Raw genomic sequence first — 67,397 nt, 5'->3', positions numbered from 1 at the left:
ACGCTCCCCGGTGAAGCTCTTTAACAAAGCTGTCCTTCATTCCGTCCTCGCCCTTGGATGCGGGGGTAGAAGGGGGCAGTCAGCTCTGCTCCCTCCTTAACTCTCCCCAAACTGGCATTTTTTCTCGCTCCTGGCACCTCTGCTTCTGCACCCGGTGTCTTCATTCACTCACCCAACCCACTCAATACACCCCCCCAAATAGCCTAAGGAACCAATACCAAAACCTCCCACCCACACCCTGTTGCCAAAGTACAGCTAAGGGATGCCAGGCTACTGGCTCCCTAGGCACATACACGCTTGCTGATTGCTTCTTTCTTTCACCATCACCTCTCTGAGGTTTAAATTTACTTGAGATAAAGAAAGCAGTTTGTTTGCTGGAAAATAATTCTGGGGTGTTGTTGAAAGAGCAGTCAGTAGCAGAATCCCACTCTACCTACACTTCTCCCCCTAGCATTCTGTCCAGTCTCCAGGGGGCTAGTTAATGCTATTCTCTGCGTACCTGCCCAGGTATCTGTGGGGACCAAGGTCCCCAACAAAAATAGAGAGTGAACATAAAAGAGTGCATATAGCGCTCCATGGTCGCCAGACATTTGCAGCACAAGATGGCTGAAACCAGTTTATATAGGATTTATTTAGGAATGAATCCTTAATTTCTGATTGGCTTCACAGAGGCTCTGCTACCTAATAGTAAATGTAATACAAAAACGTCATCAGTGAATGGGCAGAATGAGTATGCACTGGTTTGAAAATCAAAATCAACAGCTTTATAAATCTTTCATCTTTCTGTGCTATTCACAGCACAGTCTTACCTCCCTCCCATCATCCCTCCCGGTGATGGGAGCACTCTTCTGCTCCCAACTTAAACCAGAGCAAAATAAGGTCCTAACCCTCAGTCCTTTCTCCTAACTTCCTCCATCCAGAGGGAAAAAAATACAAGATATCTTAGAGTCCAGTACCCAAGGACAAAAAGAGCCAACAAGAGGAAAGGAATGACTATTGGCTGGGCTTTCCTGGGAACTTCTAACCATGACTCTCCACCCTGGGCCAAAGTGAGCATTTCACTTGCTCATCTGGAAGTGTGGATCAAATATTACCTGGCAGCATTTTGCTATACCTGAGAAATTTTCAAGTCTTCACTCCTCTGAGACTAAGACAGTGAAAAGAATCTGGAGGATATTATCCCATTAAAAACATTGCAGACATGTGACCAGCATATTATAGAATATCACAATAATATAATTCTGACTCCCTAATTTTCCCGCCAGGGTGTCCTTGTGAAATTAAGTTTCTAAATATTATATTTCTAATCAAAAACTGGTCTCTAATTAAGGTGAATATTAACCTCTGCTCTTCTCAAGGCTCTATCTAGCTATAAATCTGAAGACTGGCTCTGTATGGGTGAATTAGCCTGGTTCCCTCTAATTGCATCAACAAGTTTGCTTTCCCAGTAGTATAGACCATCTTGAGAAAGCAGGAAACTGGTTATCTCTTTAAGAGAGCTAAATAACTTCTTATACTTATGACATTTTAGACAGGGAGAAATCCCAGTGCTTTATATGTCTATAACATAACATAAAAGTCAAAAAAGGAGACACTGGCCCTGCTACTATTTGGATCTTTTTCAGTTCTGACATAGAACAAATCTAATGGATGAATAAAATGATCATAATCAATGACATCTTATTATTATGTAACCTGGTTGGTTACTCACCAAAATTTTATGACTATGTCTTTTCTATAAATACCCTTTTCAAATTAAGGTTGGGGCCGACATTTTTAATAATGTCTTTCACCTATAGGTTTCTATTTTCTTTTTTAGGTTTTTTTGCAAGGCAAATGGGGTTAAGTGGCTTGCCCAAGGTCATACAACTAGGTAATTATTAAGTGTCTGAGACCCAATTTGGACCCAGGTACTCCTGACTCCAGGGCCGGTGCTTTATCCACTACACCACCTAGCTGCCCCTCACCTATAGTTTTCTAGTTAAATCTTAGAGACTAAAAGCTTCATGCACAAACTTAATTTTTTGTTGTTTCCTTTTTGGCCCAAAATAATTAAGGTTGAAATCCTCCCCCCAAAACCTACTTTTCATCAATCACACTATTGATTATATTTTGAATTCATTTTTATAGACTACTTTATAAATTACTTCCAGAAATTTCTCAACTGTAAGTAGAGTACAATTACTACTTCATTCAAAGAATCCATCACAGAATCAGTTAGAAGCCACCCAAATAACCATTTAATCCAATCCAAACTTCCCTTAAAATTTCCTTTTATTGATTCTCTTCCTTTTTTAATCTAATTCAATTTCTCCCATAAATTCCTTTAGTGATTTTTATTGTGTCCTGGGGAAAAAAAAATCTAGCTTTTTACATTGCTGTTATTGTTTTTCCAGAACATTGTTGCTGTTACCAAGAATACTGAGTTTCAAATCTTTCAATCAAAAGTTTCAATCTTCCAGTGACATGGAGCAGATTATGCCCTGAATTCAAATAAAATCCAGCTCATTTTTTTTCATTTTTCTCCATGCCTCAATTCTTTTTCCTTCTCATCTTTCTCTTCCTCCTCCTCTTCTTTCTCTTCCTTCTTTCCTCCTCCTTGCAGATAAGAACTCCTGCCAGCTTTGACTTTCTCAATAACTGCTACTCCAAACCTGTGCCAGCAAACTTTGTATTCCATCTTCTTTGAAGCCATGATAATTTTTATCATTATGATATAATTCTTTTGGTTCACTTTTTCTCTTTTGAGAATTTCTGATACTTTTGCTTCTTTTGTCATTTTTATGACTCTTTTGATGATAATCTTGAGGCAATGTTCTTCCTTGTGATTTCTCATTGTGACATATTCCTGAAAGTCTTGATTATTAAGACATTTCAAATAGAGGGACATTCTAAAAATAAAACAAAGACAATGAAAAAGAAACACTGAAGAAGACAAAAGTTACTATCAGCAGTTCCAGAAGCTTGTTGTCCCATCTTTGCAAAAACATGATGAAAATAGTCTCTGTCCACCAAGAGGCATCTTTCCAGTCTGCTTACAATTTACTTCCCTCCACTTACTTAAGGATAGTCACTGATCTTTTTGCTCTTCTTCCCACACAACTCAATTTCTCAACTCTATTTTTTTTTCCACTGACTCTCCACCATGTTAAGAATGTACTGCCTCCTCATTTCTGGCTTCCTTCCAGATACAGTTCGAATCCCATCTTCTGCAAGAAACCATTCTGGTTCACCCTCCCTACTCATTGTTTATGCCTTCCTTGTAAACTGAGTAGATGGATGGGGGAGAGGCAGATTATAGCTATAGGTTTAGTTTTATGAAAAACTGAAGATAATCAAGAGAGGGAAGGTACCATCTTAATGGAAAGAGGAAAAGCAAGATTTTAACTAAGACCCGAAGGAAGGCAAGGAAGGCAAAAAGGCAGAGATAAGGTAGGAGAGCATTCCAGGCCTCTCAGACAGTCAGTAAAAATACTTCAAGTGGGGATAGGAGGCTAATCAGTGTCACTGGATCACAAAACAGGTCAAAATGAGTAAGACAGAAGAAGACTGGAAGAAAAAGAAGGAGTTTTGAACACCAAAACAGAGGATTATATATTTGATCTTGGAAGTAACAGAAAGCTACTGGAGTTTATTGAATAGGGGATAGGGAAAGGGGTCTGGTCATACCTGAACCAAGTTCAATTTGACAACTGAAAGGAAAGTGGAGAGAGGCTTGAAGCAGATACCCACCCACAGGCTATTGAAATAGTTCGCATGAGTAGATGAGGGACTGTCACAGGATGGTGTTAGCCTCAGAGGATAGAAGAGGGCACACAAGAAAGATATTATGAAGACTTCTGGCCAAAATAAAAACAATTGCCATTTACATTCATCTGAGTCAATCAAGACCCAAACATTGACCAAATAGGGCTTGACCTGGGACCCATTGCTGGTCAATCATTGAGAGTCACAGTGATTCAGGTTTTTTAATTTTTTTAGAAAGATTTTATTTCTTTTGAGCTTCACAATTTTTCCTCCATTCTTTCTTCCCCAAACCCCACAGAAGACATTCTTTTAGTCTTTACATTGTTTCCATGGTATACACTGAGCTCAGTTTAATGTGATGAGAAGAGAAATCATATCCTTAAGGAAGAAAAATAAATTATGAGGTAGCAAAATTACATTAAAAAGATAAGTTGTTTTTTTTTTTATAATTTGAAGGTAATAGTCTTTGGTCTTTGTTCAAACTCCACAATTCTTTCTCTGGACACAGATGGTATTCTCCACTGCAGATAACCCAAAATTGTCCCTGTTTTTTGCACTGATGGAATGAGCAAGTCCATCAAGGTTGATCATCATCCCCATGTTGCTGTTAGGGTATACAATGTTTTTCTAGTTCTGCTCATCTCACTCAGCATCAGTTCATACAAATCCTTCCAGGCTTCCTGAACTCCCATCCCTACTGGTTTCTAATAGAACAATAGTGTTCCATGACATACATATACCACAGATTGTTACACAATTCCCCAATTGAAGGACATTCACTTAATTTCCATTCTTTGCCACCACAAACAGTACTGCTATGAATATTTTTGTACAAGTGATGTTTTTACCCTTTTTCATCATCTCTTCAGGGTATAGACCCAGTAGTGGTATTACTGGATCAAAGAGTATGCACATTTTTGTTGTCCTTTGGGCATAATTCCAAATTGCTCTCCAGAAAGGTTGGATGAGTAGTGATTCAGTTTTAAGGCAAAGTCCTTATGAAATAAAACTGGTAAATCCCAAGATATCTTGAGAACTTTCAGTGATCAAAATTTACATTTCTTTGGACAGAGTATCTATAATTAATCATATGATATCCTATATGGACAAAGAGAAAGGCAGGAAAGGCAAGACAAGAAAAAAATAAAAGAAAGAAGGGGAAAAAAGTAAAGGAAGAAAGGAAGGAAGAAACAAAGAAAGAAAGAATGGATAGAGGAAAGGAAGGAAGGAAGTAATAGAATGAGATGTTGCCCACCTGAACAGTTGTTTCCCCAACAGGGCAGTTCCTACTATTACTCATTGAAGTTGTTTTGGGGTTTTTTTGTCCTTCAAAGATAGAATTTTTTGCTTCATTCTTTCTAAACTGCCTTAATCAATGAATGGGTATTGCCTTAGTCAAACTGAGACTTGGGAAAGACCTAAGCTTAAAAAGGCCAAAGTCTCCCACTGTATCCTGAACCATCTCCAGTCATTTTGATCTATATCTAGCCACTGGACCTAGATGACTCCAAAGGAGAAAATCAGGTTGGTAGCTTTTGTGCAACCCTCCCTCACTTAAATCCAATTCACTTGTGTGTCGAGACACAACCACCCTGATATCAAGAATGAAGGACAACCAAAAAAATAATTTGATGGTAAAATTAACAGGATTTTGGCAAGATTTCAAAATGGACTGCTTCTGGAGGAGTGAATTCCCCATTACTAAAAGCTTCAAGCAAATGACTGCATTGTATTGTCAGGTATGTTGCAGAAAGAGCCCTTAGGTTGGCTTAGGTGACCTCTGAACACTTTCTGACTCTGAAATTCTGTGGTTTTAGGTCTCCCCAAAGAGAATTTAATTTTCCTGATGTGCCTCTACTGGGAAAATCAGAATCCTAAGGCCCTGTGCTTGACCAGAAGCAGGATCTAGTGATAGACATGCTGAGGTTTGGACATCTGATGGGAACTTGGATCTGCACAATTTAGACCATAGGGGATTGACTCTTTTTTTGGACTTCTGGAAGCACCGTATATATAAAGTAGAACTGAAAGAATTGTTTCAAAGATCACCTAGTTCAGAGGGATGAAATACCCTCCCCAAAGAGGTTAAAATGTAATTGGGATATATTTAATACAATAAAAATCCAATACAATGCCTTTGATCCAGTAATACCACTACTAGGTCTGTATTCCAAAGAGATGATGAAAAAAGGGTTAAAAAAACCCACCTTGTACAAAAATATTCATAGCAACTCTTTTCATGCTGGCAAAAAATTGGAAATGGATGTCCATCAGGTAGGGAATGACTGAACAAACTGTGGCATATGAATGTGATGGAACACTATTATTCTTTAAGAAATCATGAAAGGGGGCAACTAGGTGGCACAGTAGATAGAGCACCAGCCCTGGGGTCAGGAGGACCTGAGTTCAAATTCTACCTCAGACACATAATAATTACCTAGCTGTGTGATCTTGGGCAAATAACTTAACCCCTTGCCTTGCAAAAAAACTAAAAAGAAAAAAATCATGAAGGATGGGACTTCAGAAAAACCTGGAAAGACTTACATGAACTGATGCTGAGTGAAACAAGCAGAACCAGAAGAACATTATACACATTAACAACAACATTGGATGATGATCAACTATGATGGATTTGTTCATTTCTGCAGTATAATAATCAAAGACAATTCTAAAAAACTTGTGATGGAATAGAGAAGGAATTGTGGAGTTTAAATGCAGACCAAAGCTTAATATTATCAATTTTTTAAAAATGCCTTATGTATTGTCATTTTCTCTTTAATGTTTTTTCTGTTTGGATTTGCTTCTTCTTTTACAATATGATTAATATGGATCTATGTAGAGCATAGTTACATATGTAGAACCTATATTAAATTGTTTTCTGTCAGGAGGAAGAGAAGGAAAGGGAGGAAGAAAGAAAAATGTAAAACACAAAAAATGATTGGTGAAACTACTGTTGCAGGTAGTTGAAAAAACAAATAAATAAAATATTTAAATTTTAAAATAAATAAATTTAAAATTTTATTTAAAAATAAATTTAAAAATCACCAGAACAAGAAAGATTTACAAGCAAATCATGCCAAACATTTAAAGAACAATTAATTCCAATGATATATAAACCATTTGGAGATTTAGTAAAGAAGGAGACCTACTAAATTATATTTATGACATGTACTGCATGTAATTGGAAAAACAAATAAATGAAAATATTTCATTTGAAAACAATCCAATACAAAAAAATAGATAATATGATATTTTAAAACTAAATCAATATACAACCCAGGTGATTCTTATATATGTATTATTACAATATGAGTTATATTTCCCTGATTTAGCTCAATGTCCTCTTTTTTATGGTGATTACAAAGTGAGTCCCAGAATGCTAAAGTGACTTACTGGAAGTCAAACAGCAGATTCAAGATCTGCACCCAAGTCCTCTAGATGCCAATGGTACATCTTCTTTCAAGGTTTGTTTCAAGAGCACAGTCATCCCTACAAGACAATGTAAGGATGCTTGACATCAGTGATTTTGAAAAATATGTTTTTGAGAGAAAAAATATATAAATGAGGATCAGGTAAATTTTGATAGTGAATGAAAAGAATTAAAAAATTTTTTAAATTTTAAAAAATATAAGGGACAGAGTAACAGGTGCCATCTTCACACATATCTGCAGTTATTAATTATCCTAGTGCTCAGGCTAATGGACTTTGGGGCAAATGAAAGAAAGAAAATAGAATCCAGTACATTCATTATGCTTTTTCACCTTAATATTGAGAAACATTGGAAGTCTTGCCTCTCCCACCCCGACCCAGAGGAATGCATTTGCTTGCAACAGTGATGGAACCAAGGGAAAATTATGATTTGGATATAGTTCTGCAAATCTCCCTTTCACTTTTGGCCTTTTTTCCAGTCAGCTCTGCTAGGAGTAAGGATTTTTCAGTTAAACTGCCATTGGAATTGTGACTTTTGGGGAACATGTCTCCATCTACTACAGGAAGGAGAGCTGGGGAATGGGAACCAAGAGGAGCTATGAGAAGGTGCAGGTGTCCCAGGACAGTCAACTCTCCAAATACCTATTGGACTGACAAACTGTGGGGTTCAGGGAGACCATCTCCCTTTCTGAACTTGCATCTACTGCTTCTAGTTCCCAACCTGGAGAGGAGTCCCAGTCACATGTGCAGCTGTTACCCATACACACCAAGTATCTGGGAGAGTCAGTCAGGGGGAGGGGGTTCACAAGGCAGAGGATTGGGCCAGAACTCCATGACAGAGAAGGGCAGGATTTATTTGCAATATTACAAACTGTGTTTATTTTATGAGCCTTGGAGTCACAGAAAAGTTGCTTGTCTGCATATTATTGATATGAAAGGTTGAAACTGAGCTAGGACTGGAGTTCCTTAACCTCTCTTGGTTCATAGACCCTCTTGGCAGTCTAGTGAAGACAATGAATCCCTTTCAGAAAAAAATGTTAATGTACCGAAAAATTATATAGAATTATACAGGAAGCCAATTTTTTTCAAATAATCAAAGTATTTTTTCTAAGTTCACATACCTCATATGAAGAACTCTTAACTAAATATTCCCAGAAGAGTAATGGAATCTAGAATCATATTTCCATACTTTAATAAACTTATGCTATATTTTGAATCATTCTATACATTCATACAGATCTGCCTTAGTAAGAATTGCTTTCCAAGTTTGTTTTTTTTTTTTAAATTTAGTTTTAATGTGTCAAGGCCTGCAGAGGCCACTGGGTTGGTAACTAGAGTAAGTTCAGCCCCTGGTGGTCATAATCATAAGTTACACTCCCTTGCTAATAATGACAAAGTGAGGCCCTGGTCTGTTGATTATTGTTTGTGGGTTGGGTTTTTGGTTGGTTGTTGTCTCGTGCCTGTTGTGGTAGTGGTTTGTTGTCTGTTGTGGTTATTATCATCAGTTTTGAGGACAGATGTTGCTTTTACTATGACAGCATTCCAAGTACCACCTGGGATACATAGCAATTGAATAATCAGATTGTGTTCATGTCTCAAAAATAAAATGTAGGGGAGATGAGGGCAATGAAGGAAAATGATTTAATAATAAGCTTAGATCCCAGTGTTTTCATGCAGTCCTCTTCTCCTCACCTACCCCCTCCCATAAACTGTGTGTGCCCAGATCCTCATGTTGGGGTGGTTACATCAATTCAGTACCTAGTGACCTTTGGAAGGGGTGGGAACATAGCTAGAGGTCTAGGAAATTAGGAATTAGTGTGGAGAGAACACCAGTTGGGTCACTTTGGTTGCAATTAGAGTGTTTGAAGGTGATCATTATATAATGAACCTGTAAAGGTACAGAAGATCCAAATTGTGGAAAGGTTTTCTATGCCAGAGGAGTTTGTTGTTCACTCTGCTGGCAAGAGGGAGTTTTTGAAGAATAGGGTAACATAGTCAAACCTGGTCTTGAAAAATATCAATGTGGCAGCTTGGGGAAAGAATCAATTGAGAGTAGAGAAGAGACAGAAGTCTATTGCAATAATCAAGGTGATGAGGGCCTGAATTTGGAGAATGTGAAGTCTTCAGCATGAATCAGAATGAGGGAAAGCTGGAACTTTGGGAATGTCTACAATAAAAGGTTTGCAGTACACATCAGAAACAAAGACAAAAACTAGGTAAAGAAGAGAACCAAAATTGTGTAGTAACAGAAGCCAAGAAGAGAAAGTATGATCAGAAGAGGGTGCTTTAAATGCCATATAAATGCTTTAAAATAATCAAGGAGGATGGAGACAAAGAGAAAAGTCACTGGATTTGGCAATAGAGAAGTTGCTGGAGAACTTTGAGAAGCGAAGGGACAAAAGGCAGACAATAGCATTAAGGAAGGTGAGCACTAGTATGTCTGATAAAGAATCCATTTCTAAAATATATAAAGAACCGAATCAAATTTATAAGAATAGAAGTAATGATCAACTAGGTGGCACAGTGGATAGAGCATTGATAGAGTCAGGAGGACCTGAGTTCAAATCCAACCACAGACACTTAATTGCCTAGCTGTGTGACCTTGAGTAAGTCACTTAACCCTATTGCCTTAAGTAAATAAAAAAATTTTTTTAAAAAGAATGCAAGTTGTTCCTCAATTGATAAGTGGTCATAGAATATGAAAAGACAATTCTCGGATGAAAAAATTAAAGTTGTCTATAGTCATATGAAAAATTGCTCTAAATAATTATTGGTTAGAGAAATGAAGATTAAAACAACTCTGAGGTACCACCTCATACCTATCAGATTGACCAATATGACAAAAAGGAAAATGATTAATGTTGAAGTGAATGTGGGAAAACTTGGATACTAACGTATTGTTAGTGGAGTCATGAACTGATCCAGTCTTTATAGTGAGCAATTTAGAATTATACCCAATGGTCAATAAAACTATATTGTATACTCTTTGATCCAGCAATATCACTGCTAGGTCTGTATCCCAAAGAGACTATGAAATACAAAAATATTTATTCCTGCTCTTTTTATGGTGTCAAAGAATTGGAAATTGAGGGGATGCCTATTACTTGGTGAATGGCTAAATAAATTGTGGCATATGAATGTGATGAAACATTATTGTTCTTTAAGAAATCATGAAGGTTTAGACTTTAGAAAAGCCTGGAAAGACTTACATGAACTGATGCTGAATGAAATGAGCAGAACCAGAAGAATATTCTATACACTAACAACCCTGGGTGATGATCAACTATGATGAACTTGTTCATTTCAGCAGTACAATAATTAAAGACAATTCTAAAACACTTGTAATGGAAAATATCATCCATATCCAGAGATAGAGCTGTGGAGTTTAAATGCAGACCAAAGCTTATTATCTTCAATTTTCAGAAGTTGTCATATGTCATTTTTCTCTCTAATATTTTTTCTTCATTTGGATTTGATTCTTCTTTCACAATGTGATTAATATGAATCTATGTTTTGCATGGTTATTCATGTAGAGCCTATATTAGACTGTTTTCTGTTAGGGGAAGGGGGGGAGGAAAAGGAAGGAGGAAGGAAAATGTGAAATTCAATACCTTGCAAAAAATGATTGCTGAAAACAACTGTTGCATGAAATTGGAAAAATAAATAAATAAAATACTTAATTTTTTTTAAAAGGAAGGTGAGGAAATAGAAAAAGTAGAAGTGGTCCATTCATTCTAGATTATCAAAGGCAGGAACTAGGTAGGATGATCAGGATCACCCAAGTCTCAAGATTGATGAAAACCTCAACACTGCCAAATTGTGGGAGGAGCACAATTGAAGCAAGAGTTTGGAAGGCAGATATGTTGGGGAAAGCCAATACCTTAACATGGTTCTGATTTCTAGCTCCCTAGAAACTTTGAGGATTTTAGCATGGATAAGATTGGAGACTCTTTCCTGATTAAACTAAATTATCTAAAATCTGGTGGGGGAAGGGAAGAGTTTATCCATTCTCTTATGGTCTGATATATTATAACCTGAACACTTACTGATTTCTATTTCTACCTGCTCCATTAAATGAGTTGTCTCACCATTTTCTCAGAATGAACATCTTTCGTGTTACTACCATTTGGCTGGAAAGGTTTGATATATAAACTTCCTCTTTAAGGTTCAGAAACTAATAAAGCAGCAAGAACCTAAGAAAAAGTAATTTCTCCTAGACTAGCAGTATTCAGGGGATGGATAATTTTAGAGATGTACTTTTTGGCCAAGGGAAGCAGCCTCATGGCCCCTTCTTTTCCTATGCAGACAAGAATCAAGTGTCCCTTGGAGAGGGGTGGGCAAGACTCCAGAAAATATATACATATATACACACACACACACACACAATAATATTCAGATATACATGTATATATGGGTATATATGAGTGTATAAATATATGTGTGTAGGGGCGGCTAGGTGGCGTAGTGGATAAAGTACCGGCCATGGAGTCAGTAGTACCTGGGTTCAAATCCGGTCTCAGACACTTAATAATTACCTAGCTGTGTGGCCTTGGGCAAGCCATTTAACTCTGTTTGCCTTACAAAAACCTAAAAAAATTAAAAAAATAATAAATATATGTGTATTTTCATCACTCTACATGAACCACATTTAGACAAATCCATGTGGATATATACATAATCTATATGAGCCACATCCCCCAAATGTTGTGATTAAATGTGTGAAACCGGGGTTACATGGATTTTTTGTTTATGTTTTGAGATGGAGGAGACATAAGTATATTTGAAAATAGAGAAGTTGGAGCCACTAAAGAGGAAGACATACAAAAGAAGGCATACACTTCTGGTGCAGAACCAAGATGATGGTGCGAAGTTAGCATGCTCCTAGAGCTTTTCCCTACATATAACATGAAACTTCTACACAGACATTAAAGTTACAGATTCCCACCAAAAAAAGACAAGATCAAAACAAGTTTTCAACTGCAGACATTATGGAAGATCTTCAGTGAAGGTCTGTCTTTTTGGGGGAGAAAGGGAAGTAAGCTAAAGTGGTACTCTGACAAAGGAGAGTACCCTCCATAGCCCCAACTAGACTGGAAAGCAGGAAAGCCAGTAGGAGGATTTTAGCCACAGTACAGTCCAAGTCTCAGCAGCTAGACAACAGCAAAGGTCCCAGCAGTTAGAGAACAAATCATCAGGGAGGGTCCCAATCACAGAGTCTGAACCCTGCAAACACTGGGACAAAAGACAAGACTGTGCTAGGACAAATTACTGCATAGGCAGAGCCTGGACATAGAAGAAACAGACCTCTGTGTAGGCAATGTCTGGACTACATAGGCAATCTCTTGGCCAATGATAACCCAGAGATCAGACCCAGTCCCAGTACAAAAAGCTTGGGTCTATACTCTCTATACCCTAGGAGCAGAGTTCAAACGATCAAAATGAGAAATAAACTAAAAGGGAGCTAACCAAAGACAGTTGTGTAGATAGAGATGATAAAAAATGCTCCCTCAGAAGAAGAAAGCAGTGAAAAATTATCTACATGGGACGTCTCAAAGAAGTTTATGAAATGAATTCAAGTCCAAAAGTTCATAAAAGAGCTTCAAAAAGAATTTAACAAATAAAGAAGAGAGGAAGAAGAAAACTGGGGAAAAAAAAAAGAAATGAGAGTGATACAGGAAAATTATGAAAAATTGACTAAAAAAAATCAATTCCTTTAAAAGTAAAAATAACCAACTGGAAAAAATGTAAGTCTTCAAAAATAGTATCAACCAAGTGGAAAAGGAATGCAACTCATCTGCAACTCAAATTAACCAACTGGAAAAGGAGACCCAAAAGCTAACTGAAGAAAATAACATCTAAAAATTAGATTTAGACAAATAGAAACCAATGAATCTATGAGACACTAAGATTCCATCAAACAAAGTAAAAAAGGGTGAAAAAGTTGAAGAAAATGTAAAGTACCTTTTAGAAAAAAACAAATGATCTGGAAAATAGATCCAGGAGAGATAATTCATGAATTATTGACCTATCAGAGAGCACAGATCCAAAAAAAAAAAGAACCTGCAAAATATATTTCAGGAAATTATCAGGAAAAACTGTCCAAATCTGCTAGATCAGGAATACAAAATAGCCTTGGAAAGAATACACAGGGGTGGCTAAGTGGCGCAGTGGATTAGAGCACTGGCCCTGGAGTCAGGAGTACCTGAGTTCAAATCCGGCCTCAAACATTTAATAGCTAGCTAGCTGTGTGGCCTTGGGCGAGCCACTTAACCCCATTTGCCTTGCAAAAACCTAAAAGAAAAAAATACACAGAAAGAGACCCCAGTATAAAAACTCCAAGGACCATCAGAGCCAAATTACTTAATTCCCAAATAAAGACAAAAATATTGCAAGCAGCCAAAAAGAAGTCATTTAAATACAAAGGTAGCACAATCAGATTTACACAGGACTTATCAGTTTTCTGACTGATGGATTACAGGACCTGGAATACAGTATTTCAGAGGTCGAGGACCTTGTATTACAACCAAGAATTTACTGTCCTGCAAAATTCGGCATATTCTGTCAGAGGAAAAAGAGGATCAAAATAGAGGACTCCCAAATTTCCTGATAAAAAAAAGACCAGAACTGAACAGAGAATTCAGTATTCAAATGTAAGACTCAAGATATGCATAAAAAGATAAACAGAAAGGGGAAAAATGAAAGAAATGTTAGTCAAGAACATAAAATTATATATAACCTACTACAAGGGAAGATAGCACTTGTAACTCTTAGAATAGTTAAAGAGCTGAATATGATGAAAGAGACTGTATTTAAAGGATATAGGTATGGTTGGTCCCCATCCTCCATTAGTGAAGAAGATCAAAATGGCATTGCTATGTTTAAAACAAATTACAGCTCATCTGACTGTGAGTGATCAGAGCAATACAAGGTCAGAATGCTCATACACAAATAGTGCAGGTGAAAAGTTGGTGTGTTTACTCTAAACTTATGTGTCTCATGTTTCCTTTTACCTATTTTAATTCTGTCTTGCTCATAGAGCTCAACACTTTTCTCTGATGAAGGCATCTCTTATGCTGGGTGGTTCTGTGCCAGTGTCTCTCATATCTTTCAATCAATTGTAAAATTCTTAAGAAAGACCTTCAGAGTATACCAGTACTTAGAGTACTTAGAGGCTCTGTACTTAATTAAATCAGAAGTGACTTTATTTCAGTACTTAGAGGTCTGTTACCACTACCTCTTAGGGGCAGAGGGGCAGAACCACTTAGAAGGGTTGAACATGGAGTAGGAAGTGATGTTATCTTAATCTATACTTTAATTAGCAAGGGTTTAACTGCCATGGTGGGGGAGAGGAATGTGGGAGAGATTGTGCTGGTGGGGTACAAATAGTTCGTGAAATGATTTGGCTCTGCATCATGCTTTGACTCGTGTTCATGTTTGTTCATAGAGGATATTTGAAAAGGGGATAAGGTATAAATTGGTTATAAGTTGATGTGATTCATGACTCTTGAGAAGTATATTTCTAATGAGACTGAAGAGGTAAGGGTAGTATAAGGCAAAGCTGCTTATCAATCAATCAACCTTTATTTGATTGTATATTGAGCTTATCAAGCAATCCAACCAACTTTTGATTGATTCTATTTTGATGACTAGTACTTTGATTAATAGTATTTTTATCAGGTCAGATAAATGGAGTATAATTTGACTAAAGGGATGTAAACACAAGATAGCTTAAAACATTAGAAATATAAAAAGAAGGTTAGACATTAGTGGATAAATAACAAAAAGGTATTAAACCAGGGGAAAGGAAGTGTGTGAATACTGAGTAAAAAAAAAAAGAAATGGATGGATATTTACAAAAATACAAACTGCCCAGGTTAACAGAAGAGCAAATAAAATAATTAAGTAATCCCATTTCAGAAAAAGAAATTCAAAAAACCATCAATAAACTTCCCTAAGAAAAAATCTCCAGGTCCAGATGGATTTATCAAACAAAGCAAAACTTTCACTCTTTGCAGATAATATGATGGTATACTTAGAGAACCTGGGAAAATCATCTTAAAACCTACTTAAAACAATTAACAAATTCAGCAAAGTAACAAGATATTTTTAAAAACCACATAAATCACCAGAACTTCTATATATGAACAACAAAGTCCAAAAGCAAGACATAGAAGGAGAAACCATATGAATACAATTGCAAAGTACTTTTCACACAAATAAAATCAGATCTAAACAACTGGGAAAATGTCAATTACTCATGTTTAGGTTGAGCTAATATACTAAAAGTGACAATCCTACACAAATTAAATTTATTCAGTGCCATACCAATAACTATTTTACCAAGCTAGGAAAAAAACAGTAACAAAATTCATATGGAGCAACAAAAGGTCAAGAATATCAAGAGAATTGATGAAAAAAATTATAAAGGAATGTGACCTTTTTCTACTAGATCTAAACCTATATTATAAAGTGGCAGTCACCAAACTGCCTGGTGCTGGTTAAGAAATAGAATGATAGATTAGTAGGTTAGGATAGAGTCAAAAGAAATGTTTAGTAAATTACTACAGTAATCTACTGTTTGACAAATGCAAAGACATTAGTTTCTGGGGATAGGAACTCACTATTTGATAAAAATTGTTGAGAAAACTGGAAAATGGTATGGCAAAAAACAGTCATAAACCCACTTCCCTCACAAAATAAGGTCAAAATGGATATAAGATTTAGGCATAAAGGGCAATACCATAGACTAATTAATAGATCAAGAAATACTCTATCTGTTGGATCTATGTAAAAGGGAGAAATTTATGAACAAAAAAGAAATAGAGTATTAAAAAGATTTTGCACTAATAAAAACAATGCTGCCAAGATTAGAAGGAAAACAGAGCTGGGAAACAGTTTTCACAGCTAGGGGTTCTGATAAAGGCTTCATTTCTAAAATATATAGAAAATAGAATCAAATTTATAAGATTACAAATCATTCCCCAACTGATAAATGGTCAAAGGATGTGAACAAATAGTTTTCAAATGAAAAAATAAATTAAAATTATATATAATCATACAAAAAATTCTCTAAATCATTTTTGATTAGAGAAATACAATTTAAAACAATTATGAGTCTGATGATTCATGACTTCTTATAGAACAATAGTACTCCATAACATTCATATACCATAACTTGTTCAGCCATCCCTAATTGATGGGCATCCCCTCAATTCAATTCTTTGCCACTACAAAAAGAGTTACTATGAATATTTTGGAACATGTAGGACTTTTCCCATTTTTTTTATGATTTCTTATGGATATAGGACTAGTAATGGTATTACTGAGTTAAATGGTATGATTAGTTGCTCTTTGGGTATAGCTCTTTATTGTTCTCCAGAATGGTCAGATCAGTTCACAACTCCACCAACAATGTGTTACTGTCCCAATCCTCCATCAATAGGTTTCCCTTTTGTCATCTTAGACAATTTGAGAGGTGTGAGGTGGTATCTCATAATTTCTGGATAGTGGTCCTGGTCAAAGGAGTGAAACAAGATTGTGTCCTCACTCCCATGCTTTTTAGTATGATGTTTTCAGTCATGTTGTCAAATATCTTTACTGAGGATGAACAGGGTATCAAGGTCAGCTACTGCACTGATGGTAAATTCTTCAACTAGAAAAGGTTACAAGTCAAGACAAAAGCAGAGAGAGTACTGGTGCAGGATTTTCTATTTGCAGATTATTATACACTCAATGTTCCCTCTAGAACTGAGATTCAACAAAATATGGATCGATTCTCTGCTGCTTGTACTAATTTTGACTTAACAATTAACATCAAGAAAACACAGGTATTCCATCAGAAAGCACCACACCATCCATATGTGAAATCATTAGTTACAGCAAATGGAGAAGTTTTGAATGCTGTGGATAATTTTGCTTACTGTGACAGTGTATTTTCCATGGAGGTACACATTGACAATGAGGTTGATAAACACATTGCCAGTGCTAAATCAGTATTTAGGAGGCTCCGAAAGTATTAGACTGCCTACCAAACTGAAGGTCTACAGAGCTGGTGTACTGACCTCATTGCAATATGCCTGTGAAACCTGAACAGTTCACCAGTACCATGCAAGGAATCTGAATCCCTTGCATTTAAATTATCTTAGAAAAATTCTTAAGGTCACCTGGCAAGAGAAGATAGCAGACACTGAGTCCTTTCTTGAGCTAAACTGTAAAACATTCAAACATTACTACAGAGAATGCAAGTAGGACTTCCTGGGTAGAGCCAAGATGGTGGCATGATGCTAACATGCTCCAGGAGCTTTTCCCAACCATATAAACATGAAGCCTCTACTCTGACATTCAAAAATACAGATCCCACCCAGAAAAGAGAAGATTCAAAGAAATTTTTAACTGTAGACATCATGGAGGATCTTTATTGAAGGTCTGACTCTTTGGGAGAAAAGAATAGCAGGAAAGCCAACAAAGCGTTTTTAGCCACAGTGTAATCAAGGTCCCAAAGGCTTAACAACAGCAGAGAACCCAACAGCTAAATAGCAAGCCAGCAGGGAGAATTCCAGTCCCAAACTAAGTCTGAATCCAAAGAACACCGGGGTAAAAGTCAGGACTGGGTCAGGAACAAACCACTGTTAAGTCAGAACCTAGACATAAAGGATGAAAAAAAAAAACCTCTGCAAAGGCAAGGCCTGGACTGAATAGATAACACCTTGGCCAACAGCAAGCCAGGGATCAGACCCCATCCCCAGCAAAAAACAAAGATTGGATCTATACTCCCTGTGCCCCAGGAACAAAGCTAAAACAACAAAGATGAACAAAAAAGCTAGAAGAGTGCTCACTATAGAAAATATGACAACAATGCCATGTCTGGAGAAGAGAGCAGGGGAAAAATCACTCACAGGAAACAGTCTACAAATTGGACTCAAATACAAAAGCTTTAAAAAGAATTTAAAAACCAAAGAAGAGAGGAAGAAGAAAAATGGAAAAAAGGAAGTCATCCAGGAAAATTATGAAAAATTGACCAAAGAAATCAACTCCATTAAAAGTAAAAATTATCAGCTGGAAAAGGAGAAACAGAAGCTAACTGAAGAAAATAAAACCCTAAAAATTAGAATTGAACAAATAGAAACCAATGAATCTACAAGACTACGAGATTCCATCAAATAAAATAAAAAGGCCAAAAAGATTGGAGAAAGTATAAAGTACCTTTTAGGGAAAACAAATGACCTGGAAAATAGATCCAAGAGAGACAATCTGCTAATCAATGGACTACTAGAAAACCTGGATCAAGAAAAGAACCTGGAAAACATCATGAGGGAAATTACAAGGGAAAACTGTCCAAATCTACTAGAACAAGATAACAATATAACTACTGAAAGAATCCAGAGACTCCCTCCAGAAAGAGATTCTCAAATAAAGGAGAGATCATTGCAAGCAGCAAAAAGAAAACAATTCAAATATAAAGGAAACAGAATCAGATTCACACAGGATCTATTAGCCTCAATGCTGAAGGATCAGAAGACCTGGAAAAGTGTATTTCAGAGAGCAAAAGACCTGGGTTTACAACCCAGAATGTACTACCCTGCAAAATTCAGCATATATTGTCAGGGGAAAAGATGGATATTCAAATACCAGAACAGAACAGAGAATTCAATCAAAAAAAAAAAAACACAACTCAAAAGTTTTACAAAAAAAGGTAAATGAAAAAGGGAAAGAAAAAAAAACAAAACAAATGTTGGTCAAGACTATCAAATTGTATACAACCCTAAAAGAGAAGATAAAACACTTCTAATTCTTTAGAACTTTATTTCTCTTAGGATAATTATAGGGTAGAATATAAATGAAGAGAATGAACCGAAAGGAAATGGGTATAATTGGGTCTTATCTCTCCATTGAAGAGGTCCAAGATGATATCACTATGTTTGAAACAAAAAGTCCTGAAAAATAGCAGGGGTGTTTAACTTTAAACTTAAGTGTCTTATTATCCTCACTTTAATCACTCGATGCTTAGCACCTTGCCTAATAAGGGCATCAAAAACTGCAAGGACCAGAGTCAGTGTCTATGTAATTTATAAGTATTTGTAAGGTTCCCACACATAAGACCTACAGAGCCTCCCAGTTCTTAGAGAGCTTTGAGATTTTTATGGTTAATTAGATCAGGGTTTGACTTAACCTGTGCTTCACTTACCAAGGGATTAAGTACTCTGGGTGTGGAGGGGAAGAAGGGTACAGTGGAAGAGAGAGTAGGCTTTGCTTTACTTAACAAGATGTTAAGTACCCTGGTTGGGAGGGGAGTGGTAAAGTGTGAAAAAAAAACAGGTCTTGGGGGAGGGGCACAAATAATTCAAGAAATGATATGGCTTTGGATGATACTTTGACTCCTGAGGAAGATTGTGTGTGCTTGAAAGATACTTGAAGGGGGGCAGAGCCAAGATGGCGACAAGAAAGGATTGAGTCTTAGGGGCTCTCTGATAAAACTTATTAACTATGGACGCTAACTAAACTTTCCAGAGACAGCCCACAGAGGGACCCAGAGAGGCAGTTCTCCTACTCAAGGTAACCTGGAAAAGAGCAGAAAGGCTCTGCTCCCCGGGGTCAGAGGGGCAGCCTGCCAGAGGGGTGGCCCTCCAGAGTGAAAGAACTTCAGTCTCCAGGAGGCAGGACCAGGGCTCTGGGAACCCCAGCTCACTACAACTGGAAAGTCTCCGGAGCTACACCCCCGGGAGCACCAGGCACAAAGTGGGGGAACAGTGGGGGACCTCTGCCAGAGCAAGCATGTGGAGCCCAGCCCTCAGGGCACACAGCGAGCAGCATGGCCAGCACAGCCCAGATCCAGGAACAGAACCAGGCGGAGACAGTAAGCAGGAGCCTCCAGGGCATGAGCCCATTGAGCTGAGGGAGGGGAGTGAAGAGAGACTGCAAAGCTCTATCCTCTGCCTCTGGAACCAGAAGATGGGGCTCTGAACACATTCAGATCCTGATCACAGTCTAGACCCCCCCATAGAACAGCAGGGCCCCCTCCACCTCAGCCCTGTGGCGGGGGTGGGGGGGGGGGCGCTTATGGTCATTCACAGACCAGGAGGGAGGATAGAGCCTCACACACTGAGACCCTTGTGGGAGTGTCCCAAAAGCTCAGGAAGCACCCCCCAAAACAGGCCCAGACTGGGAAAATGAGCAAGCAGAGAAATAAGAGGAACACCATTGAAAAATATTTTGCAAATGAGCCCAAGAAGGATCAAAATACTCAGTCTGAAGATGAGGAAGCACAAGCTCCTGCATCTAAAGACTCCAACAAAAACAGAAATTGGGCTCAGGCTATGACAGAGCTCAAAAAAGACCTTGAAAATCAAATGAGGGAGTTAGAAGAAAAACTGGGAAAAGAAAGGAGAGAGATGCAGGAAAAACATGAAAATGAAGTCAGCAGCTTAGTCAAGGAAATCCAAAAAAATGCTGAAGAAAATAGCATGCTAAAAACCAGCTTAGGTCAAATGAATAAAACAGTTCAAAAAGTTATTGAGGAGAAGAATGCTTTAAAAAGCAAAATTGGCCAGATGGAAAAAGAGATAAGAAAACTCTCTGAGGAGAACAAATCCTTCAGACAAAGAATAGAATTCAGGGAGACTGATGAATTTACCAGAAATCAGGAATCAATACTTCAAAACCAAAAAAATGAAAAATTAGAAGAAAATATGAAATATTTCATTGAAAAAACAACTGATATAGAAAACAGACTTAGGAAAGATAATTTAAAAACTATTAGAATACCTGAAAGTCATGATCAGGAAAAGAGCCTTGACATCATTTTCAAAGAATTCCTACAGGAAAATTGCCCTGATATTCTAGAAGCAGAGGGCAAAATAGAAATGGAGAGAATCCACTGATCCCCCCGAGAAAGAGATCCCAAAAAAACAACCCCTAGGAATATTATAGCCAAGTTCCAGAACTCCCAAGTCAAAGAGAAAATATTACAAGCAGCCAGAAGGACACAGTTCAAATATCGTGGAGCTGCAGTCAGGATCACACAGGACTTAGCAGCAACTACATTGGAAGCTCGTAGGGCTTGGAATATAATATACTGGAAGGCAAAAGAGCTTAGAATACAGCCAAGAATGAACTACCCAGCAAGACTGAATGTCCTCTTCCAGGGAAAATGATGGACTTTCAATGAACCAGGGGAATTTCAAATGTTCCTGTTGGAATGGTCAGAGCTGAACAGAAGGTTTGATCTTCAGATACAGGACTCAGGTGAAGCATGGAGATTGGAGGAGAGGGGGAAAATATGAGGGACTTAATGATGATGAACTGCATGTATTCCTGTATAGAAAAATGACACTGATAATACTCATATGAACCTTCTCAGTTAATAGAGCAGGTAGAGGGAGCTTTTATAGTTGAAGCACAGGAGAAAGCTGAATTTGAAGATAAAATATGGTATAAAAATGGAGTCAATAGAAAAAAGGGAAATGTAATGGGAGAAAGAAAAAGGAGAGGGGGAATAGGCCAAGATATTTCATATAATAAGTTTTTCTTTTATTACAATGAATTATTGCAATGATATGGAAGGGGGAGGCAAGGGGGAATGAAGGAACCTTTGCTCTCATCAGAGGTGGCTAGGAGAGGAAACAGCATATATACTCAATGAGGTATAGACATCTGGAGTAAGAAGGAGGGGGGAGCAGGGGGAAGGGGTGGGGATGTGAATAAAGGAGAAGAGGATGGACCATGGTGGGAGAGTGGTCAGATACAACACATTTTCTTTTTTACATCTTGCAAGGGGCTAGGATTGGAAGGCCTGTCCAGGACCATAGGGCCAGGTGGATGCTAGGCCTAAGGGGTGGTATGGGGGCTCAGGACCTCTTGGCCCCAGGACCAAGGATCTGTCTGCTGCACCACTCAGCTACCCTACAGCAGAGTCAGAGTGAAAGGAGAGGGAAAATATAGTACATGGTAGTGGAGAAATAAGAAAGGAGGGAGTTGCAATCAGCAATGGCAATGTTGGAAAAATATGGAATTAACTTTTGCAATGGACTTACCATAAAGAATGTGATCCACCCATGACAGAGTTGTTGGTGCTGGAACAAAGACTGAAGCACATTTTTTATTAGGGTGCAGGGCAAATGGAGCTGGGTGGCCTGCCTGGAGACGCATGGCAGGGTGATCATTGGTTGTCTGAGGCCGGATTTGGACCCAGGTGCTCCTGGCTCAAGGCCTGGTGCTCTGTCCGCCACCCAGCCACCCCTACTATTATTACTATTTTATTTTATTTTGGGTCTTTTTTTTTCTTCTTTTTGGTTTTTGCAGGGCAGTGGGGATTGGGTGGCTTGCATGTCACACAGCTGGGTGATTGTTGGGTCTACGGGGCTGGATGTGGGCTCGGGTGCTCATGGCTCCAGGGCTGGTGCTTCATCCATTGGGCCACCTGGCCATGCCTACAATTATTACTATTATTTTTTTATTTTTTTAAATTTTTTAAATTTTAATTTCTTTTCTCTCCCCTTTATCGCTCAAGCAAGTCTACATTTATGGGGGGAGGGGGTATTTCATTTACTCTTAAACAAGAATATTTTATTAATGTAAAAATATTATACAAAATGAGAATAAAAAATAAATTAAAAAAGAAAGATACTTGAAAAGGGGGTAAGGTAAAAAATCATTATAATTATAATTTGATAGAATTTGGATCAATGCTGCTTATCAAGCAATCAAGTAAACAATCTGTGATTGATGATACCTGATTAATAATATTAGAGCAATAAATAACAGCAAGAAAAGAGGCACAATGATTTATCATTTTAGAGGGAAAGGAGAATGTGAATACTGAGTAAGTTCTATTCAATAGATTTAGCCCAGTAAGGGAATAAGATACACTCCCACTAGGGTTTAAAAATCTAACAATATACAGGGAAGGTGTGGGGACTGGGAAAGTGAAAGATAAGGAAAGAAGGGAATGAAAAAAAAAGGAAGGGAAGGTATAAGTGAAAATAAACTAAAAGTCAAATTTTTAAAAGAAAAATCAAAGGGGAAAGGTAGTAAAATTTTGGTGACTAGGAATAAGAGAAGAGGAAAGAGATAAATATAAATGGAGAAAGATAGAATGGAGGTAAATAAAGAATTAGTAATCTTAACTTGTAAATGTGAATGGGATGAACTGTCTCATAAAACAGAAGTAGACAGCAGACTGGATTAAAAATTAGAATCCTACTATATTTGTTTATAAGAAACACATTTGAAGCAGAGAGATACACACAGGGTAAAGGTAAAAGGTTGCAGCAAAATATATTATGCCTCAGCTGAAGTAACAAAATCTGGGGTAGTGATCCTAATCTCAGACAAAGTAAAAGCAAAACATCACTCTCATTAAAAGGGATAAGGAAGGAAATTCCATCTTCTTAAAAAGCACCATTAAAATTGAAAGTATATCATTACCTTCAATTTTAATGGTGCAAACATGTATGCACCTAGTGGTACAGAATCCAAATTCCTAGAGGAAAAGCTGAGTGAATTACAAGAAGATATGGATAGCAAAAAATAAATAATTGGAGACCTCAATCTCCCTCTCTCAGAATTAGATAAATCTAACAACAAAATAAACAAGAAGGAAGTTAAAAAGGTGAATGAAATCTTAGAAAATTTAGAAATGATAGACCTCTGGAGAAAACTTAATGGGGATAGGAAAAAATATACCTTTTTTTCTTAGCAGTACATGGCACCTTCACCAAAACTGACCATGAACTAGGGCATGAAAACCTTATAATTAAATGCAGAAAGGCAGAAATAATAAATACACACTTTTCAGGCCATGTTATAATAAAAATTGTATGCAATATAGGGTCACAGAAAGAGAAACCAAGAACTAAATGGAAATTAAATAACATTATCTTAAATAATAGGTGGATCAAACAGCAAATAATAGAAATAATCAATAATTATATCTAAGAAAATGATAATAACAAGATATACCAAAATTTATGGGATACAGTCAAGGCAATTTTTGAGGGGAAACTTGATATCTCTAAAATGTCTCTATGAATAAAATATAGAAAGAGGAGATCAATGAATTGGGTATGCATCTAAGAAAGGTAGGAAAAAAGAATAAATTAAAGATTCCCAATTCTGAAAATCAAGGGAGAGATAAATAAAATTGAAAACAAGAATACTATTGATCTCATAAATAAAATTAAGAGTTGGTTTTATGAAAAAGTCAATAAAATAGACAAACTCTTGGTTAATCTTATTTTAAAAAAGAAGATAACCAAATTACCAATATCAACAATGAAAAGGGTGAACTAACTAATTAATTTAGAGCTACTTTGCCGAACTTTATACAAACTGCCCAGGTTAACAGAAGAGGAAATAAATTAATTAAATAACTCCAATTAGAAAAAGAAATTGAAGAAACCATCAATAAACTCCCTAAGAAAAAGTTTCCAGGTCCAGATGGATTTACAAGTGAATTTTACCAAACATTTAAGGAACAATTAATTCCTATTCTACATAAACTATTTAAAAATATAGGGGAGGAAGGCATTCTGCCAAACTTCTTTTTATGACATCAACATGGTACTGATATCTAAAGCAGGAAGAACCAAAACAGAAAAAGAAAATTATAGACCAATCTCCCTAATAAATATTGATACAAAAATCTTAAATAAAATTTTGGCAATAAGACTATAGTAAGTTATTACCAGGATAATACACCATGATCAGGTTGGATTTACACCTGGCAGGCAGGGATGGTCCAATATTATTAAACATATTTAATTAAATCTAATTAAACATATCAATAGCAAAACCAACAGAAATCATATGCTTATCTCAATAAATGCTGAAAAAGTCTTTGATAAAATACAACATCCATTTCTATTTAAAAAACACTAGAAAGTTTAGGAAGAAATGAAATTTTCCTTAAAATGATAAAGTGTGTATCTAAAACCATCAACAAATATTATATTTAATGGAAATAAACTTGAAAGTTTTCCAATAAAATCAGGGGTGAAACAAAGATGCCCATTATCATCATTACTATTCAATATAGTATTAGAAATGCTAGCAGTAGAAATAAGAGAAGAAAAAAGAAATTGAAGGAGTCAGAATTGGCAATGAGGAAGCAAAACATTCACTCTTTGCAGATAATATAATGGTATACCTAGAGAACCAGAGAAAATCATCTTTAAAACTCCTTGAAACAATTAACAAATTCAGCAATGTAGCAAGATATAAAATAAACCCACATAAATCATCAGCATTTCTATATATGAACAACAAAGCCTAAGAGCAAGAGATAGAAAGAGAAATTCCATTTAAAATAACTGTAGACAACATTAAGGACTTGGGAATCTACCTCCAGAAACTGTATGAGCACAACTATAAAGCACTCCTCACCCAAATAAAGTCAGATCTAAATAATTGGAAAAAATGTCAAATTCTCATGGATAGGTCAAGTTAATATAATAAAAATGACAATTCTACCTAAATTAAATTACTTATTCACTGCCATACCAATCAAACTACCAAATAACTATTTTACCAAGGTAGAAAAAATAGTAACAAAATTCATTTGGAGCACAAATGGGCAAGGGAACTGGGGAGGGGGGGAATGTAAAGGATGGTGGCCTAGCTCTACCAGATCTAAAACTATACTATAAAGCATCAGTCATCAAAACTGTCTGGTACTGGTTAGGAAATAGAGTAATGGATCAGTGGATTAGGACAGGTACAAAGAAACTGCAGTTAATGACTACAGCAGTCTACTATTTGATAAAACCAAAGCTTCTGGGATAAGAACTCACTATATGACAAAAATTGTTGGGAAAACTGGAAAATAGTATGGCAAAACTGGGCATAGATCCACATTTCACACCCTATACCAAAATAAGGTCAAAATGGGTACAGGATTTAGACATAAAGAGTGATATCATAGATAAATTAGGGTGGCTAGGTGGCAGGGTGGATAGAGCACCAGCCCTGGAGTCAGGAGTACCTGAGTTCAAATCTGTCCTCAGACACTTAATAATTGTCTAGCTGTGTGACCTTGGGCAAGTCACTTAACCCCATTGCCTTGCAAAAACAAAAACAAAACAAAGCAAATCATAGATAAATTAACAGACCAAACAATACTCTATCTGATCTATGGGAAAGGGATAAATTTATGAATTAGAGAACATTATAAACTGCAAAATGAATGAGTTTGACAATATTAAATTAAAAAAAATTTGCACAAATAAAATCAATACTGTCAAAATTAGAAGGAAAGCAGAAAGCTGGGAATCAATCTTCACAACCAGGAGTTCTGATAAAGATCTCATTTCTAAAATATATAGAGAATTGCATCAAATTTATAAGATCACAAGTCATTCCCCAATTGATAAATGGTCAAAGGATATGAAGAAATTAAAATCATATATAATCATATGAAAAATCAAATGAAGAAAACAAAGTCATATATAATTATATGAAAAAATGCTCCAAATCACTACTGATTAGGGGAATGCAAATTGAAACAACGAGGTATCATCTCACACCTATTAGATTAGCCAAGATGAGAAAAAGGGAAGATGATCAATGTTAGAGAAGTTGTGGGACAATTGGGACATTGTTGCATTGCTGATGGAGTTGTGAACAGATCCAACCTTTCTGGAGAAAAATATGGAACTATGCCCAAAGACCAATAAAACTGTTCATATCCTTTGGTACAGCAATTCCAATTCTAAGTCTATATCCCAGAAGAAATTATAAAAAATGGGAAAAGTTCTACATGTTCCAAAATATTCATAGCAGCTCTTTTTGTAGTAGCAAAGAACTGGAAATTGAGGGAATGCTCATCAACTGGGGAATGGCTAAACCTGTTAAAGTACATGAATACCATGGAATACTATTGTTCTATAAGAAACCATAAATTATTGGACTCTAAAGAAGCATAGAATGACGTACAGGATCTGAAGCAGAGCAAAGGGAGTAGAACCAAGAAAACAATGTACACATCAACAACATTATGAGATAAACAACCTTGATGAAAGCAGTTCCTTTCAGTTGTCCAGAGAGCTAGAACAACTGTATTTGATGGGTTGTGGGCTATATTATCCCCAAACAGAGGAAGTAAAGCAAAACAAAACAAAGCACACAGGAAAAAAAACTGAATTTGATGAACACTTTATAAAAATTATCTTATATATCTCTTTCCCTTAATCCTAATTACTCATAGCAAAAATCACTAATTTGTAAACATGTTTAACAAAATATATATGTAAAATGCTAACTTGACTGTTCCCTGCTAAGGGGAGAGACTGGGAAGGGAGGGTGGAGCAAAATTTTGTAACTTGTAAATATGCATGTGCATATGGATGAAAATGAATAAATAACTTTTTTAAAAAGAGAGTGCAATTATGGTGAATTGGTTATGTTGTTTTAATGCCTGGCATATGCTTGCCAAAAAGACTATTTCATGGATAATTCACACAGGGCAAGTACTTGGGATGGGGGGTCAGAAGTAGCAACAGCAAGACACCTTGAAGGTTTCATAGAAGAACTTTGGAAACGATTATGCAGAATGGGAGATACTAGTACAAGACTACCCAATGTGGTGTGCCCATTAGAGAGAAGGTGCTGTGCTACATGAGCAAGGCAGAACTGAAGTAGCTCAAAGGAAACATGAGTTATGTAAGTTTAGAGTAACGACCCAAGTGTTCATGTGAACTATTTGTATCAGACCTGTGTAGAACATTCCAAATTTGTACTGGTCTGATCAGGCACAGTAAGATACACTGTAACTCCTCTATAATATAATGATGTCATTTTAGTCTTCTTTGATAACAAAGGACAAGAACCAATCAATCAGGTAGAATAGTGAACTGAAAACTGGGCTGAGAAACAAGTTCAAATATGGCCCCAGACTCTCCCTATTGTTTGGCTGTGGTTTTCTTCTCATTAGATTGAATCATCAATTATAACAAATAAGAGCAATTAGAGAAAAATCTTTGATTGAACTAGAACACTTGGCATTTAGTATAGCATTCTCTGTCCCAGCAGTCCCTCATCTCTCTGCTCTAAGGGAAAAGATGCTCTTCATTATCTGTTCTATAGGATATTCACTGGTTTTTTCATCCAGGTCTAAGATTTAGACCTTAGAAATCATCTATCAGAGTAGAAAGGGAGCTGAATTCACAGTCCAACAGAACTGATTTCAAATCTTGACTCTGCTACCTATTACTTGTGTTAACTTGGGTCTGTTACTCTACCAGTCCCTGTTCCTCATGAGGAGGTCTTTAAGATCCCTTACAGTTCAAAATATATTTTTGACTCCCCAAGACCATCATTTTACAGATGTAGAATCTGAATCATACAGGGAAATGACTTGGAGACTGGTACCTGGGCCAGTGAGAGCATAGATCTCTTTAACTTCATATTCAGTGACAGTCCTTTCCAGTCCTTTCCATTAAGACCCAGTCTTAGAATTGTTTATTTGTTAATTTGTGTTTTCTTCTGAAAAGAAGAGTTTTCTCCTTCTCACTGGTATAGGAAAAATCAGAATGGAAAAGATCATTCTCTATTATTTATTAATGATGGAGGGAGATAGAATAAGTAGTAGGTATAGGTAGTATAAGAGAATAGATAAGGGGAAATGGAAAAAGGAACAGATTTACCTTGAAAATTCCCCAACTAACAGCATATTGCCTGAGGTGGGATCCAGTGAAATGCAGTTGGGGAGGAGTCAAGGAACCAAGCAGTTTACTGTCTCTGTCCAGTTCCAGCTCCATCTCTAGCCTGAACTTTCACTATGCTCTTTCCCTTTCCATTCTAGCTTGGGGTTCCACCTCTCTAAATTTCAGTCTTATCAACTTAACTCCTTGGTTCCAATTCCCCCCCCCCCAGACCCCGACCTACCAATAGTGTTATTCCAGAGGAGTCACTGATAACCAAGACAATAGGTCTTGGTTACTTGGTTACTTTGAGTTACTTGAAGGCTAAGTTTTTCCTTTGTACATCAAGAAAGGCACTGTGGGTCACAATACAGTGAATTTTTAACCTTAAGCTAATGAAAATGCATTGTTATTTGAAGAATTTTATGAACCATGACTGGAAATCACTGACTTGAGACATGAACCAATATTTATCAAAGATGATCCCTTTATAACCAACAGAAGCAAGATGCAAATTAAAATTTCCACTAACTTCTACTTCCTCCCTTTGAGTTTCATAGGTTGGGATGAAGGAGGAAGGGAAAAAGCCTACCTGAACCTGAGCATCACAACTCTTGCATCCTCTGTGCTGTGGTAGCCTTTCTCTATATTAGGTCATTATCACAATCACACTTAGTGAACCCTTCAGAGCACAAAAAAATGTTGGGGCAGGGTGGGAGACATATCCTAAGTTTAACATGAATAATATATAAAAAGCTATATACAAGTGCAGCATTTCACAGACATAATAAAGTTTCACATATTAAGCAAGGTTAGTATCAGTCTTTGAAGTGACAAAAAGAGTACTACCTAGTCCTTAGAAGATCCACCTAAGTAACCTCACCCAAATAGCCAGTGGCAAAGCTAAGAATCCTGGATATTTTGACTCCAGAGTCAGTGACCCTGACCACATTCTTTAACAATTTCAAACTGCTTTTATTACAGGTATAAATCCTCTTATATGTCTGACTTTGATGAAACCCAGGGGAAACCTTCAAGGTCAAGCTGTACTTTCACTTCTTGAAATCATCTAAATCCCAATGCAGTGGAACCCCCATATTCTTCACTTGCCCTGATTCTATGTTCCTGGAGAAAAGTCCATATCGTCATTGCTTTCAAATCTCTGACTTTTTTGGTTGCCTGCTGCAACAGGCCTGTAGCCTTAGTATTTGTTTCAAAATAACTCTTTTCCTTTCTTTTCTGTCATACCTTAGCAATTTCATTGTCTTTCTCTCTCCCCAGTGGGAATCTTTGAATTGAAGGGAGGCCTCACAGACAACCACTTGAAGCAAAGGAACTTCTAGATTATGAAGACAAGCTCAAAGATGAGACTTTTAACTGAAAGAGATATTACTCAAAAGTACTCCTAAACAGAAAAAGTGCAACTTCCTGTAGGCCTGAAGATAAGAAGGAAAATATAAGACCTTGAGAAGAAATGATACCATATGTCTCAGAAGTCTGAGAAGCAGGGTCAAAACTCCAGAGTGTACACTTAAAAGGAATCCTAATATCTCCTCATTTCTGCCCCCATTCTTTCCTAATTCCATAACCCTCCTAATAGCCATATCTCTACTCAGCCATAACAGAGTCCTTTTTTTGGGGGGGGATTTGCTTTATTCTACAAAACTGAGCACAGAAAATACTCTAAATTAGAAGGAAATCAATGGAAAATTGAATTATACTTCTAGTCTGTTTGGTCTTAGTTATATTCAAGCTGCAGCAGTTTCTTCTCCTGGGGAATCTTGTTCTCCAATTTCTGGGGCCTCAGCTGGCTCGCTGAATCTTCCTAATAGTGAAGTCTCCTTCCTGCAGTCTCCAAAGTCATCTCTGGGTCTCCAAATACTCATGAAATACATTACTGACATCTGAACTCTCCACCTTCACCCAGCCATCTTCCTTCATGTGGTACACTGGGAAAATGGAAGAGAAATGGAGAATTCTTTATCATTGGTCTTAAAAACTTCAGAAGAATTTCTATGCTCCTTATCTCAGTCCACTTAAATTATGAGAATGAGAACCCAATTTGTAGTCAGGATTCTACTCAGGATATTCAGTAGACTGAATATCTCTTATCCCTCCCACCCTGGCAACACACTTCTTCTTCTTAACTTCCTTATCCCTGACTCTAAGGGGACTGTAAAAGGGAATTGGAGTTAGTCTCTTACTATTGACAAAGCCCCCAGAGTAGCAATCCCGGTGGGTGGCATGGACAATGGCCCGTCGGCCAAGGTCATAAGCTTCCTCAGGGCTGAGGTCAGGCCTGTAGCCACTGTCCAGAACTCCATAGGCATAACTATTTCCACTGCCTGTGGAAAACATAGTCCCTGAGAGTCTTGTGCCATTTTCATCCACATAATATAGACCAGGGCCCTGAAGGAAAAGAGAAAGTGATATTTAGACATAGGCAACAAAGAATTTAGAAGTCATGAGTCTAAAACATGGCAATGAGCATAGAACCTGGGAAATTCTAGTAGAACTTTGAACAGAAGCCTTGGACCTTGGAAGGAGTTATGAAATCAGGTGACAAAGGACAAAAAGAATGAACCTGGTATCCGAAAACCTGGATTTGATTTCTAGATATCACTTACTAGCCATGTCTGGGGAGCAGTCACATAAACTGTCTAAGATTTGTTTCCTCATCTGAAACATGGGATAATAATGTTTGCAATAAATTGTTGTGAGGAAAGGGTTTTCTGAATCATAAGGTGCTGAATCAAAAGCAGCTCTTTCGCAGGGAGGAGAAAAGAAAAGTGTCTTTCAGTAATATATCAATCATGGAATATCTAACTTTGTCTGATAAAGTAGAGTCACTGGGAAAATTAAGCTCAGGCAGTTCACATTTGCAGGGGAGTAAAGGCAACATACCTTTTTGTCCCAACCACAGATCATACTGCCCATGGACAGCCCCATGCCTCGGTACTGGCACATCATGTTGGACAATAACTTGGAAGCAGCAGATACAGAGATGCGCTCCCCATTCCTAAGGCGGTACAACCTGAGGAGGAAGAGGTCAGTCAAGGAGCTTTTTAGTCAAGTCAATAAGCAGTTATTGATAGTCTATCATGTTCCAGGCACTGTGCCAAATGTTGAGGCCTAGAAGAATGGGAAGAGGGAGGAAAATACAGGTCAGAGTGGGCAGCTGACAAGAGAGACAGTGGATGAAAATGCCTTTGGGGACCCTGAATATCAGGGAAAATTTTGAGGTTAAATTTTGAAGCATCTAAGACAGATTGAGATGGAGTACCCTCAAAAGGAGCCCTGAAACTCCCAAACAATTTAAATTTTATTAAAAGTTTAAGTCTGTCAATTTTCAGAAAAGATTAAAGACTTATACAATGCACTTTGTCTTTAAAGGTCCACATAGTTGACATTTCTCACTTTTACAGATTTTTTTTACTAATCTGAGACATAGGTTGTAGGATTTGGAAAGGTTAGTGTCCTGTTTCTGAAGCAGAGTTTTATGGATGGAAATAATACAAAATGAGGAGCAGTTAAGTAAAGGTGAGAAATTCCATCTTGAGTGGAATTAGAAGGGAAGGAATTAAGAAGCTTAGGGAAGGGGTACAGAGTATTCCAAAGGTTTAGGGACACTCTTACCGACACTCTTTGGCCAAGAGACGCTCCCAGTATTGACAGTCAGCGGCACAGCCTGACATGGTGCCCAGGAGGTAAGGATTAATCTCAATTACCTTGTTCACATGCAGAGTGGCTAGAAGAGTAATGAAGTACTATAGGAAAGCACAGCCTTTCCCAGTTCCAAATCTCCCTACTCCAGTCCCAAACAAATTGTAGAATGGAAACTCCTCCCTTATCAAGATGCCCAGACTGCAGTCCCCAACAGTCAAACTCACCTATGTAACTCCCAGCGGAAGCCCTGGAATCTACTGCCACAATCACACCGTGTTGGAACTTGAAGGCTAGTGTGGTGGTACCATGGGCCATGTCGATTCGGACTTGACCGGAAGCATCTGCCTCCAGAGATCGAAGGAACTCAGGAGGCTGGAACATAGAAGAAGGAAAGAAAAAGTAACGGGAAAGAGAGGATGGATGAGAGCCTCAGGATGAGTAGACCACGCAAAAGTTATTTGAATGATTTGACAAAAAAAGGAGAGCAGTCCAGTCACTCAGGGCTGAGTGATGGGCAGGGAGGAAGGATTCAAAAGGGAAAAAAATATATTAAAAGCTTTGAAATTGGCCATAAAACACCTGTCCCCTAGCAGACTGGGATGAGGGTGGGAATAGAGAGGGGAGAGATTTGCCAAGTACTCACTCTAAACTCCGGGGGGGGGGGGGGGGGGGGGGGGGGGACCTCTTATCTACATTCCGATCTTTGAGTCAATCTCACGTTTCAACAATTTGTTTCCTACATGCCCGCGGACATTTGTGATGATTTCTGGCAGAAAGGATGCCTTCCTAGCCTTACTTATTTCCACTCCCCTACTCATGATAGTTTCTAATACATTGGTCCCATTTCACCTCAACCCTGACCTGCCATCCTCGTGGAACGGCCAGTTCTGGGGTCTTCAAGGAGAAGCTGTAGTGACCAGGATCTTGGCGGTGTCCACTCCCTGTGCCATAGGAAACTTGACGCCCCCAGGGAGCTCCGCATACTTCGAGTAGAGCCATAATCTTTCCTCTTCCCACTCCGTTTACGAACTTGGCCTCCCAGCCCACCAGAAGTGAAAGCGAAAGCCTGATAAAGAAGGGGCGGGAGCCAGAGTTGGAGTCTTACTTCCCCATCCACCTACCTCGCCCCCCTCCCCCAACACACACACACACACACAGAGAGAGAGAGAGAGAGAGAGAGAGAGAGAGAGAGAGAGAGAGAGAGAGAGAGAGAGAGAGAGTCAGGAATTGGGGAACTAGCAAAGTATCGTAGTGTTCAGTGACAGAAAGGGGATGGGCTGCCAGAAGAAGGAGAGAAGAAGATGGGGACTACATCTAAAGGCCGGGAGAGCAGGGAGAGTACCTTTCTATCTAGGGACATTGGAAAAAGACCGGACCTTGGACAAGATCAGAGAAGCTGGTATCTGCAGAGGAGGGACTCGGGTCAGTAAGTTATGCTAGGGAGACGAAGAGATAGGAAGAAGACTTGAAGGAATTACCCCCTGCACGGACTGGACAGGAATCCAGGATGTGGCAGTGCATTGGGGTGGAACGAGAGATGCATCCAGGAACTCCCCACTCCACCAGTCTCCACGCCTCTCCGCCTCCACCCGCCCCCCCCCCCAACCCCGGCTACTTTGACATTGTCCAATTTAACTTGGGGAAATGAAACAACATTCTAGAGGGAAGAAACGCCCTCCCGCCCAACTATCTTCTTACTTACTACCACCCAAGGGCAGATTTCTTTTCTACCCTGCCCCACACACCCCTGAGGTTAACTCCATCTAGCTTCTCAGGGTGCAACTTTCAAAACCAATCAGTGAGAACCTAATCTGCCTAAAAACTAAAGACGCCACGATAAAGACTCTTCTCGATTGGACTAGATTCTCAGACACTCTTGCACTGGCGAGCCTGAGTCCTGAAAGCTATCCAAGAAGTAAGAAATCTTGGAAAGTGAAGAAGAGGGGCGGCTAGGTGGCGCAGTGGATAGAGCACCTGGAGTCAGGAGTACCTGAGTTCAAATCCGAACTCAGACACAATAATTACCTAGCTGTGTGGCCTTGGGCAAGCCACTTAAGCCCATTTGCCTTGCAAAAACAAACAAAAAAAGTGAAGAAGAGCAGCTGGTTGGAAAGATGGTCCAGAGAGGTAAGGGAGAAAAAGGAGAGAGTGTGAAGGATTTAGTGGAAAATGCAGTGAAGCCCGTTCCACAAAGTATTCGCTCTCTGCTCAGCCCCAATACCTCCATCTTTCATTTCCAACATAGGAAAGCCCCTGTTCATAGAGCTCTAGGGGCAGTTAATTGCCTCCTTGATCTCACCTGCACAAGTGGAAGGGAGAGGATTGGGATGGGAGAAAGGCGAGAAAGAAGAGCTTAGAAGCAGGATAGTTAAGAGGCCGTTAAGGGATCAGTAAAGCTGCAGTCTTAGAGCTAATAAAAAATGATACATTATATTTGTATGGAGCTTCCCATTTTTCGTGCACTGATTTGCAAATTATAGCAGCTCCAATATCAGCATTTAGTTCTTTGAGGTTGGCAAAGACCTTTACCTATATTTTCCTAGTTGATTCTCTTATAAGATCAAAAAGCTAGGGATATTAGTGGCAGGGACAGTTGGGTGTGCAGTGGATAGAACACCAACCCTAGAATCAAGAGGACCTGAGTTCCAATCGGTCTTTAGACACTTGATTTTTGCTAGTTGTGTGATCTTAGCTAAGTCATTTAACCCTATTGCCCAACAAAAGCTGAAATGAGAGGATATTATTTACTGAGGCCTACTGACCAATGTAGAGGCAAAACTCTATGGGAATACCCTACCCACATTACTCCATTACTCTTCCACTCAGATGCACTCCTCTGAACATCTTCATCATCTGGAGCCTCTTTATGCTGCAAAAATCACTTTAGCCCTGGAACTCACACTACAAGTGCTCCTGGGGTCACTTTCTCCATCTAATTGTAAAGTGGAGAGCATCTCTCAGAGCCTCCATTTAAAGAGGGTGCTCAGGCCAGTCATCTTTTCATTACCATCCCAGCTGCATTCCAGTCTTCTGGTTTTTCCATTGTACTCTAGAGCTGGCTACCACCCCTCTGCCTACCCTGCTTCCCAGCTTCCTTTTGCATACTACCTCCATTCATTAAATAATAAAACTTCTGGAGGACAGAAGTTTCCTCTTTTTTGTAACTACAGGGCTTAGCACAGTACCTAGTCCATCACTGTTGGTTTTTTGTTGATTATTAATGTTCAACTCTGTAAGATAATGGGGTAGTTAGCTATTTCCTTCTCTAGCTCCTTTTACAGATGAAGAAACTGAGGCAAACATAATTAGGTGATTCCTCCAGGATCACACAGTTGGTAAGTATCTGAGGTTGGATTTGAACTCAAGTCTTTCTAACTCCATGCCTGGCACTCTATTCACCTGGCTGCCTCATCTAGCACATAGTAAGTTTTTAATAAATTCTATATACCTAGATAATCACAATGACGACTTATTATTTTTTTCCTTCATCCTTCTATCAGCCAAAAAGTTCTCCTCTGTCTTCTGAAATATGACTACAAAGGTACACCTGGGCTCAAAGGACCCTGCCCAATGGCAAACTGGGATAATGGACCAAATCCTCCATCATCTCCCTTTGATGTCCAAGAATAGATTGGGAAGCATTTTAATTCGATATTCTCCCCAGTTCCACCCCCCACCTGATCACCACCACTACCTTCAATCAACTATTGCAAGGAAAAATCTAAAAGCAGCATTTGGAAGCCTTGCTAGGGGTGCTGTCCGGGGTCCTGAGCCGGGTTCCTCTGCGATTCTCGTCTCTTTGCTACGGTCTGGGATCAGTTGAGTGCTAGGGTCTGTGTCTCGAACAGGCCTGTGGTCAGGACAGGGGTGGGCCAAGTCCCTGAGGTTCTCAGGGAACTTCAGGCAGCAGGACTTTGCCAGGCTGCTCAGTGGAGAGAAGCGAAGTGATTTCCCGGAAAAGAAATTGAAAGCTACCGAGGTGCCCGGGAACCGCCCCGCCAAGCCAGCCCCACCCAGTAGATTCCACCTGAGGCTTGAAATAAATGGGATTGGAAGCCACCCTGCCTCTCCCTTAACCCCACCTCTCCAACCTCAAACTCAGCCCCCTAAATTGCTCAGTCAGCTCAGCTGAAGCGTCACCAGTCACCAAGCAGATCACCCCTAAACAGGCTGGGAACTGGACTGAACTTCAGCCCAATAATAAGGAGGCTCCCCCTGGAGGGAAGCGGAGCGGCGGGGCGGGGCTTGGGTCCAGTCCCAGGGCAGAAAGCTGTGCCGGAGGTGGAGAGGAGCAATGCTGGGTGCTGGCAGGATGCAGGAGAGCTATTTTGGTGACGTTCCTGGAGTTGAAGAAGTTCATACCGGGGTAAGAGGCTCGAGGGACAGCAAAGAGGGATGGAGAGGTGCTACGACTCTGGAAGGCCGATGTCTCGGACGCAGCCGGAGGATAACACGTGGAAGCATCCCTTCACCACCCTTTCTCATTCAGTCCACGACAGGCGGAAAAGCTTCACTTTGGAAGAAGCAGCCGGGGGGGGGGGGGGGGGGGGTTCAGATGAGCTCTAAAGGCTGACAAAGGAGGCCCAGAATGGGCGTCCAGAGCCCGCGGCAGATTGCGGAGGAGAAGCGACTCCCAATCCCTTTCGCTTTCACTTCTGGGGGGAAACTTGGCAAAGCTGTGTTCGGGGGTTTGGGGGGTGGAGTGGGGGGAGAAAACGGTAGACTCTAGGAAGGTGTCCCGTGGTCACTTGGATGATGGTGAGTGAAAACCTGGAGCAATGGAAAAGAACTATTAAGAACGATCAAATCATCACATAGACTGCTTCCAGAAGTACTCATAGGGAGAGGGATAGCTAAAGGGGCAAGCCAGGCATTACCCCTAGTCTGGCCGTGCCACGGTCATCTTCCTCCTTGATTCAGGTGTGATCATGCTATTCACACTAGATAAGCTCTTATCCTGGAAACTTAGCCCAGTTGCCTAAAGAAGATGGGGAGGAGGAAATAGACTGACAGCAAGCAGAGAGCTGCACTCACTGCCACTACTCAAGGCACAAGTGTGTAGCATACCAATGGACCACAGAATGTAGGGCTGCCTCATCCCTTCTCATGATTGATTCAATTAAGCAAACATTTAATCAGCACCTGTGACTCTGATGCACTGGATCAAACACAGTCCCTGCCTTTGTGGAGCTTGCAGTTTAATGGGGAAAATATATAACATCTACATGGAAACTACAGTTCTGAGGAAGTGAGATGATCTGGTAAAAATTTTCTTGGAGGAAATGGCATTCATTGAGTTGGATCAAGACAACGGGGCAGGATTTAAATGGAGGGCGAGAGAAGGCATTTCAGATACAGGGAAAGACATGGGTTTAGGCAGTGAGGTAGGAAATTGCAGGATTTGGAATCAGATGTGATTTTGGGGGGAGACAGAGGATCAAAGAGTTGAAGGTCACACAACTCTAACAATAAGGTAAATTATAGCCAATTTGTAAAGAGTGAATGTTTTGGTTTGAATAAGTTATAATAAGTCATTAGGCAGTCTTCTGGATTACAGAAATAGTAATTTTTACTTCAGGAAGCAAGGATAATAATAATGGTTAATCACAAACCGGTCAATAAAAAGTGTAAAATGTTCTAACCAAGTTCAGACCATAGATTCCAGATTGGGGGGGGGGGGTGATTATGGCTACTAAAGAAATCTATTTTCCTCCTTATCAAAATCTACTTTAACTAAATCTCTTCAGTTTAAAAAATAATTGTCCTAATGGCCTAGCCCCTAAATATTCAACCCTCACTCCACTACACTGAGAATCATCAAACCTATTGGGGGGTGATCAACAACAATTTCTATTTAACAAATTAATAATCATACACTACCACCCCCAGCTAGTACCATACCATGTATAGATACAAAACCACAAATATTCCAACTTTTTACACTGAAAGTCACTTCAATATGGGAACCACTGGGCTTGTAAAGATACCTACAACCTTCCTTCATCAAAAAAAGTAACAAGTAGTCCCTGGGATCTTCCCCATATTCTTTGGGAAGGGCAGGATAGGAAAGGCAGTCACTTAAGGAAATCTAAGACCTAGGTACTAAGGTTCTGATTGGGGGAAAGAGTCTGTCTCTTAGCAAGGTTGAGATACCTCTTACCTACCATATAAAGGAGTGGAATATAATAAGAATTCAGACTCCTTGTCTACTTCCACTTTTCAAGCAGCCAAACTTGTAACTACTTTGGTGTGTCTTTTTCTTGTAATCTGTTTTCTGTTACCTGTAAAATGAGAAAGTAGAATGCAAAGGTCTCTTTCTGCTTTAATACTCTAAAATCCTGTATTTCTATAGACAACTATAATGGCAGTGGAATTTGATGGAGGTGTCGTGGTGGGTTCTGATTCCCGAGTTTCTGCAGGGTAAGTATCAGGGCATGATCAGAACTGAGGATAGGCATGTTGCCTATCTCAGGCATCAAAAGCTTTGTGGAATTAGTTTTAGAAAAAACTGGGAGTCAACATGAATAACAAAGCAAGAACTGCTATAATAAGTTGAAAGCAGACTATGGAAGGAAATTTAAAGCGATGAAGACTAGTTTGGGGATCTTTAGGTAAAATAGAGATACTGGGGTGAAAATATCTTTTTAAATTATATTTAATTTTTTTTACTTTTTAAACTTAAGAACAAAACAAGAAAAACTTGTCATGTGCTCAGCAAAACATGAAAGGATACATTATATAAAGTAACAAATTTCCATTTCAAGAAAGCCTATATAATAAATACTAGGTATTGTGTTCAGAATTATCCAGCTTTGCTTCCTTGTAAGTTTTCTTTGGTTTTTCTGCTGTGTGCTAATTATTTTTTTCTTCCCCTTCAGGAAGGCTACAATTAAGCATGGATAAATACATAAATAAATATATACACATTTATACAAATAAAAATACTCACATACACATAAATATATAAATACACATTTATTTATATATCTACATAAACACACATACCCACATACATCCACATAGATACATATACACATACATATTCATAGATATCCATATATTTGGTTTATGCACATCTCTCATTTTTATAACATTTACTGAAAACAACAATCCCTCCTCACTCCTCTATTTTACTTCTACTTGCTCCTTGTTCTTTAATCTACTCCCCTTCCAAGAATCCTTCCCTAACCCATCCTCCAATACCCCCAATGAAGTACACATCTTTCTATAATCCCCATTGATCTATACAAGCTTCTACATACCCCTATATATACACATGTGTTATTTAGTACATATATACATGTATGTTTTGTATACACACATATGTATATATTATATATATACACATACATATATATTCACCTTTATGTATATTCTGTTCTCTCTTTAACCCAATCCTGTTGAGTAGGTTTCCATAACTACCAATCTCCTTCTCCATCTAATTCTTCTATAACAGTTTTTCCTCACAACTAATTTATATAATTCTTTTTTTATCTTTTCCTACACTATTTTACTTGTTAGAAGCCCATCCTACTCAGTCCTACTCCAATCTTTTCCTCAAATTACCCAATTACTAATAACAATTGTTAGCATATGGTTTACATTTCCACATATAGATAGTAAATAATTTGTCCTTATTGAGTTCCTTATAATTAGTCTTTAATGTTTATCTTATATTTCTTTTGGATCTTGAATGTCAAATTTTATATTAAGTTCAGGTCTTTTCTGCAACAAAGTCCTGAAAGTTTGGCAGTTCCTTCAATGTCCTTTTTTTTCATTCAGAGTTATACTTAACTTTGCTGGGTATGATATTTTCAACAATCCAAGTTCTTTTGCACATCAATATATATGGTTCCAAAACCTGTCATCTTTTAATGTGGCCACTGCTAGGTCTTATATAATTTTAACTGTGGCTCTGCCATAGATGAATTGTTTTTCTTATTGCTCTCAATATTTTCTCCTTATCCTAGGAGTTTGGGAATTTAATTATGATATTCCAGCCAATTTTCTTCCTAGAATCTCATTCGGGTTAGAGAATTTTTTTTTTCTATTTTGACTTTCCCTTCTTGTTCTAATGCTTTGGGACAATTTTTTCTAATTATTTCTTGTATTATTAATTCAAGATTCTTTTTTTTGATCATAGCTTTCAGGAAGTCCAAATATTCTTATGTTTTCTCTTCTTGATCTGTTCTCCAAATCAGTTGTTTTTCTTATGAGGCCTTTTCTTTTTTTATTTTGTTTTATTATTTTTGGTCTCTCATAACTTCCCTGGCTTCCCTCTGCCCAATCCTAATTTTCAGAGTACTTTTCTTCCTTAAGATTATATATCTCCTTTTCCAATTGGTTTAACACTCTTTTCATAATCTTGTTTTTCTCTATTGTTTTTTGTTTTAGTTTTTTCTCAATCTCACTTGTAAAGTGCTTTTTGAATTCTTCTATGAATTCCTTTTGAGCAGGTAGCCATTTGACATTACTCTTCAGAATCTTCCTATTCCAGTTCTTATCTATTCCCATAGTAACTGATTGTGATTGAGTTTCTTCACCTTTGCCTACTTGTTTAAAAACTTTTAAAAAAAAAATTAGCAGCTAGTTGCTCCAGTACTGGGGTGTGAGAGATTGTACTTCTGGCCTCAGGAGCTTTGTCCTGGATCCAACCCCTGGAACCCTTTCCCCCTCTAAGCCACAGTTGGAACCCCTCCAAACACTGTACTGGAAATGTTTTTACTCCCTGAGAATCCTCCAGTGGCTATAAGCTTCAGTTCTCCCCACTGACCTGGAACCAAAACCAAGAATTCAGTTCACCTGTAAGTGTCCACCACCACCAGCATTCCCAAGCCACTGTATTTACCAGATATGTGCTGGTTCCTTCTTGCCTAGGATTGTATATCTGCTGCACAGCTGGATATGTCCCCTCTTGTCAGCAGAGGTTCCCCCTCTCTCCCCTTGCTCTGACTAACCTCTCTGCCCAGGAAGTAAGGATTCCTGTGACTAAGGCAGAAGTTATTTCCCACCCTGGTTGCCCCTAAGGCTCACCTTTTACTGTTTCAGGGAGCTAGCCTGGAGGTATCTACACACCAGTGGAACCTCTATTGGGGATCTTTCTTTGGATCTTCTCACAATGTTCCAGGAGGATCACAGTTATACTCCAACTCTTGTTTATTTTTGCTGCTCTAATTTCAACCTGAGATGTTTTTTTTGACTTAGTTGTGGAAGAAATCTGGAAAGCTTAGAATTTTCTGTTCTGCTTTGCCATCTTGCCAAAATCCTCTTCCTCAGAAGAAATCTTTGCTCAGTGAAAATTCCAGGACCACTGAGAAGTATAACTGGAAAGGAAAGATGAGGATCAGGTCTTTATTCCTTATGACCCTTCCTTAATCATCTCTTTCTTCCATCTTTCAGTGCAGCTGTAGTGAACCGAGTGTTTAACAAGCTGGCTCCTCTGCACCAACGCATCTATTGTGCACTATCAGGTTCAGCTGCTGATGCCCAGGCCATAGCTGACATGGCCACTTACCAACTGGAGCTTCATGGGTATGAATCAGGAATAACTGGGATTTTTTTATTCTCTTCTTCAAATAGTCTTCACCCAAACTAAGTATCTCCCTCTTCATTACTTTTTCCTAACTCACAGTAGGTGGGCTGTAGAGGGTGGGTGAGTAACATGATGGGGTGAGTGACATAACTGGAACCTCTTTAGATGCAATGAGAAGGTACCATCAAAGGAATTTGGCATTTGTGCTAGGGTGGAGAGAGAAAAGTAGATAACAAAGTTTGGATAGTGAAAAATCAAAAGTGTATTGAAAATATAGTTTGGAGAATTATAGGTGTAGTATTCTATATTTGGTTTATGAGGATTTGAGAAAAGGGTAGGAGAATGTTACTTCAGGGAACTATGGCCATCAATCTCCCTAGGATGGAGCTTGAAGAACCCCCACTTGTTCTGTCTGCTGCAAATGTGGTGAGGAATATCACTTACAAATACCGGGAAGAGCTTTCAGCCCATCTGATGGTGGCTGGCTGGGATCCATACCAAGGAGGCCAGGTGAGACCCTCCCAAAAAGATTACTACCCTCCTAATTAGCTTGAGAGGCCACAAGTCATCCTGTCAGTGTGAGGCTGGAAGTGAGGAATCTAAGGCTTAGAGGACTGAGGCTCTCTCCAATGAGGCTCCAAAAGAGGAAAACTGTAATCAGGAAACCCTGAGTTTAAATATGGTCTCAGATATTTACTAGTGTGACCCTGGGCAAGTAACCTCTTTTGCTTTAGTTTCCTCATTTGCTAAATGAGGATAATAATATCATCTTTCCAAGGCTACTCTAAAGATAAATAATTTAATCATTGTAAAGAATCTGGCACATATTAAATGCTATATCAATATTAGTTATCATCATCATCATCATCATCATCATCATATTACTTTATGATGACCTTATTTCAGGTGTATGGAACCATAGAAGGCATGCTGACTCGGCAGCCTTTTGCTATAGGGGGCTCTGGAAGTACCTACATTTATGGTTATGTGGATGCCACCTACAAACCAGGAATGTCCCCGGAGGAATGTCGACAGTTCACTACCAATGGTAACTATCCCTTGAGGAAGGGGAGTAGGGGAACAAGAACTTCCCCCCTTGGCAGGGGAAGCAACAAAAAAAAGGGATAAACCTCCCAAAGGAATGGATACCCTAGGTTCTGAGAATATCTGGAAGGATAGATAAGGTCTTGAACCATGATAAATCTACCTCTTCCCCTGTCTATCCAAATCTCTCAACAGCTATTGCTCTGGCCATGGGCAGGGATGGCTCCAGTGGAGGGGTCATCTATTTGGTCACCATCACGGCCACTGGCACCAAACAGGAAATTGTCCTGGGGAAAGAGCTACCCCAGTTCTATGATGAGTGAGGTATCCTCACAGATTACTCCATCCCTTTGTTTTATAATAAATTTCTTGTATTCAGAGTCTGGTGTTATCATTGGAAACAACTCCAAGGATTTGGAAAGAGGAGAAGACAATGTGGTATTGAGGCCAAAAAAAAAAAAAAAACTGGGCTGACACTCAAAAATGTGTAGCTCTCATAATTTGATGATATAATTTCAGGCAAGATACTTCCTTTCTCTGGGACTTAATTTCCTTATTTGTCACCTGAAGGACTTGATCAATATGACATCTAAAGTCAATAGGATCTCTAAGATTCATTCCTATGTAACAATCTATGAATCTGTTAACAGTCAGGAAAATGAAGAAAGTGTCACCTCTCCAGAGAGAAAGCAAAATCTTCCTTCTCCTTCCTGACTCTAGCCCAGGTTCTGCTTTCACAGAGTAAAGGAGTGAAATTACCCCAGTCTTGGAAATAAGTCTCTAAATCCTGTGAAGTGTAGAGGAAACAAGTTAGTATGTGTGTGTGTGTGTGTGTGTGTGTGTGTGTGTGTGTAAATAATAAATAGCCACAGTTCTAATAGAGTTCAAATCTAATAGTGCTTGGGAAGAGACAAGATAAATATAAATTACATTGAATTTAAATGTGACTTCAAAATGCTTATTTCTGAAATAACCATTATACATTAGCTGTGGAAAAGACTTTAGAGATTAATTTAACATTCTAATCCTCTGTAGTTAGCTAAGTGACTGGCACATAGTAGACATTCAACAAATATCTGTTGACTATTGACTATTCTTCAGTGAACTAGAGGTATATTGCAACTTGTCCAAAATTATACAGCTGGTATTACTAACTTCATATATAGACTATATTAGAATCATACACTGAGACATAGCAATGAGGTTCTAAGAGGTCGTGTAAGCTAGTGAAAAGAAGAGCAACATTGGCATCATATAATCTTCACTTAGATCTCACCTCTAATGCATGCAATTTTAAGTAATTATGATTCCCTAAGCAAATCACTTGGCCTCTCATTTCCATAGAAAACTTTCTAAATCATTACAGATCAGCTGTTGATCTATGTAAATAATGGGAACTTCATAGTTAGTATCTTCCTATTCCAAAAAAATTCAAAGGTTTTGATAAAATAATAATAATAATAACTTCTATAATAATATAACATTTAGGTAAATAAGAACTTTTAGGAAAGATTAGGAAGTAGTTCAGCAGAAAATATATTTAGATTTGTTTCTTGTACCACTTGCTACAATAAACTCCAATAATAGAGAATCAAAACAAAATAGGAAAAGAAAATGAGGTGAACTTTCATAGCTATGTTTAGAAAGAATTTATAACCAATTAGATGGCGAGGTGATCTTAAAACATAAAAAAGAATATTTTATTGTGTAAAATTCATAAGATTTTGCTTGGCCAAAAGAAATTTGACTACAACAAGAAATAAAAGGTACTGAATGAGGAAAATTTTATTGAAACATGTCTAATAGAAGTTTCATATTCAAGATATATAGGGAATTCTCTTACAAATTACCTATATGTCTTATATAGTAAAGATACATACAAAATTGTCTTAGTTTTCCAACAATATGTAAAACTCAGAGCTCTTCTCAAATAAATGTGGTCAAAATATGTAACAATTTTCAAAGATGAAATTTAATTTATCAATACCTACATGAAGAGAAAGACACATCAAAACAATGAATGTCAAAATATAAGAAAAGAGTAGTCAGTATTGGAATTGAGAAATAAGAGAAAGAAGTATATTAATATGATATTGATCCATTGGGTCTGTAAATCTCCTTGGAATTTTCAGTCACCTGGAAAAGGTTTTTATTTCCCTTTCCAAATTCCCTTTCCAGTGCTTTCCTCCATACCTCAAATTTCTTTTCCAATTTTCTTTCTGTATTAATTGCATTCATTTATTTAATTAAAAAAAATTTAAACACTTATTTCACCATTCCTATAATTTTAATTGAATTTGTACCCATGCTGTGCTTTTCTTTGAGACGTTGCTTATATATGTGTATTTGTATACATTTATGTCTATATGTATATAGAGCTATAGATATATATATATATATATGCCATTTTTTTCTGAATTTGTGACATGAAAGTCCTTGTTGTATTGAGAGTTTTATATGGTAGGACTCTTTTTTTTTTTAATTTCCTTCCTGGTTTTTGACTTGATGAACTCTAGGATTCAAGAAAGAGTATCTAAGCTAATCTTGTTGCTGATCCAAGGTAAAGTTTGATAGTTTCTTTCCTTCCTCTTCCCCCAGTCTGAATTCTTCAAGTTCCTCATCTGGTTTTAGATGTGAGCGATGATAAATAAATATTAGACTCAGTCACTATCAGCCAGGTGGGAAGCTTAGTGGTAGAATGGCAAACTCTCCTTTTGGTCTGGGATTTCTTCTTTGATTATTCCTCTGCAGACTTCAGTCTGGGCAAGAAGGTGGATCCTGTTCCACATATTCATAGACCTCTCTTTCTGTTTCCCAATGCTAACCTAACATAGACATAAGGAGTCAGTCTGGTCCATTTCCTAGATTTGTTTTAGTATCAGTAAATAATTTCATCAAATAAAATGAAAACATTAAAACATGCCAAAAACTTGTGCAATGCAAAGAAGTCCTGAAAGTAAAGTTTATATATTTGTATAGTTTCATTGACAAAAAAGCAAAGGAAAAATAAATGAATTAGACATGTAACTAGAAAATAACACATTTCAAAATCCAAAATAAACACAATTATAAAAATCAAAAAGGACTGTAAACAAAAACTAATAAATTAGTAAGAGAAGTTGAAGTATAAAATGGCTACATAACAGTCTCATAAAACTGTTTTATCTTCTGACGCGACTTGACTCTTAGCCTCCCAATCAATTGTAACTATAGCTAAGTCTGTTTCTATCATTCTATCATTTGCATGCTTTGATTCTTCCATGTTTACCATTTTGTTTCTGTGTAGGAATCATCTACCTGTCTCATAGCTATCTTAATTCATTCTTCTACATTAAGTGCCTCTTTGGCCCCCCTGGGGGGAAGGGACAAGCTCCAAATCAGAATTTTCCCCTTAGACACAGGGTTGTGGCAGTAAAGAGTTGAAGAATGTAAGACTAGGGGACCTAATCTCCTTAATTAGAAGTCAGGATTAAATCCAAACCACAAACCACAACCCTTATTACACAGGGGAACACAACATGGTAATCATCATCTTTTCTTGATCCACATTCCACCTGTACCCAAAGACTGTTAAATGCAGTGCACTGCACCACACTGCAAACAAAAGAATTTTAAGTCTTCCAATCTTATATCCTTTTCATCACATGGGAACACTTCTTACCCCTTCCTGCTTGATTTAGGGTTTTTTTTAAATAATGAACTCTAAGCATCAGGCCATGGTAACAATATTTCATATTGATATATACTTTAAGGTATGCAACATGATTTATGTACATTATTTAATTTTATCTTAATAACAACCTATGAAGTAAGTAAAAATCCATTTTACAAATGAAAAAATTTAGGATGAGAATATTTCACCAGATTTGACCAAAGTCATAGAACTAATAATTGTCTAAAGTAGAATTTGAACCTGGCTCTTTTTTACTCAAGGTAAGTATTATACACAACACCAAGTGTTTAAGTTATATGGCTTTTAAGTCTCAGCTCTATTATTTACAAGGTGAGTGAGATTCAATTTCCTCATCAGTTAAATGAAAGGATTGTACTAAATCCCTAAGGGATCAGTGATCAAATGCTGAATTCGAAGTCAAATGACTTCAGACTGAGTCCCAGTTCTGTCCTTTAGTACTCATGTGACATGATGGTGGAGGGAGGGGTGGATGGATAAATGGATGATGATGAATGGGGAGAGAGAGAGAGAGAGAGAAAGAGAAAGAGAGAAAGAAATAGGTAAAAATTTGGATGTCAACCTGAGCCCCAATGCTTCCCTCCTTTCCTCACAATCACCCCCAACACCACTGGGTACCAGCAGGACTTTAGTGTCACTAGACACCAGACTGATCACCTCTAGAAGATACAAAAAGCAATGTAGTATTATAATAATCTGCACTCCTATGACAGTCTGAAAACTTTGACTTAATTTGGGTGTCCAGGTATGGTTATGAAGACTTCCACAGCATCCTAGGGAAGGAGCTCCAGACCATTTTTACTCTGACTCCCTTAGCCCAGGGGCCTTAGGGAATATTTTGGGGGGGGGGAAGAGAGTTGGGGGAGAGCTAGAAAGGGAAGTAACATCTGGGATCTCTTGTACCATCTCCTAAGACCCTTCAATGGAATTATAGAAAGATACTAGTTGAAAATAGTTTAAAAACATAATCTATTTCTTGTGATACTCATGTGGAGAGAGAAACCATAGAGGTGAGTATCAGACTTTTCCTGGTCTAGTTGTATCCTCAGGAGATTACACAAAGTCTATCCCTATTACCCTCTCTCTCTCCTTGACTCAGGTACTGCCATTATGACCAAACCTCTCATCCCTATCCCACACTGTGGGAACTTTGTCCTTAATCTGATGACCCGGAACAGATGGTGAAGTGGGAGTAGTATGTGTCCAAGTAGCCATCTGGTCTTCATTAACTGTTCTTTAGCATATTAATAGCCCAAGAGTTTTTAACCTGGAGTCCCTGGATGTATAGATTTTACATGCGTGCATGCATTAGTATTTGCATTTCAATATAATTATTTTCCTTGTATTTTATTTTTGTGGATTTAAAAACATTCTCAGGAAAAATCCAAAGGCTTCACCAGATTAATTCAGAATACACTTAAATACTTACTATGGACAGAAATCTATACATTATATGGAATAACAAAGTAAATAATACATCATGTCTGCCTTTATGAAACTTATAATCTAGACTGAACCAATCAATACATCCCACAAACAACTATATTATAGCCTAAGAAGAATACAAAGTGCCAATTAAGGTATAGGGAGGACACAAACTTTTCCATGAGGGAAGGCTTCTTGGAAAAGAAGACATTTCTTGTTTTGGGGGGCAAGATAATGGGATTAAATGACTTGCCCAAGGTCACACAGCTAGGTAATTAAGTGTCTAAGGCTAAATTTGAACTCAGATCCTCCTGACTCCAGGGCCAGTGCTCTATCCTAGTTGCCCAGGAGAACACATTTCTTAAGCTGGGTCTAGAAGGATGGATAGAATTTCAAGAATTGACCCTCCGTGGTACAACTCTTGAAATCTTACCTATCCTCTGGGAAGAGGAATGGTATGAACAAAGGCATGGAATTAGGAAAGTGCTAGTTAAAAGAAAAGTGTTAGTTAAAAGAGCTGGAAGGAACTTTAGAAATAAATTTCATTTAGGAATGGGAAACTGAAAGCCAGAGATGTCTAAGATCATGTAGCAGAATGGGGTCCTAATTCAGGTTGTCTAAATAATGTTGGGGGTAAATGATAAATATTCAAAGGTAGAATCTTTGATAGCCTAGTTGCTCTAACCTCTATCACAGGGATGCAAAACCTTTTTTTTTTCCTTCTATGGGTCATTTGGATATTTATAACATGATTTGCCTGCTATGTCTGTTTATACATTTAATTAATCCATCCCTAAAAAGCTCCTAAATTTATTGAATTTCAAGTCCAATCTGCAGTTGTTTTGGCAGAGTCAGTCAAAATGATTTTGGCCCTCAGACTGGATGTTTTCTTTTATAAATGAATGAAAGAAAAACCTATTAGAGTGAGAGAAAATTATAGATTTTATTCACAAATCCTACACAAGGTAGCATTTGAACATCAGGTAATGTATAGTCTTCAGAAACTCTTTCCCCCCCTCTTGGATTTTCATAGGCTCTCAGAGTTTGAGTTACAATCTAAGAGGTCTGCCCATCTCATAACATGTCCTAATATGATTCCCCCCATCATATGATGCATGATATGCTGATGAGCCCCAATTGTCACAGGGGGGTATAGGGGATAATATTCAATTACCTAATTGTGCAAACTCATTGTGCATTAGGTCAAGATCTCTGGGTCACTCCTGACCAGTTGGGCACTGGGTTCTTCTAACCTTGGGTTTGTCATCTCTGGAATGGGATTAGGAAAACTTTCCCAGTTTTGTGATTGACTAGGGCTATTCCCCCTTTATAATGAATTCCCTAGGGGCCTCCCTCCCACCCTGTGAAGACCAACAATGCCCTTCATTCCTCACAACTCCTCCCCTTTTCTTTTTAATAACAACTTGGTCTTCATACTTCACCAGCAGTGTCTTCCTCATATTAATTCACAATCCTCATCCTTGATAGTACTACTGACTTTTTCTATCAATATTTTTACCTCTTCATTATTAGAGACATACACCTATACTAATTTACTGATAGAATTTTGTACTATTCCAGTTATTAATTGGATCATACATGTGAGACACACCCAAGTAATAGGATTATCCCACTTAGGGTCAATAGTAAGATACCCAGATGCCCACCATGAACCAGCAAACCCATTCATCCAAGAGGTACTAAAAGGGGCTTGTCCAGGTTTGGATTGGAACATGTGCCAACTTTCTGATATCCCTGGATATCTCCTTTACCACCTGCCCATTCTCATCTATCTTTAGACAACAATTTCATAAATTCAGTTTACCACAGACTACTCCTTCTTCAGTCAACAGGTAGTCTAATACTAATCTATGTTGAATAATTGCCTCTCTTGTTAGCATGACTTGATCAGCCAGTACCAAGGCCTTAACTGTTTGATTGGTAATTTTTCCACTATAGCTTGGAGTCTTATTAGTCTATTCAGGATATAAATTGGGGTTCCATAGCTCCAACTCCCATCCTGTGCCCAGGTAGTAGGCCTTTAAGTCTAGATAACAACTCCCTGATCAACCCTATATAGTCACTCCCTAACCAACTCTTTGGATAACTGGGTATGGGCAGTAGTCCTACAAATCCAATAATGTCCCTCTAGTGTTAGTTGATCTTTCAGGAATAGCTTCCTGGGTTTCCAACAAATGGATAATTCTGTTCCTCCTTACTTCTGAGGGCCTTCTTAAATAGACCATATAATCATCATGATAATAGGTACGTTTCTAGTTGCTCTACCTCCTTCCACTGACAAGTTTTTATATCAATGTCTTTAGATCTGTCTTCTTGGCTCCAAAATTAATCAAAACAAATTTCTGATTTTGTGCCATTGGACCAACCCCAAGAATAGCTAATAAATCTAGTGATGTTCCTTAAATTATTTTTCTTGCAAATGGCCATTTCATACTTTCCTTGCAAGTCCCTGCTAACTCATAATTACAGTTTCCCTTAACAAATGCCTAAGTTTGTACATCTTTACAAGTGATCCAAGTACCATCATTAATCTCACATGAGTCTGAGGATATCTATCTCTAAGTTGTACAATCCAGGACCCTGCTTCTGGACATGTACAGACATTTGCTACTCCCCAAGCAAATATCCTGATCAGTCAGTTATAAACAAGTGTCACCCTGAACTGACTCAGTCATGTGCCACTGCTGTTTCTCTCCTTTGGATCAGAATACTGTGCCACAGTGCACCTCTGACCAGGAAATGAGAATCTAGGCTGGACCCAGGGGTACTGCCACCCAAGGTCAATTCTCAAACTTCTGTGAACTATCACAAGTCCAACAGTTAGACACACCAAAAGACCGGGCATTGACTTCTGTCATCTAGATTCTCCTCTCACCTTTACTAATACCCCATTGTCTAAATCAGGACTCTCCCTAGATAGGATATACAGACTCATGTAGGATATAATAATGCCACCCAATATTCTCCCTCTTTCTCAATAGAGAACATTTTCACCCTGCCTCCCTTCCTCCTTTCCATAAGGAGAAGGGCATAAGTAGGGGTGTCACACTTACAGAGTCAAGGGGAAGTTACAGCTAAACAACGTACATATAGGCCAGAGATGGTAGAGATGAACTGGTCTGGTGTCTCTCCTCTCTTCTCTTCTCTTCTTTTCTCTTCTCTTCTCCCCTGGAGACATGCAATGTCCTTCTGCATCTTCTGAATCTGTTCCAAAAAGTCCTCTCCGACTCTGATGACTAGTTGAGACTTTGATTTCTGGTAAAGAAACTGTTTAACATCTTATTCAGATCAAAACACATGTTTCCATCACAATGAGATTCTGGAGCTTATTACAATTTATGTTTTGCCTTATTGCCATATTGACACACATACTTCACTTTTAACACAATAAACTTCCATTAATGTTTTACTACATGAGCAAACTCCCAATGAGAATTATGACATTGACTCAAGCTTGTAACATATACATTCAACAGTCATTTTTGTTCTAAGAGTACCCAGCATCTGGCTTAAAACAAAACAATCTTAACCTTTGCTCTCATTACAATAATGACTCAAACATCCTTAACCAAAATGATTTTTTCAAAATATTCCCATATTTTCCTTTTCCTGGTGTACTTATCTAACTCTCATTCCTTTCACTAGAACTTGAAACTGTAATTATCCTAAGAATTTCCCATTCTTCTTCTTACCTAAATATCTATTCTAACACAAAAACTAAGGAAACTTAATTCCTATCCTAGTAAGTAGCTGATAGCAGGTGTCAGAGCCAGACACTTAACCCATCTCTGACTGTTAGATCCAATTCACCTAAAGCTTCTTTTTCTGGTTTACTTAGTAACTAACTATACAGATCCAGGACATTAAAGGAAAATTCATTTATAGAAATAAGTATTGAATGTCAGTGCCCGGGCAGAGGTCATGTAGGTAAAGTCAAATGTCAGGCCAGATTTATTCTTTGAGGTGAGACATTATCCAAATGTCATTTGGGGAAATCAAGTCAAAGGGGTCCAACCTCAACCACACTGAGACGCCACCCCTTCGGTTGCCCATCCCTGTCACCTGACATCTTTAGCCTATTGGCTTCCTTGGCTCCAAGAACATTACCCAATAGCATTTCCTTCTGTTGACCCTCCTGGTATCTGACATAAGAGAAAATTGATTTAAAAGTCCCATAATCTAAAATGGTTGTGTTACCTAATTAGAACCTCCAGTGAACATAATTCACTAAATTCCAATTATAGTCTTAATGGTGTCCCAATTAATACCTAAAGCTCTGATACCTTCCTGGGTCTTTGCCTATGACTGGCCCTACAGGCCTCATCCCCTGTCTCTTACTAGAGACATCCCTTTGTCTGAAATCATATCTAATCCATCTCTAAATAAAGATAGTATATCAGATTCCCCTTGGCTAGAGAAACGTCCTTCTAACCTGTTGTATTTTACAACAAATAAATACCACCTTGTCCAGGGAATTGCACAGAAAATCTCAAATTATCTTATGTTTCTCTTTCTTCTATTACATAGTGCTTTTACTTCAAAGCAAACAACCACAGCTTTGGAGTATATATACATATCCAAAATATTCCCAATTCACTTATATTACTAGGAACTTCTATACATAAACTTGTTTAGCTACTGGCCATCCTCAACATACAAATGGTTATTTTTATTTTGGCAAGGCAATTAGGGTTAAGTGACTTGTCCACGGTCACACAGCTAGGCAATCACTAAGTGTCTGAGGTCTGATTTGAACTCAGGTCCCCCTGACTCGAGAGCACTACCTAGCTGCCCCCTAACATACAAATTACTTTTCAGATTTCTTTAAAAGCATTAGAATCTGCCCGGGGCCGCGCGCAGGGGGCGGGGGCAGTGGCGCCCGGGCTTCCCCGGGGCTGCAGCCTTGAGCCCCGCCAAGTGGGGAGGCTGGAACCCGGAGGAGGCAGGGAGAGGAGGAGGAGGAGGACGCCGTGCCCCGGCTCCGGGTGCCGCCCCCTGCCCCCCGCGCCCCGCCATGGATAACAAGCCCCTGCTGCAGGAGCGACCACCTGCCTACAACCTGGAGGCCGGCCAGGGTGACTACGGGGCCATCCTGGGCGCCCCTGCCCAGCCCGGGCTCCAGCCGGGCTTCCAAGCCGGCTTCCTGCCCCCGCCGCCCTACCCTTACAGTGTTGCAGGTCGGCCTGCATATACACCTGGATCCTACAATATTCAACCACAAGGTGTGTTCCAGCCTTCCAGTACCATAGTAGTTGTTGGAGGCTGTCCAGCCTGCAGAGTTGGTGTTTTGGAAGAGTCTTTCACCTGCCTAGGTATCTTATTGGCCATTCTCTTCTTTCCCTTTGGACTTATCTGCTGTTTTGCTTTGAGAAGGCAAAAATGCCCTAACTGTGGAGTAGTTTACCTTTAAATGGAACAACACAATCCAGCTTTCCTATCCCCACTTTTCTTTTTTCTAATGTAAATGTCTTATATAATAGCTTTTTTTTTTTATCAAATATCAGAACTGTTTTGTAAAGTGTGATGGGATAGCCAATGTTTCATGGGCTTGCAGAATATGGAAAAAAAAGCAAACTTGCTTTCAAAGTTGATGACAATTCTGATATAAAACTGCTTTTTTTTGCAGTTTTCACTTTGCAAATTGAGAAATGCTGTTTTTATAAATGAGGTTCATACTATTTTAACTGGTCCTGCTTAATTTGATGTTCGCACACTGTCACCTCTGTATATTTTTAAAAAATAAAGTTAACTCTGACTTCAATCATTATCTTGAAATTAAGTGCAGAGCATCATGGTAAAACTCATATGTGACCAGAATGTTGGACAAGTTTTGTTATGAACAGTGAATTTGTAAATTCCTTTATTTCTAAAATATATGTAATTCTAAAAACTAAAAAAAACACCATTAGAATGTCATAGATGGATTTAAATGTCCAACATGTGTTATTAATTTCATTATAACAGAACAGCAATAAGAGTAAAACACAAATTACTAGATTGTAAAAAGTGATCCTTCCATTATTACATTATTCATGAACCCACAAATCTATCCAAGAAAGGGTCATACTTTTTGCTATTTCCCCTATTGCCCTTCAAAGTAATCACATATTAATCCCAACTAAATATTACGAATATATCTTTGCAGTTACAAAAGAATATCACATAACTGATAAATACATCTTATTCATCAATAAGTTACCTTATAGCATCAGTCTGAGCCCCACCCATATCAATAGTCTACAGTTACCAAGAGAGGTCCACATTCTTGACTTCTTTAAAATTAAACATACATTGTTAATATACATTAATCATAAGACTCTTATTTAAACATCTCATTCCCTTTCCAAGAGCAAAGTAAATATCCTGTGATCTTTACACTTTGTCTTTCAGATCTCTGTCCTCAGATTCTTAGAATCCAATGTCATACATATGATACATTTAAAACCCCGATCAATTACAACTAAACTTCTAGAATCCAACACTCATATTCCAAAAGCTCTATCCAAAATAAAAATATAATTGTTAGCATTATTAGGCTTAACATTAAAATGAATTAGTTTTTTTTTTCCCAAAAGAAATCAGTAAATATTGCTGATAGCATAGGTATTTCTCTTCTTCGTAACACAATACTTTTTTTCTTTAACCCAAAGGTGTTACAGCAGAGTTTAAAATCCCAAACCACTTAACTCCTTGCAAATAGTTACTACTACTATTCCATATCGTGTTAGAAGTGTTAGCCTCAGCAATGAGAGAAGAAAAAGAAATTGAAGGAATTAGAATAGGGAAGGAGGAGACAAAACTCACTCTTTGCAGATGACATGATGGTATACCTAGAGAATCCCAAAGTCATCTAAAAAACTACTAGAAATAATTAGCAACTTTAGCAAAGTAGTAGGATATAAAATAAATCCTTATAAATCCTCAACATTTCTTTATATGACTTGCAAGATACAGCAGAAAGAACTAGAAAGTGAAATCCCATTCAATGTAACCTCAGACAAAATAAAATACCTGGGAGTCTAGCTGCCAAGGCAGACTCAAATGTTTTTTTTAAAACAATTACAAAACTCTTCTCACAAATAAAATCAGATTTAAATACCTGAGCAAACATCAACTGTTTATGGATAGGTCGAGATAATATAATAAAAATGACAATTCTACCAAAACTAAACTACTTGTAAGCACCCTACCAATCCAAATTCCAAAAACTTACTTTAATGAGTTAGAAAAAGTTGTAAGTAAATTTATATGGAGAAATAAAAAGTCAAGAATTTCCAGGGATTCAATGAAAAAAAAGTGCAAAAGAAGGTGGCTTAGCCTTACCAGATCTAAAACTATATTATAAAACATCAGTCATCAAAACTGTCTGATATTGGCTAAGAAATAGAGTCATGGATCAGTGGAACAGACTAGGTGTAATAGCAGAAAATGATTATAGTAATCTGCTATTTGATAAACCCAAAGAGTCCAGCTATTGGGATAAATCTCTCTCTTTGATAAAAACTGTTGGGAAAATTGGAAGTTAGTATGGAAGAAACTTAGACCAACACCTCACACTCTATACCAAGATAAGATCCAAATGGATACAAGATATTATAAGCAAACTAGAAGATCAAGGAGTAGTTTACCTGTCAGATCTATGGAAAGAGAAACAGTTTATAACCAAGGAAGAGACAAGAGAACATCATTCAAAACAAACTAGATAATTTTGACTACATTAAATTAAAAAATTTTTGCACAGACAAAACCACTGTAGCCAAGATCAAAAGAAATGTAGTAAATTGGGAAACAATTTTTGCAACTAGTATTTCTGACAAAGGACTCATTTCTAAAATATACAGAGAACTGAGTCAAATTAAAAAAAAAACAAGCCATTCCCCAATTGACAAATGGTCAAAGGATATGCAAAGGCAATTTACAACTGAGGAAATCAAAGCAATATATAGTCATATGAAAAATTGCTCCAAATCACTACTTATTAGAGAAATGCAAATTAAAGCATCTCTGAGATACCACCTCACACCTCTAAGACTGGCCAATATAGCCAGAAAGGACAATGATCAATGTTGGAAGGGATGCGGGAAATCTGGGACACTTATACATTGTTAGTGAAGCTGTAAACTCATCCAACCTTTCTGTAGAGCAATTTGGGATTATGCCCAAAGGGCAACAAAATGTACATACCCTTTGACCCAGCAATCCCACTCCTAGGTCTATGCCCTGAAGAGATAATAAAAAATGGTAAAAACATCACTTGTATTTATAGCAGCCCTGTTTATGGTAGCAAAAAAAAAAAGTAAATTAAGTGAATGTCCTTCAACTGGGGAATGGCTTAACAAACTGTGGTATATGTATGTCATGGTATACTATTGTTCTATTAGAAACCAGGAGGGATGGGAAGTCAGCGAAGCCTGGAAAGATTTGCATGAACTGATGATGAGCGAGATGAGCAGAACCAGAAAAACATTGTATACCTTAACAGCAACATGGGGTCGCTGATCAACCTTAATGGACTTGCTCATCCCTTCAGTCCAACAACCAGGGACAATTTTGAGCTATCTGCAATAGAGAATACCATCTGTATCCAGAGAAAGAATTGTGGAGTTTGAGGGGGGGAAGCATTATATTATTATGTAATTTTACTATCTCATACTTTATTTTTCTTCCTTAAGGATATGATTTCTCTGTCATCACATTCATCTGAGATCAATGTATAACATGGAACCAATGTAAACACTAACAGAATGCCTTCTGTGGGGGGTAGGGGGAGGGAAGCAAGAATGGGGGGAAAATTGTAAAATTCAAAATAAATAACATCTTTCTTAAAAGAAAAAGAAAAGAACAAGCTGGGTCAATAGACCCAGAAATACTCAACAAAACTCAAGACAGGACATAGAACAAACACACACACACACACACACACACACACACACACACACACATTTTTCTGGAGTCCCCACCCCCCAGGTTTTCCAGGAGCTCTTGGTTGGGCTTGAGGAACAAGAGCCCCCAAGTTTCCTAGTCCTCTTCCTCAAAAGTCATGAGGGGCATGATCTGTGCCTCCTCTAATTCAGAGCATTCTCTTTTAAAACATCCTGCTCTACCACATTTAAAACATTCATTCTGTCTGCTCCTTCTCCTTTTCTTTCTCTTGTGAAGAGGACATTTAATATTGGCATTAATTCTCCCCATGTGAAGAGGTTGGGCCCTAAGAATTGTTCCAATTGGTCAGATAGTTCTATTGAATCCTCTACTAATGATTTCATCTCCTTTTTGAATGCCCTGACTTCTGAAGTACTTAAAGGGGCAATTCATATAACCTCTCATTGCCACCTCTTATAACAGAAACAAGGACAAAGACTTTTGATCAGTTAATAAAGGGAGATTCTCTATATCCCTTTTGCATTGCTCCAGCTCTTTCCTTAATTTAGAAAATATTTCTTTTTCCTACTTTCTCCAAACTTTCCCTTTCCTCTTGGGCTCTACTGTTAGCCTCCTCCTCCTCTCTAGGAACAGTTGGAGTAGACTGAGAATCAGGGGGTGGGGTGTAGGGCAGAGGCAACATTGCCATGTTTCTTATCTCTTTCTAACTTAGAAATAATTTAGTATCCCCAATTATCCAGCATGCTTTGTTTAAAGGTACTTTGGTGTTCACAAAAATGTTTAATTTACTCTTCTTTGTAGGGAGGGGTTTCTTCCTTCTTCCCTCCCTTAGGTGCCTTTTTCAACCCTTGGTCTCCCATCTAGGATCTTCCTTCCCTGGAATTGTCTAGAATGAGGACTTCTCTGCCTTGAAAGGTAAAAACTGAAGTTTCCCTACCTTTCTGGGTCGTTTCTTCTAATTTTGGGTTTGTCATCTCTGGGATGGGATTAGGAAAACTCTCCCAGTTTTGTGATTGGTTGAGGCCATTCCCCCTTTGTAATGGATTTCCTAGGGACCTCCTCCACCCTGTGAAGACCAATCCTTCATTCCTCACATTTTCCATTCCTGTACTCTATCAGTATTAAAATATCTATGCTCCTCAAGGGACATGAATGCTATATATATAATATATATATATATATATATATATATTCATATATGTATGTGTTCACTAAATATGTATATACACATATCTATCCCCCATAGCCAAGGGTACCCAGATGGTTGAGGAAGACAGGACTTGGCAGCCAAATTGTAGTGAGTGACTATTCCTGACTGAGTGAATCACAGTATATAGGAAGAGGTAAGGCTTTATTATGGTTCTTTTATTTTACATTATTACAATAATTGTGTTGTGAAGGTAAACATAACCACCCCCTCCCCATCAAAAAAGATGGAGAAATATCAAGAATAGTGAAAGAAAAAATAAGTGTACTTCAGTCTGTGTTCACATTCCATCTGAATTGCCTTCATAAGTCCACCAGAGAAGTTGCTTTGATATCTTTTCCCACAGTGGCTGTTACTAACTGTATTTCCCTCCTATTCCTCCCCTCTCTTTTTTATTCTATTCTGTCTCTCCTTTCACCCTATCCCTACTCAGAAGTGTATTGTGTCAGATTACCTTCTCCCACAATTTTCCCTCTCTTCTATCACCTATTCCCCACTCCCCCTTCCCCCTTATCCCCATCCCTTTCCTCTCATTTTTCTCTAGGGTAAGATAGATTTCTATACCCTATTAAGTGTGTATGCTATTTCCTCTCTGAGCATTTCTGATGAGAATGAAGGCTCACTCATTCCCCCTCACAGGAAGGAATAAGGTTAAAGAAGAGAATAATATTAGAAAATGAATGATACAAAACTTCCTCATTTGAAGTAGAGATTTAAAAGGAAAAGAGAAAAGCAAAGAATTTGGTTCTAAGGTAGTGCCTTGACAGGGCTCCTCCCTTCATTCACAGCAGGTAGGATAGACCTTTCTAGATGAAGATTATGGAGGAGGATCACACTGGATGAGATTGTCAGAGACAATACTCTCTTTGAAGAAATTGTGATTCCTAGAGTTCAAAAAGGATTATTTTTCCATGCAATATTACCCTTGACATGTCCACAAGCACAGTAGGTAATTATAACAGGAAACATTTCAGTGGTTCCTTAAGGTTTGCAAAGTGCTTTGCTTATTTTGTCTCCTTTGACTCTCAGATGCAATCATTATCCCCAATGTGCAGATAAGGTTGCTAAGGCCGCCTGAGATTAGGTGACTTGTGCAGGCTCACACAGCTAGTTAGACACATCTAAAGAAAATCCAGTGATCTTGCCATGCACTGGGACACCCAGGCAGTGCAAATACTATTACAGTCAATATAAAAATGTAACTGCTATAAATTGTAAGAAAGCAAAGGTCACTATGAGAGAGATCTCAAGGGATTTTACTACTTATGCCAGCTGATATTTCTAGAATATAAGTGGGAACAGTTCCCAGGCACCATTTAGAATAGGTTCTAAAACTCAATATTATTAAGAGTCTACTCTGGACCAGGCACTGTACTGAACCCTAGGTAGACTAAAAGGCAAAAAGCCAATTCCTGAACTGAATCAGGAGCTCATGATCTAATGTGGGAAACAACTTGTAAATCGTTATATGCAAACAAGCTGCATTATAAAGATAAATAAGAAATAATTAACAAAGGGAAGGCACTAGAACTGAGGGTTTGAGAAAGGCTTGATGTAAAGGGTTGAATTTTAGTTAGGACTTAAAGGATGTCAGAGAAGGCAGTAAGCAGAATTGAGGAGGGAAAGTATTCCAGGGATGGAAGACAGATGGAGAAAACACCCGAAGCCAAGAAGTGAAGTACCCTGTATATGGAAGAGTCAGGATGCCACTGCCACTGACTGTATATCCCAGAATCAAGTATAAAAAGACTAGAAAGGGGGGCGGCTAGGTGGCACAATGGATAAAGCACCGGCCCTGGAGTCAGGAGTACCTGGGTTCAAATCCGGTCTCAGACACTTAATAATTACCTAGCTGTGTGGCCTTGGGCAAGACACTTAACCCCATTTGCCTTGCAAAAACCTTTAAAAAAAGACTAGAAAGGTGGGAGAGAGGTTATAAAGAATTCTATGTCTCATCCTGGAAGGGATAGGATGCCCTTTGGTAAAATCACTAGTGCCTGAATGGAGGATGGATTAGAGTGAAGAGAGACTTCCCACCAGTAGACTATTGCAGTAATCCTGCCAGGAGATGATGAAGACCTAGAGTGGTGGCAGTGTCAGAGGAGAGGAGGACAGATAGGAAAGATGTCGCAAAGGTAAAATAGAGGCATAAATGAGAAAATTGCAAGGTGAAAGATATAAAGGGAAAAGAGAAGGGGGCCTGGGATAGAGGACCCCCCTGGTTATGGATATGACATGGCTGAAGATCCAGCAAAGGAGACAGAAAGGAGTGATCACATTGATAAGAGGAAAACAGTGTCACAAAACTTGGCAAGTAGAGCACATCAAGGAAAGGGTCATCTACACACTCAAAGGTTAAAGAGAGATCAAGAAAGATGAAAACTGAGAAAAGGCCATTGGATTGGGAATCAAGAGATTCAAAGAGACCCAGGTTTAAATTTGGCCTCTGATCCTACCTATGAAACAAGGAACAAATTATTTAAGTCAGTTCAGGACGAGATGGTTTCTGAGGCTCCTTCAGTTTTTAAATCAATGATCCTATGTGAAGGCTCCAAGATCACTAGAAAATAGAGACTTCAAGAGCTGATTTTTTAGAGAAATGTCTCCACCTGTTCCCCTCTTCACACATAGTTTCCAAAAGGGGTAGTGCTAGATATACACATCTATAATTCATTTGGGAATGGAAGTAGAGGAAGTGTCCCTATTTAAGATACAAATGATTGATGCCTCATCACCATGGGAGGAATTCTTATGATTCCAAAAGTATAGGACCAAGGTCATTATTTAGATACATATTGACTGTTTGGAATTCTTAAATCATAGAATTTTGAACTGAAAAGCAACAATAATAATAGCTAACATTTATGTAATAATCTTTAAGGTTTGCAAAGCCCATTACAGTTATCTCATTTGATCCTCACCTCAATCTTAGGAGGTAAGTCCTATTGTAAACCTCATTTTACAAATGAGAAATCAAGGTGAGAGGTTAAGAAACTCATACTGGGCCTTACAGTTAGTCTAAGAATCTGAGGTAAGATTTGAACTCAAGTCTTCCTGACTCCAAGACTGAAGCTCTATCCTCTGAGTCACCTAGCTAACTTGAAATCTAAATCAGTTGTCTTATATTTCAGATGACGAAATCAAACTCCAAATTCCTCTCACATGGATGATGCCTATGAAAAATAAACCTGTCTTACTGGCTTAACATTCTCTAACTTGAGATAGGGCAATTTTGTTGACTTCAGATGTAGCTTTGAATTTCTGTGACTTCAAACTTAGGTACTAGGGTACATGGCTATGACATGCAGGGACACCTTTCTCCTAATATTCTTCCAGATTCCATGGGAGATCACTCCTATGCAGCGGGATATTTAAGAGAGGGAGAGTTATAGAGTGAGGTATAAATATTTCAGACAATATACAGAGATTTAGTGGAAGATTTCAGAGTTAGACCTCCACGTTTCTATCAATTTCATGCTTCAACAGGTCTGCCCTCAGTATTTGGAGTGTTGGACTTGAGGGACACCATGAGTAAAGTGGAAGACTGGAAATCAAGTCCTAAGTCTCATTTTGACTGGGTGTGTTTTTCTGAGCAACTCAGTAAGTCTCTTTAAACCTCAGTTTCTTCATCTGTAGAATGAGGTTAATATTGGCAGCATCATAAGGCTAATAAGAAGCAAAATCTCAGACTTTCAATCTGTAAACTACAGGGAGACAGGTAGGAAAATAAGAAGACAAATACAAATTCTTATGAGGCAGGTAAGGACTTGAGATTCCAGGCCCTTTAATCTCTCCCCAACCCTGACCCCAATACACATATATGAGACTCTAGAAGGATGTCTTCCACACTGGGCATCCTCTACATCCTTACATGTGTACTGAGTAATCGTAGAGGTAAGGGAAGTCCTTGATATTGACACAGGAGGAAAAAGAAGAGAACTGTGAATGTAGAAATTGGGTAGGGTTGACTACCACCTACTCTGGAGATGTAAATTTACTTGAAGTAGAGAATTATGATTGTAACAGAAACAATTATAATTCCCCCTCCCCATTCTTGATGTACCATTGATTCATTGTTTAATGTAAAATTTGTATCCTGATCTCCTTAGGCTTTACCCTCTACCTAATTCTGGATGTAGTAAAAGAAAGGGAGTTTACCTTTTGCCTTCTGGATGAGAGGCAAGACATAAAACCTGAGCTTGACTGCAGCTCAGGGCCACAGTCTTCTCTGACCTGTGGTCCAGCCAATGCTGCTTGACTATTCTTTTATCTCTCTCTCTCTCTCTCTCTCTCTCTCTCTCTCTCTCTCTCTCTCTCTCTCTCTCTTTCTCTCTCTCTCTCTCTCTCTCCCTTCTTTTGTAACTTTTTAAATAAATTTTTATTTCTACACATGCTTTCCTGAGTCTGAATAATGAATCCTCATAGGAAGAACCAAACACAAATAGCCAGCAGCTACAATATGGTTCTGCCACAGGTGCAGAGAAATCAGAATCAGAGAATTTGAGAGTTAGAACTCAAAGGTTTGTCTAACCTATACCTGAATAGAATTCTTACTGTAGTATCTTCTCCAAAGGATCCTGTCTCTACTTGAAGATTCTCTAAGAAGAAGCTCATAGTCTTTTGAAGAAGCCCCTTTCCCATATGGACAGTTCTAATTGCTAGGAAAGGAGTTGAGGAAAGAACAAAAGCAGAAATTTAGGAACCAACAGAACCAGAAATTTATTTATTGAGATTTATGAGTTGGCTAGCCAGGGAGCCCCACCTGAACCGGCAAAGGTCCCCAAAGAAACAAAAGGATTAAGGCTATATAGGATTCAATTCAGGCAGGAGGTGAATTGTGGATGGGATAAATATGGATAGGACAAGGCTAGTTACTGAAGGTTTATAGGGTAGGGAGAGACAGTGTGGTATCCCTTGCTTAGAAAGAGCCTGTTACTGAGACTAGTAGCCGAAAACTGTTCTTCAGCTTAGCTCTCTTATAATCCTGCCCTAATAGATAGGACTATTTTTCATATTTACTGTTTCAGCAGAAAGGAAGATCTCAGACAGAACAGAGGCTGCAATTCAAACTGGGAAAAGGGTAAGATAGAGGAGCTGCAAACAAAGAGTTTTCTCAGATAACAGGTGCTCCACTGAGCTAATCATTCATCAGAAATTAATCACAAACAAGAGAAAGATTTTTGTCCTTCAACTTGTGAGCCATAATGAAGCAAAATGTTGCTTGTAGGGAAAGAGAAGGCATGCTCCCCATATACATTCTTCTTCAAGTACATTCACATGTACAACCCACATCATACCTTTGATGAACTAAGCAAAATGAAGTTTCCTCAAAGGGGAATATAATTCCATTTTCTAGAAACTCTTTTCCTCACTTTAAACCTAGGGTCCCAAAGTGATCTGTCTGGTTATGTACAAGATGCTTATAGTCTAGGGGAGATCATCCACCTACTTATCATCATTTAGTATCACAAATCCCTGTCCTGCTTGGAAGATGGACAGAGACTCAGAAGCCTCTAGCCTAATGTTGCAAACACTATGACCTGGGTATACAACATGTGGCCTGAAATACAAATAACTCCATGATCTAACCTAATATATATTTTAGTAAATATTTTCTCCTAATTATTATCATATATATATATATATATATATATATATATATATCAACTAGGAGACAGTAGAGCATAAGCCTCTGCCTATTCCAACCACTGTGAGACTGCCTGCCTTGGATCAATTAATTATTGAAATGGAAATTCTCATATACATGGATTTCAGAACAAATGCTAACATTGGGTCCTTACTTGAGGGAAAAGAGAGAAGTGAAAAAAAATTATGCTTCAATCCATACTCAGAGTTCCTCAGTGCTCTCTCAAAAGGTAGATTGCATTTTTCATCACAAATCCTTCAGAACTGTCTTGGATCATTGCATTGATCAGAATAGCTAAATCATCCATAGCTAATCATCATTAAATATTGCTATTACTGTGAACAATGTTATCCTGATTATGCTCACTTCACATGACATCAGTTCCTTTAAGTCCAGATTTTCCCAAATCCATCCTGCTTGTCATTTCTTATAACACAATAGTATTCCATCACAACTCTGTATTACAACTTGTTCAGCCATTCAACAAATGACAATTATCTCCTCAATTTCCAACTCTGGTAATACAAAAATGTTGTTTAGGGCAACATCATGGATGAAGGAGGACTAATTTCTAAAAAGTGAAGCAGACAGAGAGAAGAGTGGCAACTAAGTTGGAAGTCTTAGATAACAGGGTGGGGGTACTAATGATGTTTCCCTGGGGTTTGACCAGAATTAAAAAGTGATGATCACAGGGGCAAGTGCTGGGGAGAAAAACCAGTATTCAATAGGAGTAAGGTAGAAATTGGAGACTTGAATTTCCTTAGTATTTTCTCGGTTCTCCACCCAATTTTCTCAAACTGAAGAAAGACAAATTATGAAAGATAATCTACATCATCTTTGGCCTCAAACTTATCATTTTGAAAATGATCCTCAGAATTCAATTCTTACTCCAACCATAACACCAGTTCCAGGGTCGCCAGAGTCTCACCTCTTGCTGTCAGAGAGGCATCTGACTCCTGTGCACTGTCATTGACTGGAGACAAAGGAGGGAAACAACCCAGTCAGAAACTTACTTTACAAAACTGGAATATGTGAAGGAAAATCCTTAGTAAACCTCTCCTCTGACATCTCACTTCTCCTGTCCTAAAGATAACATGGACTGGTCCCTTCTTTCTACCTTCCATGTCAACCCTTCCACCTTCAATTTGAACATAATTCCCTCTTTTCCAACTGAGAAAGAAAATAAATTCCAGAGAAGTCCAGGAGAAGAGACTTTACCAAGATTCCAGAAGTTCACAAAACAAATTACAACTGTTAACTATATCCCATCCCCATTCCAGTCCAATATCTAGATCTAACAGGAAGACAGAAAAGAAGCACCACAAATGGACACTTTTAAACCTCAAATCCTGCATCAATAGCTTTGCAAGTTTGGTCAACAACACCTAACTGGGTAATATCTAGTTCTAAATTTTAAGGAATTTTTTTAGTGAGCTAATTTTGTAGCTTCTTTTCCATTTGTCCAATTCTGCTTTTTTTTAAAAGGCATTCTTCTCCTCATTGGTTTTTTGTACCTCTTTTACCAATTTGGCCAGTCTGTTTTTTTAGTGGAAATTTTATTTTATTATTCCAATTGCAATACTATGATAGCTTTTCAACATTAATCCATTTGAAAATTTATGAGTTACACATTTTTCTACCACCCTCCCTTCCCTCCTCCCTCTTCATGGAACAGTCTGGTAAAAATTATACACTTACATTTGTGTTTAACATATTTATATATTAGTTATTTTGTGTAAAAGAAATTAGAATTAAGGGGAAATAAATAAAACTATAAGGAAAGAAAAACATAATTTTTTTATTTTTATTTATGACAATGAGACTAAGTGACTTGCCCAAGGTCACACAGCTAGGCAATTATTAAGTGTCTAAGGCTGGATTTGAACTCAGGTGCTCTTGACTCCAGGGTTGGTGCTCTATCCATTGCACCACTTATTTGCCCCAAACATATTTTTAAAAGGAACATAGTGTGCATTTAGACTCAGTGATTTTTTTTCCTCTGGATGTAGATGGCATTGTCCATAGCAGGTTTCTCAGGGTTTTCCTTGATCTCTGAACTGATGAGAGGAGCTACATCCATCATAGTTGATCATCTCACAATGTTGTTATTAATGCAAACAATAGTTTCGTTCACCAGTCTGTTTTTTAAGATGTTATTTTCTTCAGTCCTTTCTTCAGGATATTCAGGCTCCTTTATCAAGCTATTGATTCATTTTTCATGATTTTCTTACTTCACTCCCATTTCTCTTCCCAATTTTTCCTCTACCTCTCTTCAAAATCTTTTTTAAGATCAAAATTTCAAATTTTTTCTGTTTGCTCATTTTCCCAGTCTATTGTTTGAATTTGAAATCTCTGTTAAGCAGGGTTCTGTTTTCAGATTGGAGAGCATACTGTCCCAAGCTTCAAGGGTTTCAGGTTAGCTATGTTCAGAGATACTTCTAGAGACTTGTAATTTTTCAATTTTTCCAAAGTGGTATGACCCAAGGAGAGGCGTTTACACTCTCCTGGCCTGTAATAGATTCTGTGAGGGAACACAAACCCTCTTTCCTGTCCTGGAACCACAGAGGCAGGTCCCCACTTCCCTGCAGCCTTAAACTCTGGTGTCATCCAGGACTTGTGATCTAGATCTGAGTATGGGCAAAGCAACAGAGTCCTGGATTTTCCTAGCAAAAAGACTCCTATAATCTCCTTTCAACCAGTTATTCGACCCTCTTACCATCTGTGAGCTGAGAGCTCCAGAAACAACTGCTGCCATTGCAGATTCAGTGGCTCCCAAGGTCTGCCCCCAGTCTATGCTGACGTGGACTGCACTGGACTGTGTTCATCTCTCACCCTGGTGCAAAAGACCTTTCCTGCCAACCTTCTAAATTGTCTTGGGCTGGAAAATTATTTTACACAGATCTTTTTGTGAGATCTGCCTCTCTAGAATTTGTTTAAAATCATTATTCAAAGGTATTTGGAGGGGTTGGAGGAAGAGCTCAGGTGAGTCCCTGTCTTTACTCTGCCATATTCATTTGTCATTTGAGTTGGTTGATTTTATAAAAATGAAAATACTTCCAGGAAATAATAAAGGTGAAATGAACAAAACCAAGAGAATGTTGTACATAGTAGCAGCAATATGGTTCTTAAAAATACTTTAAATGACTAAGTCATTTTGAATATTATAGATAACTCAGATCAACTACAAACAGCCTGTGAAGGAAATTGCTGATAGAAGTATGTGTAGTATAGTTTTACATATAGATAGATAGATACATACATATATACATAATTGGGTTTATGGTAGCCTTCTCTAGGGCAGGGTGTGGAAGGAAAGAGAAAAGTACCAGTAAAGAACAAAAGAAAACTTAAAAGGAAGAACAGAAGAGCAGGGTAGTTTTGAAAACAATGTAGTATTCCTGATTTTATTTACTGTTGTGTATATGAAAGTTTTTGTCTTTTATGTTCAAAACGAATTTTTAAAACTCCTTGGG

The 67,397-nt window shown here is 38.2% G+C and overlaps 2 protein-coding genes and 1 pseudogene across 4 annotated transcripts; 2 read left to right on the top strand and 1 right to left on the bottom strand.

The window, feature by feature from the left end:
* Positions 1 to 29,278: 29,278 nt before the first annotated feature.
* On the bottom strand, positions 29,279 to 36,364 carry LOC141523421 (proteasome subunit beta type-8-like). 3 transcript variants are annotated; one of them, XM_074236603.1, is made up of 7 exons: positions 33,953 to 34,031; positions 33,336 to 33,540; positions 32,699 to 32,846; positions 32,445 to 32,556; positions 31,713 to 31,842; positions 31,013 to 31,217; positions 29,279 to 30,757 (listed from the first exon to the last, which is right to left on the bottom strand). In XM_074236603.1, the coding sequence occupies exons 1-7, from the start codon at positions 34,015 to 34,017 to the stop codon at positions 30,669 to 30,671; spliced, it is 954 nt and encodes a 317-aa protein (XP_074092704.1). In that variant the 5' UTR covers positions 34,018 to 34,031; the 3' UTR covers positions 29,279 to 30,668. The 3 variants fall into 3 exon arrangements, with proteins under 3 accessions (XP_074092704.1, XP_074092705.1, XP_074092706.1); XM_074236604.1 differs by lacking the exon at positions 33,953 to 34,031 and adding an exon at positions 36,169 to 36,364 and having other exon boundaries at positions 29,280 to 30,757; XM_074236605.1 differs by lacking the exon at positions 33,953 to 34,031 and adding an exon at positions 33,817 to 33,834 and having other exon boundaries at positions 29,280 to 30,757.
* Positions 36,365 to 36,603: 239 nt separating this feature from the next.
* On the top strand, positions 36,604 to 45,341 carry PSMB9 (proteasome 20S subunit beta 9). Its single transcript, XM_074236606.1, has 6 exons — positions 36,604 to 36,840; positions 38,827 to 38,894; positions 41,874 to 42,005; positions 42,387 to 42,516; positions 42,913 to 43,054; positions 43,246 to 45,341. The coding sequence occupies exons 1-6, from the start codon at positions 36,769 to 36,771 to the stop codon at positions 43,371 to 43,373; spliced, it is 672 nt and encodes a 223-aa protein (XP_074092707.1). The 5' UTR covers positions 36,604 to 36,768; the 3' UTR covers positions 43,374 to 45,341.
* A 7,860-nt stretch (positions 45,342 to 53,201) lies between these two features.
* Positions 53,202 to 53,678, top strand: LOC141489589 (membrane protein BRI3 pseudogene; annotated as a pseudogene).
* Positions 53,679 to 67,397: the final 13,719 nt, after the last annotated feature.

Source organism: Macrotis lagotis, chromosome 5, assembly GCF_037893015.1.
Source record: "Macrotis lagotis isolate mMagLag1 chromosome 5, bilby.v1.9.chrom.fasta, whole genome shotgun sequence".
NCBI lineage: Eukaryota > Metazoa > Chordata > Mammalia > Peramelemorphia > Peramelidae > Macrotis > Macrotis lagotis.
The sequence above is the reverse complement of the archived record's forward strand: the minus strand, read 5'-3'. Positions and strand labels throughout refer to the sequence as shown.

What these genes read in the sequence shown, in the direction of transcription:
- PSMB9 (XM_074236606.1), top strand. Translation starts at nt 36,769, where the DNA reads ATGCTGGGTGCTGGCAGGATGCAGGAGAGCTATTTTGGTGACGTTCCT. An exon ending in TACCAACTGGAGCTTCATGG is followed by an intron (nt 42,006 to 42,386) that starts GTATGAATCAGG and finishes CAATCTCCCTAG; the next exon opens with GATGGAGCTTGAAGAACCCC. An exon ending in TCGACAGTTCACTACCAATG is followed by an intron (nt 43,055 to 43,245) that starts GTAACTATCCCT and finishes ATCTCTCAACAG; the next exon opens with CTATTGCTCTGGCCATGGGC.
- LOC141523421 (XM_074236603.1), bottom strand. Translation starts at nt 34,017, where the DNA reads ATGCATCTCTCGTTCCACCCCAATGCACTGCCACATCCTGGATTCCTG. An exon ending in CTGTCCAGTCCGTGCAGGGG is followed by an intron (nt 33,541 to 33,952) that starts GTAATTCCTTCA and finishes CTTCTTTATCAG; the next exon opens with GCTTTCGCTTTCACTTCTGG. An exon ending in CCGTTCCACGAGGATGGCAG is followed by an intron (nt 32,847 to 33,335) that starts GTCAGGGTTGAG and finishes TCTATGTTCCAG; the next exon opens with CCTCCTGAGTTCCTTCGATC.